The sequence below is a fragment of the Triticum urartu genome, chromosome 3A (assembly GCF_056163025.1).
Source record: "Triticum urartu cultivar PI428250 chromosome 3A, HENAU_Tu73, whole genome shotgun sequence".
NCBI classification, from domain to species: Eukaryota; Viridiplantae; Streptophyta; class Magnoliopsida; order Poales; family Poaceae; genus Triticum; species Triticum urartu.
The window spans coordinates 339,102,471-339,174,559 of NC_141875.1; the positions used below are offsets into that span (position 1 = coordinate 339,102,471).

A 72,089-nucleotide genomic window follows, 5' to 3' on the forward strand; every position below is an offset into this window, starting at 1 on the left:
TTGATGGAGGTAAAACCCTACATCCTGCTTGATTTATTCTTGATAATATGAGTAGTACAAGAGTTGATCTACCACGAGATCGGAGAGGCTAAACCCTAGAAGCTAGCCTATGGTATGATTGTATGTTGTCCTACGGACTAAAACCCTCTAGTTTATATAGACACCGGAAGGGGCTAGGGTTACACACGGTCGGTTACAAAGGAGGAGATATACATATCTGTATTGCCTAGCTTGCCTTCCACGCCAAGTAGAGTCCCATCCGGACACGGGACGAAGTCTTCAATCTCGTATCTTCATAGTCCAACAGTCCGCCCAAAGGATATAGTCCGGCTGTCCGAAGACCCCCTAATCCAGGACTCCCTTAGCACCATTGGTAAGAAGCTTTGGCGTATCTCCACCAAGTGTTCTTCGGCATAAGCGATGAGAACTGGGCTGTTAAGCAGTACCGTCAAATGGGCTTTCTCTGCCAATTCTCCGGGTGCAGCCATTTGCGTGCCAGCAAGGACCAGCTTACCTTTTAGCCTTCCCTCGTGGCGAGAGAGGGGCAAGCCTATAGATCTTCGTTTCATGTATTCGGTGTAAAACTCAAACACCTCCTCCGCGGTATAACCTTGTAGGATGCTTGCCTCTGGATGGTTTTGGTTCCGACAAAAGCGCTTCAGTATTCCCATGAACCGCTCGAAGGGATACATGTTGCGAAGAAACATAGGACCACAATACTTTATCTCGTCGACAAGGTGCACAGTGAGATGGACCATGACATCAAAGAATGACGGTGGGAAAAACATCTCTAGGTTGGACAATATTCTTGCAATATCATCTTGCATATTATCCAACTCTTCAGGATCTACATCTTTCTGCTGTAGTTTGTCGAAGAAATCATAGAGGTGAATGAGTGTGTTTCTTATATCTTTGTCCATCAGATTCCTGATGGCCACCGGGAGGATTAGTGTCAACATTATGTGGCAATCATGTGACTTCATGTGTCCCAACTTCATTTTACCTGAGCTCACATCCACGAGACTTCTGATGTTTGTGCAGTAGGAAGAGGGTGTCTTAACTGACAACAAATAGGTGAAGAACTGTGTTGCTTCTTTTGTATTGAAATTGTAACTCTGGCGAGCTTCGGCAAAATTTTCATCATCTTCTGCTTCACTCTTGCGTTGTGATTGATCAGCAAGCATATCGAGCCGTGAACCGTCACCATCCTTTCTTTTACCTTTAATCTTGAGCAGGGTACCAAGGATGCTTTCACATACGTTCTTCTCTACGTGCATGACATTGATGCAGTGACGCACATGTAGAATCTCCCAATAAGGTAATTTCTAGAACACCGATTTCTTCTTAAACACTTGATCCTTGGGTGTTAGTTTCACCGTCAAAGGGTGGTTCTTGCCAAGCACAACATTAATTTTTTTAGCCATGTTGTGGACCACCTCCCGGTCATAAGGTCTTGGGGCCACACCTGCCTCTGCCGTACCATCAAATTCAGCTTTCATCTTTCGGTATGGGTGATTCATCTGCAAGAACCTACGATGACGCAAATACACTGTTTTGCACGAGTTGGGAAGTCTTCTGCCAGCTGTCCTATCCATTCATGTGACACACCCTACATCTCCCCTTGTTTTCTGCCTCGATGTGTTGCCTAATGCTGGCATATCTTGAATGGTGTGCACCAGCATCGCATGTAGATCGAAAATTTCCTTTCTACAAGCATCATAACATTTTACAGCAGGCACATCTATCCACACTGTCAGCAGTTCTTCTACCAGTAGCTGAAGTAAATGTCGATGTCATTTCCAGGTTGCTTCGGGCCTTGGATAATCATTGACATCATAATGTATTTTTTCTTCATACAAAACCAAGGAGCTAGGTTATATATGCACAGAAGCACCAGCCATGTGCTGTGATTGGTGCTCATATCGCCAAAAGGATTCATCCCGTCAGTACACTCCCCAAGCCTTATACTTCTAGGATCCTTGGAAATTTTTTCAAACTTGTTGTCGATTAATTCCCACTGAGCCCCATCTTTCGGTTGCCTCATAAACCTATCCGCAATTCTCTCATCATGATGCGACCACAACCTCTTTGCCTCTCTAGGGTTTGCAAACAAACGCCTCAACCTTGGAATTAAAGGCAAGTACCAAACAACCTTGAACGGGATTCCTGTCTTGATCTCGTCATCCAATTTGTACTTGTCCTTTGCTCTCCTGCGCTTGTATCGTGGATGCTTGCATGTGGGACATGCACGCGAATCTTTGTACTCACCATGGTACAATATACAATCATTCACACAAGCGTGTATCTTCTGTACTTCAAGTTCCAATGGGCAAACAATTTTCTTTGGTTCATTTGTGCTTCTGGGGAGCACATTATCTTCCGGAAGAATATCTTTGAAAATACCTAAGATCTCTGTGAAGCCCTTGTTTGATAGAACGTTTGCCGCTTTAAATCTGAGAAGTGCCAGGGTGGCACTCAACCTGGAATATTTCTTTTTGCAACATGGATACAATTCTTTCTTGGATTACGCATCAATGGTTGGCAGACCCTTGTACCCAATCATATCCTTTTCTGGGCCCTCGAAATCTGCAATCATAGCAGCAAAATCTGGCATATCAAGACCGTCGTCATCTGCGTGGACGTCTTGGTTTTCTAGTGGGCGTTTCGGCTTTCCGGTGTTCCATTGGTAGCTTGACGCCTCTGCCCCGATGTTAGATTCAACATCCATGTGACACTGATCGGGGTTTGGCATCTCGCTGCCCTGGGTATCTTCATCCATGACCTCCTCTTCACCGTGTCTGGTCCAACGTGTATATCCATCCATGAATCCCCTAGAGACTAAGTGCATCTGGACATCTGCAACTTCATGTGACTCTGTATTGACACAATCAGTGGACACAGGATGTAATCCGCATCACTAATTCTCCTCTTTGTACTTTTATCCAAATTCATGAACTCTGTCATGCCACTGATAAAATCTGCGGTTTTCCGATTCTCCATCCATCGAGATCGTTCAATCTGCAGTAGACGAATGGTAATTAAAAACAAAACAACAACATTAATACACAGATTAACTGCTGCCCAGAGACGTGTGCATAAATCACATGGTTTTATTTTAATAATTACTGAGGGCGCTCCATGTTATTATCCAGGTGTGCAATGACAAAAATTAATGGCCAGTAAATTTACACGCAGAGTACTAGTACAACACTACACTTAGGAATTGAATACCTTAATTATGCCACTCACGAAAAGAATACCTTAATTAATTAGCCGCGCATCAACCTCCACCCAGCAGACAGACAAGCGCGATGCGGTGGCACACCGAGACAGCAGGGTTGATGTGAAAATCTTAGTGCGGCTGCCGTGTGAAGTTCGACCTCCACTATCCCTCCATCGACCGCGATGGATGTGCTTGAATCACGCCACCGCCGACCTTGATGGTTGAGCTCCTCCTATCTCCCGCCACAGACCGAGTATTGACGTCCTATGACGCCGCCACCACCCACCGACCGAGGGTTGACCTCTTCTCCGGAAGCCGCTACCTAGGCCGCCGCCGCCATCTCTATATGCAGAGCGGCTGTTTACACGGTATCTCACCGTAACTCAATTATATGGACAGGGTAGTACATCACATACGGTTATGTAACGGCAACCATGTCTAACCTACGTTGTCTTCTCACATGGTTTAGTGCGGAAATCGTGTGTGACGTTGTAATACCCAACACAAATGACATGTACAAACAGTGTGTCGTATACAACATATATATAGTGCCATTAGTAGTTCCCGACCGTTAGCATATCTCCACAGTTTCCACATTTCCCCCAAATCCCTACATAGCCTCCAAATTCCCTCGCGTGGCAATGGCATTGGGGGAATGCGGACAAGTGGTGCTGATGGTTTCGGTGCGGCTGCTCCTTCTCGTATCGCCGCCGAGCTCTTGCCTAAGGTCATCAGAAGGCAGGTGTACTACGGATCCGAATCGTCCTGTCAGGTTCCAATCTATCACAATCTTTTTTAGCATGTCCAAAGTATAGATCCTTGTTGAATCCGTCCTGAATGACCCCCACCCCCCCAGGAAAGCGATCTGTCGCCGGATCCGGAGCTTGACTCCAGACTCCCACAACACGAGTTCGACTCCGAGTTTTGCGCCACCGAGAAGTACAAAAAGCTCAGTTGTGTGCACGGGCACACTCCCGCTCGACGTGTATGCACGGAGGGATTCGACATTGGCAGGTGGTTTCTCAATTGCCCCTTAGAGGTTAGTGCTAATTAAGTCCATCATTTTACTTTAGTTAATGTCACCGCTCATCCAGAATACTATTTAACATTGGCAGGGATATGAGGCTTGTGCCTTTGTTAACTGGCTGGATGAAGAATGGCATGGCAGGGCTTGGAGTGTTATCACCAAGCTCGTAGAAGATAACGTAAAGCTGAACAAGAAACTGGCTGATCTGGAATGTACAATCAGTACGATGAAGCAAGAAAGAATCAATCACATGCAACAGATGAAAGCAAGAGACAAGAAGGAACTAGCATGTGTAGTTGTGGTTGTCGCATTAGCCATGTTCTATGCGCTGTTTGCAATGATAATTAGGGGTTTTGTTTGACAGTATTGCTAAAGCACATCTAGATGTGCTCTAAGTAATGCACATATAGGTCCTATGCCATTGATGTTACGCGAAGATTCGTGTAGATATTTTTCTTTGTCTTTTTTCTTTTCCTTTCTAGTTTGATTATTACTGGCTTTATCCATAAGAAGGGCTCAATGTATTGCTTGCCAACTGTCCTATTCCGTTCGTACCGGTACCGGTGCATAATCCCAAAACTCCTTCCTTGTTTTTGTCCTGAAGAAGGAAACCAGCCAAATAGCCAATAGGAGTCCCGTGCAACCCCGGGAATTTGGAGCGACTGGGTACAAAGAATTGCGGTTGATTATATCAGCGGTTAGATAATACGTCAACCCCCGCTTCAATCCCCGCTTCAATTGGCAGTTCCTCTTCTCTACATACCCCGCATAAGTGTCCACCATCTTCATCGTCCCCGACAGGCCGCACTACACACTGGCACACACTCTGCAGCCATGTCGAGCGATAGCGAGGACGACAGTTCGGCCAACAGTCTGGCGCCCGATGATAGGTCAACATCATAATCATCTCGCTTGTCTTCCATGAGTCCAGCGTCGAGCCCAAACCTCGATTATATCCGGTTCATGGAAGGGATGCCGCCTCCGGAGTCGTCAGACGACAACAAGATGGACGAGGAGCCGTCGGAGGACAAAGAAGAGGACGACGATGATGATGAGGAGGAATGGATGAACAAGGAGGAGGAGGACGACGACATCAACGGCGATGACGACGGCGGCGGCAATGAAAAGCCAACGGTCAGTGGCAAGAAGCGTCCTTGCCAAGACGATGTCGCGGGGCCATCCAACACGAAGAACAAGAAGAAGAAGGACTAAATTAAGAATATTGTATATATCTCTGTTTATCCTGTCAATCTCATCGTAGATGGTTAGTAATATGTATTCGACAGAGATCTTCTACATTATCGCCAACAGGTTGGTTTGTTGAAGTGTGTGCCCCGACGAGCACAAAATTCACAAAAAAGACCATATGGGCTGTCTATAATGATCGCACACAATTCTGATTACCATCCTGTTTGCCGGGTATCACACACATCTTGTTACGCCGAATCGTTTGTGTTCACCTCACTCATCGCAAACACCTTGATCTGGCTGCCCGTTTCTGTTGTTCTGTCTCATCGCAAATAGTTCATACAGATCAACCGTATGCCCCTCATCGCACACGCAACTATAATCTGAACCGTGTTTGATGTATCATTCATCGCAAACGTTTTGCATCATTTCTGACGGTTTTCATACAGCACCATTTGAGATTATTGCATCACACACAGTTTCTCGAAGGGTCTTTGATCGTAGTGTCGCGTTAGCAGCATCCTGCAGTAGTGTCTGCCCCAAGTCCATCCTGTACTCAGATCTGGAAATTTTCCCGACAAAAGTTGTACAACCCGACACTGAGGTGGTACACCCGCTCCCCCATCCCTTGATACTTCTGTCAGCCCAAAACTGGGACCCCAGGACGCTCTAGGAGCGGTACAACCGCCCCTCCTAGTTTTAGCCTCGGCTGATTGACAATTTTGACGATAACTAATTCATCCGGACTCAGATTTTGACATTCTTTAGCTCGTTTTGAAGCTATTGACATCCCCCATCCCACAAAAATGCTTCCAACATCATTTGAATCCATCAAAGTTTTGGAACTTGGTATCTTTGCCTAGGTCCTTCACCACATCATCCGCTATACCACCACCGACTTCTGCAACTTAACACATTTTGATACCCATAGCATTTGTGGTTGTTTGAGTTGTGATTTGAGTCTCCTAAGGTGTTTCGGCTACTTAGGGACGGGTGCTTCTTCATCAACCACCACCACCACTTCCGCATTGTCAACTTCGAAACCACCACCGCATTCCGCTACCACCATTTCACTTTTGGTTTTGAGAATTTGAGTTGTGGTTCATCGTTTCCTATGGTGTTTCGGCTAACTAGGAACTGTTCGACATCAACATCATTGCCGCTCATTTTTCGACATAGATTCGTCATTGACAACAATCTCTTCACAATTTTGACACGATCGACCGTAAGCAAGGACGGTAACTTCGACGACACCTTTGTGTACTCCTTGCCATTGCATTGTTAACCCCATAGCCACTTTTGTGTACATTTCATATCGAGACTAGCCTTTGAGTATTGCCGGAAACGTTACTTGTGCACATTAGTGGTCATTGCATATATCACATCATATTGGTATACATACCTTGGTATCATCTCTTGTGTCACAAGGTTGTCATTGCATACATAATTGCTATCTTGGTTCGTGAAGTTTTGCATAAGAGGCCAAAGAAAGAGCTCAAAAGAGAAAGAGCCAAACCGACTCTTAAGAAAAAGGAAAAGATAAGCAAAAATCTTTTAAGCAAGAACCTTAGCATCATACTACATGAAGATTGTCATACTCGATCATCTTGGATCATATCACCGGAACACCATACATATAGCATACTTGGGATAGAAGTCGTGGCATTTTGCTTAGTAGGTTGTGCACAAGTCTCGTATCCGCCTATTCTGCAATCATGCTAGCATCTCTCTAGCATTGTGCAACAAGAGCATTTTCATGGATTCCACATTTTAGCTCATTCCTTGGTTGCACGACCCCATCTATGTATCCGTGTCACATATCTTGCTATTGGTTTACTTGTTGCTATCGACGTCCTAGGAATGGGGGTACCCAGACCTGCATGCCTGCGGCCCATGGCGTGGCTCCATCGGCGGCCCAGTATGGCCCAGTTTCAGCAACAACGACCCAAGGTCCTCACGAGGGACCGAGCCTCACGAGGCGGACGACACCAAGACCTCCCTAGGGGGCGGCCTCACTAGTCTGGCTCCCGAGGAGCGGAGATATCAAGGCAAGGTGCACCTCACGAGGTTCATATGACGTGATACATGACAACCAAGGCCAGGCGGGTGCCAGCAGCCGTAGTGTACAAGTTTCCCCTTTGGTGCCAAGGATGCAAGCGCAGGCGCGGAGTCCCGAGGAATCAGGGAAAGGTTTCCATATTGGTGCAACGAGACCAAGACCGCCAGGACGACATGCCGGAGGTCATCGCGGAGCCCATTGCAGCGTCACCACCAGAACCTTTGCAGGCGAAGACTACTTTTGTCAGGATAACTTGTACTAGTTGTATCCCTTTGAATTTGGCCGTTGTGGGATCCCTTCTCGCGTACATTTGGGAATAGGACCAAGGCCACTATAAATAGGACTTAGCCACCACCATAGAGGGGACGGATCATTCAGACCATCCTCACACCTACCAGCTCATCGAGCTCAAGAACAACTGACCTCCTGAGGCTGTTCACCCACTGTACTAGTTCATCCTCAGCCCCTCGAGGCAATCCACCACAAAGCTGGAGTAGGGTATTACACCGCAAGGTGGCCCAAACCAGGATAAACTGTGGTGTCTCTTGTCCCTCGGCTTCATCGATCTAGGCTATGGAATCGTTGGGCCGACAGGTCGGGAAGAGGGAGTTCTTCATACGCACCCAAGTGTTCAAACCTCTAAAGGGTCTGCGGAGCCCGGATCCGACATTTGGCACGCCAGGTAGGGGTGCGTCAAAGCTCCGCCTTTCCGTCTGCCTCGTCTATCTGCCTGCTTCGTCTCTTTGTTCGGCTTCCATGGCAGGTGCCGCTCCTCTGGCTGGATCGACCAACGTGCGCGGAGGTGCCGAGGGCCTCCGAGCCTTCACCCTTGCTTTGCGACGAGTGCGGTGGCCTCCCAAGTTCAGGCCGAACCTGCTGCCCCGATACGACGGTGCAGCGGACCCAGCAGGCTTCCTCCAGGCGTATGAGGAGGCCGTCTGGGCGGAAGGCGGCAACGACAAGGTCATGGTGAACTGGTTCCACATGGCCCTCACTGGCATGCCGCGCGCCTGGATTCTCAGTCTGCCAGAATCTTTTGTGGCTTCCTGGGAGGAGCTGCGCGGCCTCTTCATTGCGCACTTTGCGGCACTTGTGCCCCACCTTCGACTCAAGAGACCATCATGTGAACACCGCGGGCGCAGGCGCGCTCACGATGCTCTGCACCCCCACCATCTGTAACATGGCGGTAACCAAGACTCTCATCGACGGCGGGGCTGGACTCAATGTTCTCTCTGTGGAAGCTTTTGTCTTGCTCGAAGTATCACACGGTCGGCTCTGCCCCAGCAAGCCGTTCTCCGGGGTCGTCGACGGCTCCACCAGCCCCATGGGGCAGATCCACCTCCCTGTCACCTTCGGCACCCATGAAAACTACCGCACCAAGCTCATTGATTTCAACATCGCCTGCATCGGCCTCCCATACAATGCCATCCTCGGGTACCCGGCCTTATCCAAGTTCATGGTGGCAACTCACCCCGCCTACAACCTCATGAAGATTCCAAGAAGTAGAGGCGTCATCACTATGGCCGGGGACACCAAGGAGGCACTAGCGGCTCTCAGGCTCGCCTTCAGGGCCCCGGCTGACTCGCGGCCAGAAGCGGGAGGGGTCCCTGAGGCCCCAGGGGCTACGCTGGCGAAGAAGAAGCAGTTGTTCTCTCAAGACCAGGCCGAGGCGAAGCAGGTGCTGGTCGACCAAGATGGGGCATCAGGAGCCACCTTCACCATAGGTGCCAACCTCGCCCCAGACCAAGAAAAGGCGTTGGTCGATTTCTTGCGTGCGAACAAGGAGGTGTTCGCATGGGAGCCCAAGGACTGGCTAGAGTCCCAAGGGGGGTGATCGAGCATCACCTGAATGTGTGCCCTAATGTACGCCTAGTGAAGCAGAAGGCACAGCGGCAGTTCGTAGAGAAGCAGTCGTTCATCGTCCAAGAAACCCGCAAATTGCAGGAAGCCGGTGTCATCCGCGAGGTGCGGTACCCGGTGTGGCTGGCGAACCCAGTCGTCGTGCCCAAGAAAGGGGGGAAGGAGCGCATGTGCGTCGACTTCACCAACCTCAACAAGGTGTGCCCTCAAGACCCCTTTCCACTACCGCGCATCGACCAGATCGTCGACTCCACTGCTGAGTGCGACCTGCTGTGCTTCTTGGGCACGTTCTCAGGGTACCACCAAATCAAGATGGCGGTACATGATGTCGAGAAGACGGCCTTCCTGACCCCATTCGGGGTGTACTTCTACACCTGCATGCCCTTTGGGCTGCGTAAAGCTGAAGCGACCTTCCAGCGGCTGATGCAAATCGCTCTGGGCCAGCAGCTCAGGAGGAACACTGAGGCCTACGTCGATGACATAGTGGTGAAATCTCGGGAGGCAAGGACCCTCATCTAGGACCTGGAAGAGACGTTCGCCAGCCTACGCAAGGTGGACTTGTGGCTCAACCCAGAGAAATGCATGTGTGGCGTCCCCTCCGGCAAGCTGTTGGGATTTCTGGTGTCACACAGGGGAATTGAGGCAAACCCGGAGAAGGTCGGGGCCATAGAAAGGATGAGTCCACCACAAACCCTTAAGGAAATGCATAAGCTGGCGGGCTATGTGACCGCGCTAGGGCGCTTCATGTCCAAGCTGGGGGAGCACGCCCTCCCATTCATTAAGTTGATGAAGAAGAAGGGGCCGTTCTAGTGGACTCCGGAGGCCGACGCCGCGTTCCAAGATCTCAAGAGATACCTCACCAGCCCGCCGGTGATGGTGCCACCGCGTCCACTTGAGCCCCTTGTGCTTTACCTGGCCGCCATGCCTCACTTAGCCAGTGCGGCGCTAGTGGCCGTCGGGGAGGAGCGCCAGTCCAAGGGCCTACCACACGACTCCGCGTGCTCGGCCAAGGCGACGCAGGCTCAAGGCGGCACTCCTGAGACCACGACCGCGTCAACAGGAGACCAAGCTCCCGAGGTCAACCAGCCTTGGGAGGCGCCTCAACCCCAGGAGATTCGGACTACACCAACAGTCCTGCCCACGTCGAGTACACGGTATACTTTGTCAGCATGGTACTATGGGACGTGCGATCACGCTACCCCATCCCACAGAAGCTCTTCCTCGCGCTTCTTGTTGCCTCGCGCAAGCTACGCCACTACTTCCAAGGCCACCCCATCAAGGTCGTTTCGGCCTACCCACTAGAGAGGGTGCTCCGGAGCCCCAATGCTGCAGGTAGGGTCGCTGAATTGAACATCAAACTGCAGGCATTTCAGCTGGAGTTCAGCACCACTAGGGTCATCAAGGGAGCTGCACTCCCTGACTTTATGGCAGAATGGACTGATGCCCCAGGACCAGAGGCAGGCGAGGACCGTTCGCTCTCACCGGGGAGTGAAGCGCCAGACGGCTGGGTCATGTACTTAGACGACGCCTTCGCATAGCAGGGCCCGGGGGCTGGAGCTGTGCTCGTTTTGCCTACTCAGGGAAAGCTCTACTATGTCGTGCAACTCTGCTTCCAACACGGCGAAAAGGTCTCCAACAACATCATGGAGTACGAAGGCTTGATCGCCGGCCTCAAGGCCGCATCCTCTTTGGGCGTGAAGCGCCTCACCATCAAGGGTGACTCCCAGCTCCTCGTAAACTTCTCCAACAAAGTGTACGAGCCGAAGGATGAACACATGGAGGCATACCTGGCAGAGGTACGCAAAATGGAGAAGCAATTCTTGGGCCTGGATTTGCAGCACGTGCCCCACGGCACGAACAAGGAAGCCAACGACATTGCCAAGAGAGCATCCAAGCGCCAGCCTTAGGAGCCCGGTGTCTTTGAGGAGCGGCTCTTCAAGCCTTCAGCAGCCCCGCCGGTTGCGGAGCCAGCACTGCCTTAGGAGGAGCTCCCGCCAGCACCAACCTCGGGAGCCCCCGCATGCAGCCCGACCTCAGGAGCACGCCTGCTCCTAGCGCTCGAGCCTCAGGAGGGGTGTTGGAACGAAGAATTCAAGGCGTACCTGCTTCAGGGGACCCTGCCGGAGAAGGAAGAAGACGCTGAGCACGTGGCTCGGCAGGCCACAACCTACTGCATTCAGGACGGTCAGCTTTACTAAAAACGACCAAACGATGTTTCCTTGCGATGCATCTCCAGGGAACATGGGTGTGAGCTGTTAGCCGACATACATGGCGGAGACTACGGGCATCACTCTTCATCCTGCACCCTTGTGGGCAAGGTGTTCCGCAGTGGATTCTACTGGCCCACGGTGTTCAGCGACGCGGCCGAGCTGGTGAGATCTTGTGAAGCCTGCCAGTTCCATGCCAAGCAAATACACCAGCCCGCCCAGGGCTTCTAGACCATCCCACTCTCGTGGTCGGTTGCTTTCTGGGGGCTGGACATCTTGGGACCGTTCCCTCGAGCGCCCGGGGGCTACCGCTACCTCTTTGTCACCATCGACAAGGTTACCAAATGGGCGGAGGTGGAAGCAGTCCGCGCCATCCCGGCCGGCTCGGTGGTCAAGTTCATCAAGGGCCTTGTGAGCCGGTACGGAGTCCCTAATTGCATCATCACCAACAACGGCTCACAGTTCACTAGCAATCTCTTTAAAACATATTGTGCTAACCTTGGAATGGAGATATGCTACGCCTCAGTGGCACACCTAAGGAGCAACGGCCAAGCTGAGCGTGCCAACGCGGTGGTCCTAAGAGGCCTCAAGACAAGAACCTTCAAGAAGAATCTCGAGGCCTGCAGTAGGGGCTAGCTCGATGAGCTCCAGTCTATGCTGTGATCCGTCCGCACCACCACGACCAAGCCAACCGGAAAAACTCCATTCTTCCTCGTCTACAGAGTTGAAACAGTTCACCCACATGAGGTCACACATCGCTCCGCGTGGGGCTTGGTGTTTTAATGAGGCACGCCAAGACGCCACGCGGGGGATGGACCTCGTGTTGGGGGAGGAACACCGCCGTCAAGCCTCGCCCCAAGCGGCAAGGTACCACCAGGTGCTGCAGTGGTATCACTGCCGCATCGTCTGCTCCAGGACGCTCGAGGTGGGAGATCTCGTCCTACGGCAGGTGCCCTCCAGGGAAGGGCTGCATATGCTTTCACTCATGTGGGAGGGCCCATTTAGGGTCGCCCGCGTCTCCAGGCCTGGTGTCGCGTGCTTGGAGACGTAGGACGGGATCCCTATCCAAAATGCCTAGAACATCCAGCACCTCCGGAAGTTCTACCCATGAAGCAAGGCCCAGTGCCTGTGAAGGTCTCCGCTCTTGACACTCTCACGTAATAATGAGTGGGCCTGTGCACGCCCCAGAGTCTCCGAAGAGCCGCCCTCGGGCCTCTGGGGCTCCCTCCCACGTCCTAGTGGCAGCACTTAGCTCCATGCTGGTGAGAAGACTAGACTTGGTGCCGGACGCGGCTGTTCATTTGCATGCTTTCTGTAGTTTGTTTGCAATTATTCTTAATGGAATTTGGAGTTCTCGCATTTTGGATTGCCAAGTTGGATTTCCCTCTCGCCGTTTGTATTGACTGTCGGTCTTGGCCCAGGAGGGGCGGCAGTTACCTGCCGCCTTTCCTCGCGCGTCTTGCGCGTGGGGGCTGGGCAGGTATGTGCGCGCGCGTCGGGCCCGCCCCGCGCCACGAACATACTTCGCCACAACCTTGTTCCCCAGGGCCTTGGCTTTTTCTATCCTCACGAGACGCCCTCGAGTAAGCTCGTGACCTACGCGCCCTCTTAAAGTTCATGCCCCCCTAGTACTGCGACGCGGTGCACTAAGCCACGACTAGCCCAGACCTAAGGGATCGTGCAGGGAAGAACAAGACGCCCGACCAAGTTTTTAACAATTCCGCAGCTTCAAGATGTCTCTCGGGGCCAATGGCCCCTAAGCCGCCAGCAAGAGGGCCTCCTCGGATAACGAAGTGTGCGCTATCACGAGGAGGGAAACTACCGCGAGTGTATCAAGCTAAGTTATCCTACCATACCTATTTGGAACATGAATACCACAACATAACATCAGAACAATAAACATAGCATAGTAACATAGATACCATGGTTCATTACACGCCCCAGCAGGGCCCTCTACTTTTTTCGAATGCAGGAGAAAGGGAAAGGTTAAACAAAAGCGGCCCCTGCGACCACAGCGGCTCACGAGGCCTTGCTCTGTGGGCCTCCCGGACTCAGCTCAGCCTGAGCACTCCTCACACTTCACCAAAGCATGGCGGCGAGATGACCCACCACCGCCCTCGAAGCGAGCCCGACGACTGGTCGTAGCCACCGCTTCTGGTGCTCTCGCTAGAGAAGGAGCCGCCTCCGCTGGATGAACCGCGGCCGTCGCCAAGGGTGAGCTCGCCCTCAGCACCATCGCGGTCGTCGTCTAGGCCGAGCTCGTCGTCGCCGCTGCTATCTTCAGGGAAGCACCCTGCGCGGCGACCGTCTTCCCCAAACACCCTCATGAAGAGGGTCGCGACGCCGTCATACTTGAAGTGGAGGGTGCACCTCCCGCTCAGGCCGCGCCCGCGGGCGAACGTCTGCCAGCCGCGGGTCAGGGCCACGCTGCCCGCGGTGGAGACCTCGACTGCAACCCATGAGGCCTTGCTGCAACAGCCATCGGCCTGCAGCCAGAGGCCATCAAGACCCATGGCCGGCAGCTCGCTGGCGAAGGAGCGTGGAAGCTGGAGCCAGGTGCCGGCCGGCTTCTCCGACCACATGACGTACTCAGGGAGCACGTCGGCCGAGTGGAAGCACGACCTGGGAGGTCGAGCAACCATGGCGCGCCTCCCCTCCTTGCAAGGGTAGCCTCGCCCCGGCGGCACCCACCATGAGAAGAAGCACCGCCACGGCCAGGAAAGGCATGCCCCCGCCCTTGAGGAGCCACCGCAGGGGTCACGACATGCTTGCTGGTGGCCTTGCCCTCTCTTGGGAGGTGGCGAGTCAGGTCCCTCCTTGGGGGACTTCCCATTCTCAGCAGCGGAGAACTTCCTCGTCGGTGCCATGGGAGCTGTAGCAAGATGGAGAGGCGAGAAAGAAGAAGACGAAGTGGACTACAAGAAGACAGAGATGAGCGAGGGGGCTCCGCCCCTCCACTCATTTATAGCCAGGAGGAGGCCAACCACCGGCCTCCACGATCGCGTGTAATGATGGTTTTCCTTTGCATGCAGCAGAGTCTCGTCAACTCGAACGGTTGCCAAGGCAGTGTGGGAAGAGGAGGCGCCCATGTCCCATCAACCGCCACGCATCGACCAAGGCCACAGGCGATTGGGGCCTGTGGCGCTCCGCGCTAGCCCGTTGGCTTCGCCTCGAAGACAAGTTCAAGCGCGCCTTGGGCCCGGGGGCTACTGTCGGCGTCTTGGGAATGGGGGTACCCAGACCTGCCTGCCTGCGGCCCACGGTGTGGCTCCATCGGCAGCCCAGTACGGCCCAGTTTTAGCAACAATGACCCAAGACCCTCGCGAGGGGACGAGCCTCGCGAGGCGGACGACACCAAGACCTCCCTGGTGGGCGGCCTCACTAGACTGGCTCCCGAGGAGCGGAGATATCAAGGCAAGGTGCACCTCACGAGGTTCATGTGACGTGAGCCATGACGACCAAGGCCAGGCGGGCGCCAGCAGGTACAGTGTACCAGTTTCCCCTTTGGTGCCAAGGAGGCAAGTGCAGGCGCAGAGTCCCGAGGAATCAGGCAAAGGTTTCCATATTGGTGCAACGAGACCAAGACCGCCAGGACGATACGACGGAGGTCATCGCGGAGCTCACTGCAGCGTCACCAATAGAGCCTTTGCAAGCGAAGACTACTTTTGTCAGGATAACTTGTACTAATTGTCTCCCTTTGAATTTGGCCGTTGTGGGATCCCTTCTCGCCTACATTTGGGAAGAGGAGCAATGCCACTATAAATAGGACATAGCCACCACCAAAGAGGGGACAGATCATTCAGGCCATCCTCACACCCACCAGCTCATTGAGCTCAAGAACACCTCACCCCCGAGGCTGTTCACCCACTGTACTAGTTCATCCTCAGCCCCTTGAGGCAATCCACCACAAAGATGGAGTAGAGTATTACACCGCAAGGAGGCTCGAACTAGTATAAACTGTTGTGTCTCTTGTCCCTCGGGTTCGTCGAGCTAGGTCGTGGAATTTTTGGGCCGGCAGGTTGGGAAAAGGGAGTTCTTCATGCGCACCCTAGTGTTCAAACCTCTCAAGGGTCTGCGGAGCCCGGGTCCGATAGTTGCATTTGTGAATTTGCGAATATTTTGCAACATCATTGAGTCTCACTAACAATTGCATAAATTTTGTGCCACCATCCTAACCGAGCCCCACCATAAGCTTTATTTGTGTAGGTGTGAGAGATTGACAAGATACGTTACCAATTGTGCTATTTCCTTGCTACATTATTGAGTGATCATTGATCCATTCTCAACATTGGTCAAGGTGCATTTGGTATAGTTCTTTTCTTCTTCCACTCACATATTTGCTTGGAATGATGGATAGGCCAACTACTTCAACCAACCCACTCTTCATCGAGCAAGGCGAGGACCCGAACACCTATGTCACCAAGAACCACCTCTTCAGCACACAAAGAGCATTGCATCAAGAACAACAAGCATTGAGCGACCGCATTGACAATCTCGCCACCAACTTGCGACATTCCAAGCGACGTACAAGAGACTACTTCGACAAAAAGCTCGACGAAGAAAAACAAGAGAGCAATGCAAGAATGGACGAGATCCGTGCCTTGTTGGTCAACCGCTCTTCTACCACTTCATCATATTCAAGATGGAGCCGCTCGAGTCAACACTCTGATGACACCATCTCCGACTCAAGTACACCAACATCGAACACTCTTTGACAAGCCGCGTGCTAAGAACGCCAAGAAAACCGCAATCCTCTACATGGAAACGATCCTCGAGAGAAACTCCTAGTGCAAGAACATTGACATCGCAAAAATCAAGCTACCTTTCTGCAAGCACAAGAACGACAACGCCTCCGCCAACAAGAGGAAGAGCGAGCACACCAACACCAAGACGAGCAAGACACCGAAGCTCTCCGTCAACAACAATGACAACGAGAAGCTCAAGCACTTGAGGCGCAATGTGCCCTCCGAGACACAAGTCGTGCCGTTGACACACGTAACTGACATACTCGTGAGCAAGACGAAGCACTTCGCGACGAAGTTCAAGAAAGGAACTATCAAGCACGATTGCACCGACAAGTTCCAAAAGCTAGACAAGAACCTCAAGTTCGCCACGAGGAACAAGACAATGGAAATCCTCCATGCCAAGAGGAAGTGGAGGGAGACAATCCTCCTCGTCATGGATGTCACCACCCTCGACCCCAACATAATGAAGAGCAACGCTACAACAAACTCAACTTCACCATGCCCAAGTTCACCGGAAGCAATGATCCCGAAGTGTACCTTTCATGGGCATTGAAGGTTGACAAGATCTTTCGTTTTCACAACTATGAGGAAGAGAAGAAGATCGCCATGGTATCCCTTGAGTTCCAAGACTATGTCCTCATTTGGTGGGAGCAAGTCATCGAGCGTCGTGAGGCAAGAAGTGAACAACCCATCACAACTTGGGCGCAAATGAAGGATGTCATGAGAGCACGCTTTGTGCAAACCTACTACAAGCACGACCTCTTCAAGAAATTCCAACTCCTCAAGCAAGGAACAAAGAGCGTTGAAGAGTACTACAAGGAAATGGAGATTGCCATGATTCGAGCAAATGTCACGGAAGATGATGAGCAAACTATGGCACGTTTCCAGAATGGACTCAATCATCCTATCAAGAAGATAGCCGACTACCAACCTTACCCCAACCTCATCGAGCTAGTGCATCAAGCTACCAAAGCAGAGCAACAAGTGCAAGATGACTTCAAGTATGCCAAGTTCTCTTCCAAGTCATATGGTTCCTCCTACAATCAAGCTTCACCGACTTAAACACATTCTTCCATGATGAAAGCTTCTCCAAGCAACGGCGACAAGTCAAGTTACAAGAAAAGTTCAACAACCTCAAGTCGTCCTCCTACTACAAGCAACTTCAAGCCAAGAGCTTCATCATCTACAACTCCACTGGATGATACCATCAAGACATGTTCCATCAAATGCTTCACATGCGGCGGCCGAGGCCACAAGTCCTTCGAGTGTACCAACAAGCGCATCATGATCTTCAACGACGATGGTACATATGACTCCATGAGTGAAGGCGAAACAGAAGCCCTTGAGAATGTGGCTATGCACCGGCAAGTGAACAAAGATGAAGATGACAAAGTCTTTTGTGACAAAGATTCGAGCCCCGCTCTAGTTTTCTCCAAGGTCTTGACTCTTCAACATCAACAAGAAGAAGACCAAAAATGCCATATCTTCCACACCAAGGCGGGCATCAATGGAAGATCCATGAAGGTCATCATTGACGGAGGAAGTTGCCATAACTTGGCAAGTGAAGAACTATGCTCCAAGCTCCAATTGGTCAAGATGAAGCACCCTCATCCCTACAAGGTCCAAATGCTCAACAACTCTTCCACAATTCAAGTGGAACACATGGTCCAGGTCTCCTTCAAAATCAGAGCATACGGAGACACTTTGGAGTGTGATGTTGTTCCTATGTCCGTTTTCCACCTCCTACTTGGACGACCATGGCAATTTGACCAAGGCGTCATGAACAACGGGCAAACCAATCACTATAGCTTCAAGATGAAAGGGAAGGAGTACGTGCTACGACCTGTGTCACCAAGCCAAGTGATTGCCGACAAACAAGAAACCACACATCATGGAGAGAATAGTGAGAGAGTGAGCCACCCAAAAGGGAGCGAGAGCCACAAGCCCAAAATGAGTGCCTCCATGATGAGCGACAAGAAAAACTTAATACTATTTGCCACCAAAAGTGAGATGAGAGTGGTGTGTGAGAACCCATCAAGTGTTATGCACTATTTCCTTTGTTGCAAGGATGAAGTGATAAGGACTAACACCACTCATAGTTTACCTTTAGTGTTGTCTTCTCTGTCGGATTCAGGGTTCCGCAGACCCTTGAGAGGTTGAAACACTAGGGTGCGTGCGAAGAACTCTCCCTTCCTAGTCTGCCTGCTCAATGATTCCATGGCCTAGCTCGACAAACTCAAGGGACAAGAGATACATCGGTTTATCCTGGTTCAGGCCACCTTGCGGTGTAATACTCTACTCCAGCTTTGTGGTGGATTGCCTCGAGGGGTTGAGGATGAACTAGTATAGTGGTGGAATAGCCTCAGGAGGTGAGGTGTTCTTGAGCTCCATGAGCTAGTGGGTGAGAGGATGATCTGAATGATCTCCCTTTCTATGGTGGTGGCTAAGTCCTATTTATAGTGGCCTTGGTCCTCTGCCCAAATGTAGGCGGGAAGGGATCCCACAACGGCCAAATTTGAAGGGGGACAACTAGTACAAGCTATCCTGACAAAAGTAGTCTTCGCGTGCAAAAGGCTCTGGTGGTGACGCCGTGGTGGGCTCCTCGATGACCTCCGTCCTGCCGTCCTGGTGGTCTTGGTCTTGTTGCACCGATATGGAAACCTTTGCTTGATTCCTTGGGACTCCGCGCCTGCGCTTGCCTCCTTAGCACCAAAGAGGAAACTGGTACACTACGCCCATTGGCACCCGCCTGGCCTTGGTCATCATGGCTCACGTCATGTGAACCTCACGAGGTGCACCTTGCCTTGATATCTCGGCTCCTTGGGAGCCAGACTGATGAGGCTGCCCCACAGGGAGGTCTTGGTGTCGTCCGCCTCGCGAGGCTTGGCCCTTCGCGAGGGTCTTGGATTGTTGTTGCTGAAGCCGGGCCGTACCAGGCCGTCGATGGAGCCACGTCGTGGGCCGCAGGCAGGCAAGTCTTGGTACCCCCGTTCCGAGGACACCGACATTCTCTATTGCAGGAATTCCCAGATGTATTCCCCGATGAGCTACCTCCGGGTCTTCCTCCTCTGCGAGGCTTCGAACATCGCATCGACCTTATACCCGGAGCACCTCTTCCTAACAAGGCTCCATACCGCGTCAACCCTGAGGAAACCAAGGAGATCCAATGACAAGTTCAACAACTCATTGACAACGGCCATGTACGAGAAAGCTTGAGCCCATGTGTCATACCAGTAATCCTTGTTCCCAAGAAATATGGTACATATCACATGTGTTCTGATTGTCGTCCTATCAATTCTATCACCATCCGCTATAGATATATTATTCCTCGCCTTGATGACATGCTAGACGAACTTAGTGGAGCCACAATTTTCTCTAAAAATTGATATTAAAAGTGGCTACTATCAAATATGCATCCAAGAAGGCGATGAATGGAAAACCTCTTTCAAAACCAAGTCTGGCTTGTATGAATGGTTGGTCATGCCAATGGGTTTATCCGAAGCACCCAGCACCTTTATGCGTGTGATGCATTTTGTTCTTCACCCTCACATTGGCGTATTTTTTGTGGTCTATTTTGACAATATTCTTGTATTTATCAAATCTCTCAAAGATCATGTCACCCATCTTAGAACCGTTTTGCAAACTCTTAGAAAAGAGCGCCTTTATGCTAATATGGAAAAATGCCTTTTTGGTGTTGATAAGCTTGTTTTCTTGGGTTTCGTTGTGTCTTATAAGGGTGTTTGGCGGATTTCGGGTTCCGGCAGACCCTTGAGGTTCGAACACTAGGGTGCGCGTGGAGATTTCGCCTTCTACCTACCTGCACCCCTACGCCTCGCTAAGATCTAAGCTATGGAAAGAACAGCACAAGAGACACAGGGTTTATACTGGTTCAGGCCACCGTTGTGGTGTAATACCCTACTCCAGTGTGTGGTGTGGTGGATTGCCACTTGGGCTGATGATGATGAGCAATACAAGAAGAACAGCCTCGCGAGGGTCTGTTCTTGGCTGGGGGGATGAACTGCTAGGAGGAGTTCAGTCACCCTTCTCTCTCTCTCTCCTCGATTCTCTCTCTGATTTCGATCCGATCTCCCCTCTCCGATCTCCGATCTCCCCTCTCCGATCTCCGATCTCCCCTCTCCGATCTCCGATCTCCCCTCTACCCTGTGGGTGGCTAGTCCTATTTATAGGCAAAGGCCCTGGGCCTCTTCCCGAATATTGAGTGGGAAGGGCGCCAACAATTGGCCATTTTGAAGGGGAACATCTGGTACACTTATCCTGACTAAAGTTGGTCCTCGCCTACCAAAGGCTCTGGTGGTGACGCTGGCTTGGGCTCCACAATGACTTCCTCCCTGCCATTGGACTGGTCTTGGTCTCGTTGCACCGAAAGGGGTGCCTTTGCTTGATGCTCTCGCCTGCGCTTGCTCCCTTTGCACCAAAGAGGAACGAAGGACACTGCGCGGCTGGCGCCGTCCTGGCGCCTTTGGTCGTCATGGCTTGCGTCACAGGAACCTTGTGAGGTACCCTGCCTTGATCTCTCCGCCTCCTCGCGAGCCAGCCTGATGAGGCCGTTCTTGAGGAAGCTCCGTGTCGTCCGCCCCGCGAGGCTTGGCCCCTCGCGAGGGTCTTGGGTCTGTGTTGATGAAGATGGGCTGTGCTGGTCCCCTCCTCGAGCCACGCCGCAGGCCGCAGGCAGGCAAGTCTAGGGACCCCCATTCCCAGAACGCCGACAGTAGCCCCCGGGCCCAAGGCGCACCCGGACTTGGCCGTGCAGGGAGGCGAAAGGGCAAGAGCGAAGCGCCGCGGGCCCTAATAGCCTGCGGCCTTGGGCGCCGCGTGGCGGTTGATTGGAGATGGGCATCTCCACATCCCACGGCGCCTCGGCAACTGCGCGGACTGGACAAGTCCCTGCACGCAAAGCGGGTCATGATTACCTGCGATCGTGGAGGTCGGCGGTCGGCCTTCGCCGGCCATAAGTACGGAATGGCGCGCGCCTTTCCAGTCCTTCCCTTTTTGCTTCTCCTTCTTCCCGGTCCTTGCTCCGTCTTGCTGCGATGGCTCCAATCCGCCGGTTCTCGGCGGCAGAGTAGGGAAAGGCTCCCCGATAGGAACCAGACCCGCTCCTGCCGAAGAAATGGCTCGCCCTCCGCGGCCGGGACGAGGGGGCCCATCAGGTGGTGTCGAGGCCCTGGTCCGAGCGGCCACCGCCGGGGTTCCCGCTTCCCTTGTATGCCCACATCGAGGGCTCTGAAGGCCCTGGTCTGAAGGAGTCGAAGGCGCCAACGGGTCACGAAGGTGTGGGTCGTCCCCCCTGGGGTACACACCGAGGGATCCTCCCGAGAGTTCGTGCTCCATGCTGCCATGCCTCCTCAGTCTTGGATTCGCCTTCCTCCCTTCTTCGCCTCCATCATCCCGCAGGGAGAACTCCTGAAGCTTTGGCTGCAGCACGCCGGCTGCAGCACCCTCGCGACCGAGGCAGAGGTCGCGGTCGTTGCCCCGGGCGAGGTCTTCATTACTCGAGGCTGGAGCGAAATCGCCCGGGTTTGCAGGACAAGAGGCGCCCTCGCGATCCACTTGGAGTACGACGGTGCTTCGGTGATGTTCTTCAAGGTCTTCAATGCTAACGGGCGCCGGCTGGAGTGCTGCCCCGGGAGAGGTGGTCGGGACCCTGCTACGGCGAGGACTGGGCCCACCGACCGCTCCCTTGGCGGCTCCTCAGGCGGCGGAGGCATCGGAGGTTCCAGCGACTCCGGCGAGCTCTTCACGACTCCGGAGACGAGCGATGACAGCTACGAGCCCCCGAGCCGGCGCCGCTCCTGGAGCAGGGCGGGCTCGTCAGGCCGTCGCCGACTCTGATTTGGATGGGGTTGGCGGCGGTGCTTGACGGCCCACTATTGATGAAGGCGTCTTTTATAGGGGCGCGTGTAGTTAGCATCCTTTTAGGATCTGTTCCCTGCGAGGAATCAAAGATGCGTCCCGTGGGGGCTTGTAAGGTGCCTGTGATCCTGTTTTGTTAATATAACCCTTGTCGTAGAATTGTGCGAGTTGCTCATTCCGTCTTAGCTCAGTTCTCCCTTTCGAACCTCATAAGGGCTTGGTGCTCTGCGCCGACAGGTCCCAGTCCCAAGGCGGCTTCAGCCGTCGCTGGTATGCCAGGTCGCAATGCCGTGGTCAAGGCCAGGAGGTGAGCGACCCCGGGTCCGGTAAGAGCCCCTGAGTCGCGATGCTCAGGAGGTCCCCTTTGGCGCTCAAGCAGCCATCGTTCGGTGAGAAAGGAGAGCGGGGTTGCTAACACGGAATTGCATTAGGTGCGGGGATGGTGCCACGGTAGCTGGTGCTTCCGGGTGGTGACTTATCTCGAGAATCAGGGGCCGCTCTCTGGTGTGTCGCCGGGTCCGTGCATCGGCAGGCGTGAGGTTGCTCGGCGAGGTCCTCGCGTGTCCCTCCCCTCTCGCCTTTGCTCCCCTTTCTGCTCTACGTCCTCGGGTCCCGGCCCTCGAGCGAGTCTCAGCCGTCGCTGGTATGCCAGGTCGCAATGCCGTGGACAAGGCCAGAGGGTGAGGGCTGGAGAGCCAGTAGGAGCCCTGAGTCGCGATGCTCAGGCACCCCCCCTTTAACGTGCAAGCGGTTCGCGCGGATGAGAGTGAAGGAGACACCGCAAGGGCCTCGCCTGACGTAGCTCCTTTAGGAGATCCTGTAGACCCATCATAGAAAGAACGAGGGGTTGCCATGACAATTGACAGTCAGCCGTTGGTTGCTTCCGAGGGGCGATGAGGCACTGAAGGCTTGACGAGGTGGCGCCATGCGGGGCTGCCGCGGCTAGAGCTCAACCATTCAGGTTTGTCGGCGTTGCAGGTACGGACCCATGCGCAAGCGTCGTGCCGTTTAGGAGCAGTTCCGTCAGTTGGCGTCAGTTGAGCGGGCAACTAGGTCAAACACATTAGCCGCGAAGGAGTGGATTCATTCAAATAGATGCTGGGAAGGCGGACATCACTGGGTCAGGCCCGAGCGACTTGGGGATGATGCAGCCCGAGGGGCGCCCCCAACAAGGTAAGCTAACAACATAAAATAAAAGGGATACATGCCGCAGGGACGGACCCACGCGGCCTGGGAATAATGCAGCCCTGGGGGGCGCTCCCAGCTGAAATGAAACTTGAAAGATGTCACCTGATGATGTTGAGGATGAAGGAGTGTTGGCGTAGCAGACTCGGTGGGCTGCGGAAGCCGATCCTCACGAGCCCCCAGGCCCAGGGGCCTCGGGAGGCTCCGGAGGCGCTGGTGGCTCCTCGCGGACCATCTCCATCTCCGCCAGGGCTGCGGAACGCCTGGCCTCTTGAGCCTCCATGATGCCCCTCATGAGGCGCTGGTACGTGGCAGCCGCGTTCGGCAAGCCGTAAGGCATGCGAACGTAGCTGTGGGGTGGACCTCCGCAGCGCCCCACTCGCGAGGGCCAGAGGCGCTCTAGAGGGGCGACTCGATTGAGCCCTGGTATGTCGATGCAGACGCGTAGCCCACCATCCTCGCCTAGATGGGGAGCCACAGCTGGTAGGCGGCGGCCGCCTCTCATGACTCTTGACTCCTGTAGCTCCTGAATGGCCTTGCTGATGAACTCCTGAGGGTCTGGCCCTCCTTGCCTTACTCCTTCTTGAGGGAAACGTGCTTCGAAACACGCCTCCATGTGGTGTCCAAGCGCCTCCCTCGTGACCTTAGCCAGGTCGGTGGCCCTCCAGGGGAGAGCCCCCGAGCCCTGCCTGAGGAGGGCCCCGGGCGCACTTTCCTATGCGATGGAAGGAGGTTCCCCCTGGGCAGGCGCTGGCCCTATGGGGCCTGCCTCCTGAGGGGCCGGGCCGGACGATGTCTTCTTCTTCTTGGGGCGGTCTCGGGAAGCCTCCTGCTTCCGCGATCCGGGTCTTCCAGCGATGCGGCCTGAAAGGCTCGTTCCAGGGCACACACCGCGTCCTTCTCTTCACACGGCACCGTGATGACTCCGCCACTTCCTGGCATCTTGAGGACGTTGTAGCCGTGGTGAGTTACGGCCACGAACTTGGCCAGCGCTGGGTACCCAAGGATGGCGTTTTACGGCAGGCGAATGTGAGCGACGTCGAAGTCGATGAGCTCGGTGCGGTAGTTGTCGCGTGCCCCGAAGGTGACAGGGAGGCGGACCTGCCCAATCGGGACCGTGGAGCCGTCGGTGACTCCGGAGAAAGGCTTGGTTGGCTGAAGCTGGTTGTAGGGCACTTGGAGATTGTTGAATGTTTCCACGGATAGGACGTTGAGCCCTGCCCCGCCATCGATGAGGGTCCTGGTGACCACCACGTTGCTGATGATTGGGGAACAAAGCATCGGGAGGACTCCGGCTGTGGCCGTGCACTTGAGCTGATCTGCTGAGCTGAACGTGATGGCGCACGCCGACCACCTGAGAGGGCGCGTGGCTTCGAGCTTGGGGAGGACTGCATTCACTTCACGGGAGAACTGGTTGAAGATGCGTTGAGAGGCTGGGGCTTGAGCCCCGCCCAGGATGCAGGCGATCGCGCGCGGCTCCTGGAAGCCCCAGCCCCCTCGTCCTGATGGCGGTCCTCGTTTCTCCTTGGCTGCGGCGGCAGTGGAGGGAGGCCTGCATTTCCTGGCGGGCGATCCTCGCGAGGCTGATCCCTCCAGTCTCCCTCGCGAGGCGGGTCTTGCCATCGATCCTCGCGAGGTCGATCGCGCCACCCTTGGCGCGGGCAGCGGTCTTCCCAGCGTCCTGCGTTCCTTCCTCCTCCTCGACCGTAGCCCCGGTTACCGTGGTCGGGGCGACGGCCGGTCCTTCTTGCACAGCTCGGAGCTCTTGACATTCGTTGGTGTTGTGGGTGTGGAGGTCGTGGTACACACAGTACCGACTGCCCTTGGAAGATTCAGGCTGATCTCTGCCCCGCTTGGTGTCTGGTTCTGCGGCGAGCACGGCAGCCCCCTTGCGCTTCACATCCTTGGCCTTGGGCTTCTTCTCTTCTGGGTCCGCGGCAGGCAGCTCGAGGAGGGAGAGACACCCTTCTTCAGCCCTGGCGCATTGGGTTGCCAAGTTGAACAACTCCAAGGAAGTGCACAGGTCTTCATGCATCGCCAGCTCATCCTTCATCTTGACGTCGCGCACGCCGTCAGAGAAGGCTGAGATGATGGCCTCCTCGGTCACCTTGGGAATCTTGAGGCGTGCATTGTTGAAGCGCTGGATGTACTTCTGCAGGGTCTCTCCGGGTTGTTGCTTGATGCGGCGCATGTCGCTCACGGCGGGTGGCTGGTCGCGAGTACCTTGGAAGTTGGCGATGAAGCGGGTGAGCATCTCGTCCCATGAGGAGATCGTGCCTGGAGCCAGGTTCAGGAGCCAGGTGCGGGCCCCATCCTTGAGCGCCATGGGAAACCAGTTCGCCATGACCTTCTCGTCTCCGTTGGCAACTTTGATGCCCAGCTCATAGAGCTGGAGGAACTCCGCAGGGTCGGCCGTGCCGTCGTAACGAGGAGGCAGATCTGGCTTGAACTTGCCGGGCCACGCGACGCTGCGTAGCTCGGTGGTGAAGGCACGACAGCCTACTGTGGCCATGGGAGGCCTTGGGTGACGGAGAGCTTGGTCTTGCATGTCTCCAGGCACTGCAGCTGGGAGTAGCGTGGGGTCTTGACGTGCGGGAGCAGGAACATGGTCGCGACGTGCTGGAGCAGGGAGCGCCCGGGCAGCTTCTTGCAGGCGAGGGACTTCTTGGCAGCTCTCCTCTTACCGCGCTGGCACCTGACGGAGCGGGTTCCGCCCAGGGGCCACGCGCCTTGGAGCCATGGCGCCTTCTTGAGGAGGAGGCGGCTAGGGCGCCCCCGGAGCTTCGTCGCCCACGCAGGGCGGGGTGCGGTGCAGCAGAACGGACGGTGCAGGAGAGCCCCCTGCGGCGCGGACGAGCTCGGCGACGCGGTCGAGCCATTCTTCGTAGACGTCGTCGATGAGACGGTACGCAGGAGCTCGTTTGCTGCGATGAGCGCAGCTCGAGCCTCCATGGGTGCGCGGAGCGCGCGGGACGAAGAACCAGCTGGGGTGAACGAGGGAGTAGCGGTGCGGCCGTCTTGCCGCACGGACGGATGCTGAGACGACGCTTGCTGCTCGTCCCCCGCTGGGCCGGTGGCGGCATTGACGTCAGGTGACGGGGAACGGCGAGGACGCCCGCTGACAGGAGCCGTCTGGGCGACGCGGGAAGCGAGAGAGGCCCGGTGCTCGGCGCGGGCCCGACGAGCGTCAGACATGGACGCGATGGTCGAAGGAGAACGGGGTGGTGGAAGACGAATTCCGGCGCACCCCTACCTGGCGCGCCAAATGTCGGATTTCGGGTTCCGGCAGACCCTTGAGGTTCGAACACTAGGGTGCGCGCGGAGATTTCCCCTTCTACCTACCTGCACCCCTCCGCCTCGCTAAGATCTAAGCTATGGAAAGAACAGCACAAGAGACACAGGGTTTATACTGGTTCGGGCCACCGTTGTGGTGTAATACCCTACTCCAGTGTGTGGTGGGGTGGATTGCCTCTTGGGCTGATGATGATGAGCAATACAAGGAAGAACAGCCTCGCGAGGGTCTGTTCTTGGCTGGGGGGATGAACTGCTAGGAGGAGTTCAGTCACCCTTCTCTCTCTCTCTCCTCGATTCTCTCTCTGATTTTGATCCGATCTCCCCTCTCCGATCTCCGATCTCCCCTCTCCGATCTCCGATCTCCCCTCTACCCTGTGGGTGGCTAGTCCTATTTATAGGCAAAGGCCCTGGGCCTCTTCCCAAATATTGAGCGGGAAGGGCGCCAACAATTGGCCATTTTGAAGGGGAACATCTGGTACACTTATCCTGACTAAAGTTGGTCCTCGCCTGCCAAAGGCTCTGGTGGTGACGTTGGCTTGGGCTCCAGAATGACTTCCTCCCTGCCGTTGGACTGGTCTTGGTCTCGTTGCACCGAAATGGGTGCCTTTGCTTGATGCTCTCGCCTGCGCTTGCTCCCTTTGCACCAAAGAGGAAAGGAGGACACTGCGCGGCTGGCGCCCGCCTGACGCCTTTGGTCGTCATGGCTTGCGTCACGGGCACCTTGTGAGGTACCCCGCCTTGATCTCTCCGCCTCCTTGCGAGCCAGCCTGATGAGGCTGTGCCTGAGGAAGCTCCGTGTCGTCCGCCCCGTGAGGCTTGGCCCCTCACGAGGGTCTTGGGTCTGTGTTGATGAAGATGGGCCGTGCTAGGCCCCTCCTCGAGCCACGCCGCAGGCCGTAGGCAGGCAAGTCTGGGGACCCCCGTTCCCAGAACGCCGACAGTGTTCATGTAGAGGAATCTAAGATCGAAGCTATTAAAACTTGGACGCAACCAATAAACTTGCAACAAGTGCGTAGTTCTCTTAGCTTAGCCAGATTTTATCATCGATTTGTTAGGATTTTAGCACCACCGCTTTAGCTTTACATGCCTTGAGTAAGAAAAATGCACCATTTGTTTGGGGAGCATCTCAAGATACCGCATTCAATGAGCTTAAGAATTTGCTTACGCATGCCCCTTTGTGTCAGATTTCGGGCTCCGGCAAAACCCTTGAGGTTCGAACACTGGGGTGCGCACAGAGATCTCTCCCCCTCTCTAGCTCGCACACTCTACTATCTCACGACCTAGCTGGACGGACTCAAAGGAGAGACACAAAATTTATACCGGTTCGGGCCACCATTGTGGTGTAATACCCTACTCCAATGTAGTGTGGTGGATTGCCTCTTGGGCTGAGGATGAACAGTTACAAGGGAAGAACAGCCTCCCAAGGAGAGGTGTTCTTGTGCTTGGTGAACTTGTCTGGTGGCCTTGGTGGAATGGATCTAGTCCAAGATGGGATCCCCTTCTGTGGTGGTGGCTAGTCATATTTATAGGGGCCCTAATCCTCTTCCCAAATATTGAGCGGGAAGGGATCCCACAACGGCCAAATTCGAAGGGAGACAACTAGTACAAGCTATCCTGACAAAAGTAATCTTCGCCTGCCAAAGGCTCTGGTGGTGACACCGTCTTGAGCTCCATGGTGACCTCCGTCCTACCGTCCTGCTGGTCTTGGTCTTGTTGCACCGATATGGAAACCTTTGCCTGATGCCTCAGGACTCCTCGTCTACGCTTGCCCCTTTAGCACCAAAGAGGAAACGAGGACACTGCGCGCTGGCCCGGCGCCCGCCTGGCTCCAGGCGTCACGGCTTGCGTCACAGAAACCTCGCGGGGTACCCCTCGCCTTGATCTCTCCGCCCCTCGTGAGCCAGCCTGGTGAGGCCGCCCCTGAGGAGGTCTTGCGTCGTCCGCATCGTGAGGCTTGGCCCCTCGCGAGGGTCTTGAGTGTTTGTCCGTGAAGATGGGAAGTACAGGCCGCTGGTGGAGCCACGCTGTGGGCCGCAAGCAAGCAAGTCCGGGGACCCCCGTTCCCAGAACGCCGACAGTAGCCCTCGGGCCCAAGGCGCTCTCGGGCTTGGCTTCAAGGCGAAGCCAAAGGGCAAGCACGGAGCGCCGCGGGCCCTATCAGCCTGCGGCCATGGTTGGCGTGTGGCGACCGATTGGATGTGGGCATCTCCGCTTCCCCATGCTGCCTCAGCAACTGCCCGACTTGATGGGTCCTTGCTGCATGCAGGAAAAGATCATTATTACCTTAGATCATGGAGGTCGGTGGTTGGCCTCCCCTTGGCTATAAATGGGAAGTGGGAGGGCGCAGCCCCCATCACCCGTCTCTTTCTCTCTTCTCCCACTTCTTCTCCTTCCTTGCTCTACGGCCGGCAGCGACACCCATGGCGCCTACGAAGAGGCTCTCGGTTGCGGAGAAGGGGAAGGCTCTCCAGGAGGGGCCTGGCTCACCGCCGCCCAAGAGGGGGCGCGGTCGTCCCCGCAAGCATACTGCGACCCCCGCCACGGCCCCTTGCGGCCGCAGCGGCACCTCTTCTCGTGGCAGCAGTCGCGCAGGTCGTGGCAGTCTTGTTGATGAGGTGAGGCTTGCCGTGGTTGTGCGGCCCCCTCGGCCGCGCTTCCATTCGGCAGAGGTGATGCAGAGTTCATCGTATGGTTGGAGAACCCGGCCGACACTTGGCTCTAGCTCCCGCGCTTCTTTGTCGGCGAGCTGCCTGCTACTGGCGCTGGCGGTCTTTGGCTGCAGGCGGACGGATGCTACAACAAAGCTTCCTAGGTCGCGGTCGAGGTCTCCGCCACGGGCAACGCGGTCCTGGCTCGCGGCTGGCAGACGTTCGCTCGCGCGCGCAGACTAGGCAGGTGGTGCGCCCTCCACTTCAAGTACGACGGCGACGCGACCCTCTTCGTGAGGGTATTTGGGGAAGATGGTCGCCGCGTCGGGTGCTGCCCTGAGGACAACAATGGCGACGAGGTGCTCGGCCTTGGTGATGGTCGTGACCAGGAGGAGGGAAGCTTCATCCTCGGCGCTGGCCATGGCTCGTCTAGCTATGGCTGCTCCTCTTCCGACAGCACCTCCAGCATCGGCGGCTACGACCAGCCACCACGCCACCGCGCCCGCTTCGAAGGTTGCAGCGGGTCATCACGTCGCCGCACTCCAGTGAAGCGCGAGGAGGGGTTTGGCTAAACCCAGGAGAGCGCCACGGGCCTGTCCTCGCGACCTGCCGTGGGAGCATGTCCCGCTTTTGTTCCGTTCTTCCTTTCCTTCCTACATTAGAGAGACAAGTATGGGGCCCTGCTAGGGCGTGCGACAATTATGATTTCTAAGTGGTTGTGTTATGTTTATCATTCCTGTGTTGTGTTGCAGCGTCATGTTTTATGTATGCCTGTAGAATGACTTAGCTCGATGCGCCTGAGGTAGGTTCCGCCTCGCGAGACGCGCGTTCCCCAGTGCCTGACGAGGCCTCCTGTGCTCGGGAGGTGCTTGAGAACTGCAAAAATTTGTTAGGGAATGCTTATTCTTCCGGACCCTGGTCGTAGGCACTGCCGGCCGTAACCCAGTGCTTCGCATCGCGGTACCCGGGGGGCACAGATTGGGAGGGAAGCGCTAGCTTGCGAGCTCGAGCGAGGGTGACTTGAGAAATACATGAAAACAAAAAAGCTCATGAGGGCAAGGCGCCTGTCCAGTCCCCTCGCGAGGCACGCGAGGGAGAGGACAGGTCAAAAACGAGGGACCAAGGGCAGAAAAGGAGGCAACAAGGACAATGGAATCAGGCCAGCAAGGAACACCAGAAAGCAAATTCTCACTTAATAGAGGGGGCAACCAACTGAGGAAAGCAAATGAAAAGCCGCGTCCGGCACCTAGTCTAGTCTTCTTGTCTTCTCACCAGCGCGGAGCTAAATGCTGCCACTAGGCGTGGGAGGGAGCCCCCGAGGCCCGAGGGCGGCACTCGTGAGACTCCGGGGCGTGTACAGCCCCACTCATTATTCGTGAGAGTGTCATGAGCGGAGATTCTTCACATGCACTGGGCCTTGCTTCATGGGCACCGGGCCTTGCTTTATGGGTAGAACTTCCAGAGGTGTTGGATGTTCCAGGCGTTCTGGATGGGGATCCCGTCTTGTGTCTCCAGGCCCGCGGCGCCAGGCCTGGAGACGTGGGCGACCTGAAACGGGCCCTCCCACATGGGCGAGAGCTTGTGCGGCCTTCCTTGGAGAGCACCCGCCTCAGGACAAGATCACCCACCTCGAGCGTCCTGGAGCGGATGCTGCCGTAGTGGTACCGCCGTAGCGCCTACTGGTACCTCGCAGCTCGGAGTGAGGCTTCTCGGCGGCGTTCCTCCCCCAGCACGAGATACACCCCCCACATGGCGTCCTGCTGCATTACATCAAATGCCAGGACCCGCGCGGAGTGATGCCTGACCTCATGTGGGAGAACCGCTTCTTCTCCGTAGACGAGGAAGAATAGGGTCTCGCTTGTTGGCCTAGTGGCGGTGGTGCGGATGGACCACATCACAGACTGGAGCTCGTCGTGCCAGTCCCTGCCGCAGGCCTCGAGCTTCTTCTTGAAGGTCCTTGTCTTGAGGCCCCTCAGGACCTCCGCGTTGGCGCGTTCGGCCTGGCCGTTGCTCCTGGGGTGCGCCACGGAGGCATAGCAGATCTGCGTTCCAAGGTTAGCACAATACGTTTTGAACATATTGCTAGTGAAGTGCGAGCCATTGTCGGTGATGATGCGATTAGGGACCCCAAATCAGCTTACGAGGCCCTTGCTGAACTTGACTGCTGACCCGGCTGGGACGGTGCAGACAGCTTCCACTTCCGCCCATTTGGTAAATTTGTCAATGGTGACGTAGAGGTAGCGGTATCCTCCAGGCGCTCGGGGGAATGGGCCGAGGATATCCAGCCCCCAGACTGCGAACGGCCATGAGAGTGGGATAGTCTAGAGGTCCTGAGCGGGCTGGTGGATCTGCTTGGCGTGGAATTGGCAGGCCTCGTAGGACTTCACCAGCTCGGCTGCGTCGTTGAGTGCCGTGGGCTAGTAGAACCCGCTGCGGAAAGCCTTGCCGACCAGGGTGCGCGACGACAAGTGGTGCCCGCAGTCTCCGCCATGTATGTCGACCAACAGCTCATTCCCCTGTTCCCTAGAAATGCATCGTAGAGAAACATCATTTGGCCACTTCCTGTATAGCTCACCGTCCTGAATGCAGTATGCCGTAGCCTGTCGGGCCACACGCTCCGCGTCTTCCTCCTTCTCCGGCAACGTGCCTTGCGTCAGGTATGCCTTGAACTCCTTGATCCAGCACCCCTCCTGAGGCTCAAGCGCTAAGAGGAGGCGCGCTCCTGAGGTTGGGCCGCAGGCGGGGGATCCCGAGGCTGGAGGCTGGGGGAGTTCCTCCTGAGACGGCACCAGCCCCGCAGGCGGAGGTGCTGCTGAAGGCTTGAAGAGCCGCTCCTCGAAGACGTCAGGCTCTTGGGGCTGCCACTTGGATGCTCTTCTGGCGATGTCATCGGCCTCTTTGTTGGTGCCACATGGCACATGATGTAGTTCTAGGCCCAGGAACCGCTTCTCCATTTTGCGCACCTCCATGAGGTATGCCTCCATGTGCTCATCCTTTAGCTCGTACACCTTGTTGGAGAAGTTGACGAGGAGCTACGAGTCACCCTTGACGGTGAGGCGCTTCACCCCTAGGGACACCGCCGCTTTGAGGCCAGCGATGAGACACTGTACTCTGCGATGTTTTTGGAGACCTTCTCGCCCCGCTGGAAGCAGAACTACACTACGTAGTAAAGCTTGTCCTGAGTGGGCGAGATCAGCACGGCTCCGGCCCCCGCGCACTGCCGTGCGAACGCACCATCGAAGTACATGACCCAACCATTTGGTGCTTCACTTCCTGGCGAGAGGGATCGATTCTTGCCTGCTTCGAGCTCCGGGGTGTCGGTCCATTCCGCAACAAAGTCGGCGAGCGTAGACCCCTTGACGACTCTGGTTGTGCTGAACTCCAAGTCGAACGCTTGCAACTCGATGTTCCATTCGGCGACCCTCCACAGCATTGGGGCTTCTGTGAACTCTCTCCAATGGGTAAGCTGAAACGACCTTGATGGGGTGGCCTTGGAAGTAGTGGCGCAGCTGGTGCGAGGCCACCAGGAGCGCGAGCAAGAGCTTCAGAGGCATGGGGTATCACGCCCTCGCATCTCGCAGGACCGTGCTGACGAAGTACACTGGGTGCTCGACAAGGGTGGGGGAGCTGACGGAGTTTTTGGCCCCTAGGAACTGAGGTGTTTCCTGCGGGTTTCCAGCTCCTAGGACTTGATGACCTACAGGGGCAGCCACCGTCTCAGGAGCATCGCCTTGGTGCTGAGCTACCTCATCCAGCTTGGCGACTCCACTTGGCGGGTTCTCGACCTCAGGCCCTTCCCTGAGGGCCACCAGCGCCGCACTGGCGGAGTGGGGTGTGGCACACAGGTAGAGTACCAAGGGCTCGTGAGGATGAGACGCCACCATCACCGGCGGGCTAGTCAAGTATCTCTTGAGGTTTTGAAATGCCAGGTCGGCCTCAGGAGTCCACTCGAATGGACCTTTCTTCTTCATCAGCTTGAAGAACGGCAATGCGCGCTCCCCTAACTTGGAGATGAAGCGCCCCAACGAAGTCACGCAGCCTGCGAGCTTCTGCATCTCCTTGAGGTTTTGTGGTGGGCTCATGCCCTCGATTGCCTTGACCTTCTCCGGGTTGGCCTTGATCCCCCTGTGAGACACGAGGAAGCCCAGCAGCTTGCCTGAAGGGACACCAAACATACACTTCTCTGGGTTGAGCCGCAGGTCCACCTCGCATAGGCTCGCGAAGGTCTCGTCCAAGTCCTGAATCAGAGTTCTTGCCTCCCGAGACTTAACCACAATGTCGTCGACGTAGGCCTCAGCGTTTCTTCCGAGCTACTGCCCCAAGGCGATGTGCATCAGTCACTGGAAGGTCTCCCCTGCGCTGCGTTGTCCGAACGGCATGCAAGTGTAGCAGTACACCCCACATGGGGTCAGGAAAGTTGTTTTCTCCTCATCTTCCACCGCCATCTTGATCTGGTGGTAACCTGAGAACGCATCCAGGAAACATAGCAGATCGCACTCAGCGGTGGAGTTGACAATCTGGTCGATGCGTGGCAACAGGAACGGGTCTTGAGGGCAGGCCTTGTTGAGGTTGGTGAAGTCGACACACATACGCTCCTTCCCTTCTTTCTTCAGCGCGACGACCGGATTCGCCAGCCACTCTGGGTACCGGACTTCATGAATGACACCCGCTGCTTCCAGCTTGCGGGTTTCCTGAACAATGAAGGACTGCTTCTCTGTGGATTGCCGCCTTGACCTCTGCTTCACAGGGCGCACGTTGGGGCATACCTTCAGATGATGCTCGATCACCCTTCTCGGGACCACAGCCAGCTGCTTGGGTTCCCAGGCGAATACTTCCCTGTTTTCCCGCAAGAAGTCCACCAACTCTTTTTCTTGATCTGGGGCGAGGTCGGCGCCTATGGTAAAGGTGGTGCTAGAGGCCCCGTCCTTGTCGACCGGAATCTACTTCATGTTGGCTTGACCTTGAGTGAACAACTGCTTCTTCTTGGTCGGTGCAACCCCCTTGGTTCCGGACAATGCCTTGTCGGCCGGGCAAGCTGCCGCCGTGGCTCTGAAGGCGAGCTTGAGGGCCGCCACGGCTTCCTTGGTGTCTCCGACCATGGTGAGGACATCCTTGCTTCCTGGCATCTTCATGAGGTTGTAGGCAGGATGAGTGCTTGCCATGAATGGGGCCAGCGCCAGGTACCCGAGGATGGCATTGTACGACAAGTCGATGCGGGTGACGTCGAAGTCAATCAGCTCGGTGTGGTAGTTGTCGCGTGTGCCGAAAGTCACGGGGAGACGGATCTGCCCCAGGGGGTCGGAGGAGCCGCCGCCAATCCCGGAAAAAGGCTTGCTAGGGTGGAGCCGCTCAAGTGGTACGTGAAGGAGGCTGAAAGCCTCCACAGAGAGCACGTTGAGACCGGCGCCGCCGTTGATGAGGGTCTTGGTAATGGCTACGCCGTATATGGTGGGCGTGCAAAGCATCGGAAGCATGCCCGAGCCGACAGTGGTGATTGGGTGATCCCCCAAGTTGAAGGTCAGGTCGGCCTTGGGCGCCACCCAACCAGGGGGAGCCCCGTGCCGCATGGAGACGGCGCTGATCTGGCGAAAGAACGGCTTGGCGTGACTATCCGAGGGCGGCGCCTGCGAGCCACCGAGGAGAGCCGCGACGACATGGGGTGCTGGTCCTCCGAAGCGCGCAATGAAGAGGTCACGTAGCTCTTCCCGGGAGGCCACGTGAAAGCACAAGTGCTCCCTGGGTGGTTTTGGTAATTAATGTCAACATATCTCTTGTTGGACTAACACTTTTACCTAGTATGTTTCAGATAAGTTCAACAATGGAGTGGCATGGACTAGAGGATGTGGAACCCCTTCAAGATGCTAAGAACAAAGGATTGGCTCAAGCTTCAAGATCAAGACTACATTTTCTATTTTAGTGATCCAAGATCACATTGAGTCTATAGGAAAAGCCAATACTATCAAGAGGGGATGAGGTGTTGCTTAATGGCTTGCTTGCTCAAAGTGCTTAGTGATATGCTCCAAAACCCTCAACTACCTTCCCACATCCACATATGACCTAAACCAAAAGTCAAACTTGGCCCCACTGATTCTTTCTATCCGGCGCCACCGAGTTTCAAATGTCATAGCCACTGCCACAAACCCTAGCAATTCGGTTTCACCGATAGGGATCTCGGTCTCACCGAGATGGGATTGTAATCTCTCTATTTCCCTTCGTAACGTTTCGGTCTTACCGAGATGAGTGATCGGTCCCACCGAGATTGCAATGTAAACTCTCTGTTTCCCTTTTGTAACATTTCGGTCTCACCGAGATGAGCAAATCGGTCCCACCGAGTTTACCTGACCAACTCTCTGGTTAGCTTATTACCAAACTCGGTCCCACCGAGTTTGTGTAATCGGTCACACGGAGATTACGTTATGCCCTAACCCTAACCATATCTGTCCTACCGAGTTGCATCTCAGTCCCACCGAAAACCCTAACGGTCACTAGGTTTACTAAATCGGTCCGACCGAGTTTTTCCCTTCGGTCTCACCGAGATTGGTAAATTGAGTGTAACGGTTAGATTTTGTGTGGAGGCTATATATACCCCTCCACCCACTCTTCATTCGTGGAGAGAGCCATCAGAACATACCTACACTTCCAATACACATTTTCTGAGAGAGAACCACCTACACTCGTGTTGAGGTCAAGATATTCCATTCCACCCATATGAATCTTGATCTCTAGCCTTCCCAAGTTGCTTTCCACTCAAATCTTCTTTCCACCAAATCCAAATCCTGTGAGAGAGAGTTGAGTGTTGGGGAGACTATCATTTGAAGCACAAGAGCAAGGAGTTCATCATCAACACACCATTTGTTACTTCTTGGAGAGTGGTGTCTCCTAGATTGGGTAGGTGTCACTTGGGAGCCTCCAACAAGATTGTGGAGTTGAACCAAGGAGTTTGTAAGGGCAAGTAGATCGCCTACTTCGTGAAGATCTACCGCTAGTGAGGCAACTCCTTCATGGGCGACGGCCGTGATGGAATAGACAAGGTTGCTTCTTCGTGGACCCTTCGTGGGTGGAGCCCTCCGTGGACTCATGCAACCATTACCCTCCGTGGGTTGAAGTCTCCATCAACGTGGATGTACGATAGCACCACCTATCGGAACCATGACAAAAACCTCCGTGTCTCCAATTGCGTTTGAATACTCCAAACCCTTCTCTTTACATTTTTGCAAGTTGCATGCTTTACTTCCCGCTGCTCATATACTCATTGCATGCTTGCTTGATATGTATTGTGTTTGTAAACTTGTTCTTAAACTCCACTTAAACTTAAGAATATAAAAACTGCAACTTTTCGCAATTAGTGTCTAATCACCCCCCTCTAGACACCTCTTCTCGATCCTTTCAATTGGTATCAGAGCATTGGTCTCCATTGCCTTGGTTTAAATACCATTGGAGGAAGATGGATGTGTCTACTTTGGGGAGTCTTAGACATAGAGTGCCTATTCTTGATGGAGAGTATTTTCATGAGTGGAAAAATGAAATGCTTGAGATTTTCAATGAATATCATTTGAACAAGTACATTACTAACCCTTGTGCACCTCATGTTGATCCTTTGCACCCTACCCTAGATGAAGATATTGACATGATTCGCAATCTTAGAACTGTTAATCTTATCACTAGAGGCTTTCCTATAAACTTGATTGGATGTTTGCCGACTCTTAAGTGTGCCTACACCATATGGAAATTCCCTGAGGAACTCTTTCCTAATTACTCCTCGAAAGATCTAGATGAAATCCTCCATAAGTCTATTGCTTTGATTAAGATGAGTTCCAATGATCCCAAATTTGGTGACTGCTTATTTGAGCTTACTGATCTTACGAGTGCCAAAGGAGATGTTGGAATCATTAGCAATATCATTTCCAGAGCTATTAGAATTCACAAAGATAACTATAGAAATGATCATTTATCTAATGAATTGCCCTCTCTAGGAATTGATCAATCACAAGATGATGTTGAACATGAATACTCAGATGAGGATGATGATGATGATAGTGACTATGATCTCGATGATGCGATGAGACACTTTGGTTGTGGCATAGAAGACTAGGTCATGTTGGTATGCGAAATCTTGATAAGCTTATTAAAGGTGATCGTATCCTTGGAATAAAAGATGTCATATTTGAAAGTGCAACTATCCCTAGGTGGTTTTGGTAATTCATAACAACATATAGCTCATTGAGCTAATACTATTCCAAGATAATTATTTCAGGAAAGCTCAATGATTGGCATGGCATGGATGTGAAAGTGGAACCCACAAATGCTAAGGACAATGGATTGGCTCAAGCTCAAAAGCTCAAGACTCTTCATTTTATATTTTAGTGATCCAAGATCACATTGAGTCCATAGGAAAAGCCAATACTATCAAGGAGGGATGAGGTGTTGCTTAATGAGCCTCTTGCTCCATGTGCTTAATGATATGCTCCAAAACCCTCAACTACTTTCCCATATCCACATATGACCTAAACTCTAAGCCAAACTCGGTCCTACCGATTCTTCCTATCCGGCGCCACCGAGTTTCACTTGTCATTAGCCACTGCCAAACCCTAGCAATTCGGTTCTACCGATAAGGATCTCGGTCTCACCGAGATGGGGTTGCAAACTCTTTGTTTCCCTTTCGTAACTTTTCGGTCCCACCGAAAGAGCGAATCGGTCCCACCGAGATTGCAATGTAAACTCAGTGTTTCCCCTTTGTAAATTTTCGGTCTCACCGAAAGAGCAAATCGGTCCCACCGAGTTTGCCTGACCAACTCTCTGGTTAGCTAATTACCAAATTCGGTCTCACCAAGTTTGTGTAATCGGTCTCACCGAGATTACGTTATGCCCAAACCCTAACCGAATCGGTCCTACCGAGTTGCATGTCAGTCCCACCGAAATTCCTAACGGTCACTAGGTTTACTACTTCGGTCAGACCGAGTTTTCTGATTTGGTCCCACCGAGATTGGTAAATTGTGTGTAACGGTTGGATTTTGTGTGGAGGCTATATATACCCCTCCACCTCCTTCTCATTCGATGAGAGAGCCATCAGAACACACACACCATTCCTACTCATATGTTCTGAGAGAAAACCACCTACTCATGTGTTGAGATCAAGACATTCCATTCCTACCATATGAATCTTGATCTCTAGCCTTCCCAAGTTGCTTTCCACTCAAATCTTCTTTCCACCAAATCCAAATCCTATGAGAAAGAGTTGAGTGTTGGGGAGACTATCATTTGAAGCACAAGAGCAAGGAGTTCATTACCTACACACCATTTGTTACTTCTTGGAGAGTGGTGTCTCCTAGATTGGCTAGGTGTCACTTGGGAGCCTCCGACAAGATTGTGGAGTTGAACCAAGGAGTTTGTAAGGGCAAGGAGATCTCCTACTTCGTGAAGATCTACCGCTAGTGAGGCAAGTCCTTCGTGGGCGATGGCCATGGTGGGATAGACAAGGTTGCTTCTTCGTGGACCCTTTGTGGGTGGTTGCTTCTTCGTGGACCCTTCGTGGGTGGAGCCCTTCGTGGACTCGCGCAACCGTTGCCCTTGGGTGGAGCCCTGTGTGGACTCGCACAACCGTTATCCTTCGTGGGTTGAAGTCTCCATCAACGTGGATGTAGGATAGCACCACCTATCCGAACCACGGGAAAAACATCCGTGTCTCCAATAGCGTTTGAATTCTCCAAACCCTTTCCTTTACATTCCTGCAAGTTGCATGCCTTACTTTCCGCTGCCAATATACTCTTTGCATGCTTGCTTGAATTGTGTGATGATTGCTTGACTTGTCCTAAAATAGCTAAAATCTGCCAAGAACTAAAATTGGGAAAAGGTTAAGGTTTTATTTGGTTAAGTAGTCTAATCACCCCCCCTCTAGACATACTTTCGATCCTACAAGTGGTATCAGAGCCTTGGTCTCCATTTGCTTGATCTCCATAGCTTTTGGTGGTCATAGCCTTGGTTTCACAACCTAGGAGAGTATGGCGTCTAGCGAGGGAAATTATCACCGTAGAGGTCCTTACTTTGATGGTACTAATTTTGCTAGTTGGAAGCATAAAATGAAAATGCATATTCTTGGACATAACCCCGCCGTTTGGGCTATTGTGTGTGTTGGTTTGCAAGGTGACTTCTTTGATGGGAAAGAACCAAACCGTGAAGCTACCGCGGATGAGTTGAAGATGTTGCAATACAATGCTCAAGCTTGTGATATTCTCTTCAACGGATTGTGCCCCGAAGAATTCAACAAAATCAGCCGCCTTGAGAATGCAAAGGAAATTTGGGACACTTTGATTGATATGCACGAAGGTACCGACTCCGTCAAGGAATCCAAGTTGGATGTGCTTCAAAGCCAACTTGACAAGTTCAAGATGAAGGATGGTGAAGGTGTCGCTGAAATGTACTCTAGGCTTGCTCTCATCACAAATGATATTGCCGGCTTAGGAAGTGAAGAGATGACCGATAGATTCATCATCAAGAAGATCCTAAGAGCCTTGGATGGAAAATATGATACCGTGTGCACATTGATCCAAATGATGCCCAATTACAAAGATCTCAAGCCAACGGAGGTGATTGGAAGAATTGTTGCTCATGAGATGTCACTTAAGGATAAATAGGAACTTCACAACAAATCAAGTGGTGCCTATAAAGCCTCATGTGAAGCCCCTACATCATCAAGTGAGAAACAAGACTTCAATGAAGAATTGAGCTTAATGGTGAAGAACTTCAACAAGTTCTACAAGAGTAGAAGCAAAGATAGAAGCACCAAGTCAAGGTCCTACAATGACAAAAGATCTTCTAGTCGAGAGCGAAACTGTTACAACTGTGGAAGACCCAGACACTATTCCAATGAGTGTACGGCTCCCTACAAGAGAAGAGAAGATTCTCCAAAAAGAAGAAGCAAAGGATCACCACCAAGAGAGAGAAGGAGTAGAGATGATCGTTATGAACGAAGATACTCACGGAGAAGCAAGGATTCGGAAAGGAAGGAAAAATCATCAAGGAGCTATACAAGACGAAGACATCAAGCTCATGTTGGTGAATGGGTATCCGGCTCCGACTCCGACAGCCACTCCGAGAGAAGTTATCACTCCGACTCCGAAGATACTCAAGATGAAGGTGTTGCCGGTCTAGCACTTGTGTCAACCAACTCCTACGACATATTTGACTCACCAAATGAAGGAATTGGAAGATGCTTCATGGCCAAAGGTCCTAAGGTAAAACACCCCGAGTATGTTGATTTCAATAGTGATGAAGATGACTTGTTAGGTGATGATTTGCTTGGTGACAACTCTAGTGATGAATACTATGATGAAAGACCAATTAATCATGCTAATCAAGATAAAACAAGTGACAATGATAAGGAGAAGATTGAGGCTCTAACTAAAGAACTAAAAACTCATAAGTTAGCTCATGACACTATCTTCGAAGATCACCGAGAACTTTTAAGAGCTCATGAGAAACTACGCTTTGAAAAGCTCAATCTTGAGCAAGAGCATGAGTTCTTAAAGGCAATCAATGATGATCTCCGAAAGAAAAGTTCTTCTTACATTGCCAAGCGTTTACTCTTATCCACTTACATGCCTCAAGTCAAGTCTAGTAACAAGAAAGATTCTTCCTCTAGTAGTAACAATGAACATGCTAAATCCAATATTGTTGCTTCTAGTAGTTCTCTTGATTCCACTAATGATTCTCTTAGCCAAGTTACACTTGAGCAAGAAAATAGCTTATTGAAGGGAATTATAGAGAAAGGAGTGTACAAGAGCCTTGCCGGGAGTAAGCAATTCGAGGAAATTGTGCGCAAGCAAGGAATGCACCGGAAGAATCAAGGTGTTGGTTTTGAACGAAAGTTCAATGCCAATGGAGTTGAACGGGAAGAAGATCAATACCCCAAGACGAAGTTTGTCCCTCAACAAGAGAAGTATACTTCTTTCAAGGGGACACAAGCTCAAGATGATCTTCCACCACAAGACTACAAGCAAAAAGGCAAGGACAAGCTTCAAGAGGAAATTGATGCATTTGAAGAAGCTCCAAAGACCTTAGTCAAGTGGATTCCCAAGACTACTTCAAGTTCCACTTCATCAAGTACGACTACAACTCCAAGGATTCCCATCAAGATGATGTGGATCCAAAAGAAGAAGAACTAGAGAGTTCTTGAGGGTGACTCCGCCAACATACTTCACTCTTATCATTTTGGCAAGAACAAGTGCAATCAACTTCCACATCTTGCACTAGTTCAAGGAGTCACAAACCCTCTTGTTGGTAAGACAAGGGACAAGGTAACCTAAAAGTTTTCATGGACATCATCTTTTGTGTGCATCACTCTATGTCTATGGATATCCTTGTTTGTTCCTTGTGGGACTAACCCATGTAGGTATTGAAAGTGCAATTCACTCAAATGGATAGCTCCAAGAGATCTACATCAACATTGAGCATCCACATCTTCAATATCTACATGAATTCATCATCGACAAAACCCAAGGTTAGTTCATCCCTCTTAGGGGGGATATCACATCTAGGGGGAGCTTTACTCTAAGACTTGAGCTAAAGCAACTCTAAAGATGTGAACAAAACAATGCTTTATGTAAAAGTGGTAACCCCACTTGAGCTTAAACGATGAGTATGACCTACGATCAAGTGTTCTCACTTGACTCCTAAGTCAATATACTCATATATAGATGACCTAGTCATCGCAAATTGCTTGATAGATGCTAGAATTGGTTGTGCATGCCTTGCCACATATTTCATTTGCCATCTTATTGTGTGAGCATGCTGATTGCATATTTTACTCATTCGAGGACATCCACTTGTTGTTTTGATTGTTTGGCTTTATCCTCTTTTGCCAAGTGGATGGACAAGAATGCCTAAGAACCTCCTCTAGCTATCTATGCTTTTCTCGTCTCAAACTCTATTCATGCTGCATCACAAAATTTGATCAAGTCAGATTCGAACCACTCTGTGTGAGGAGTGCTCGGAGTCCCCGATTCGTCATAGACTTAAACTTCCAAAACCTCTTTATGATTCTCGGTCTGACCGATACTCCACTTTCGGTCCTACCGAGATCATTAAGTTGATCTAGGTTTTCGATCTTGGTGCAACCGATTTGAACCTTTCGGTCACACCGAGTTTCAGTAACTGCACGCAGTTATGAATCTCGGTGCCACCGAGTTGTTCCACTCGGTCACACCGACAGGGTCGGGCTATATATAGTCACGGGCAAAATTTGGAAATTTCTCCGAACCCCTTCGCCCGCGCGATAGCCTGCTCTGCCCTCGAGGTCTCCGGATCGTCCTCTCGCTGCCAGCAGCCTCCTGTCGCTGGTCTCCGCCGCCGTCAACAGGATTTCTGCCCCGCCGTTGCCGCCGTAGCAAGTCCTCGCCAAACTAGGGTATGGACTTGATTTTTGTGCTATTCCTCGATCCGATTCCTAGCACATTGTGATCATACTGTTTCTAGCCACGTTTGATAAACTTCTATCCAGTCAAAACGCTCATAGATTAGGTTTGATTCGAAAATTCTAGGTTTAGGTTTCCGCCGAAACCATCTCGGACCCACCGAGTTGAAAAACTCGGTCCCACCGATTTGGCTTATGCCATTGCACAAGTGAGACTCGGTCTGACCGAGAATTACTTATCGATGTGACCGATTTTGGAACTCTGTGAAACCCTAGCAGTCTCGGTGCCACCGAACTGTGACTCGGTCCTACCGAGTTCACTAGTTTAGGTTCCAAAACTGCTTCGGTATCACCGAGTTTGAAAATCGGTAGATCCGAGATGATTTCAGTTGGAAACTAAAACTAAGTTTTTGGATCATTCTTTTTGCAAAAATCTCTGTATTTTGTGATGCTCATCCACTCTATCTCCTCTATAATCTATTCACAGGGTCAGCAGTCAGTTTGCATCATGTCAGACCAGAGTGACAGCCAAAACTTGTCAGAGTAGCAAGTGCAGTTGAGTGAGGGCACTAGCCCCTCAAGTTCCTCAGATGATGGCAGCAGGAGCACACCCAGCAACCTGCCTAAAGCTGCCACTAGACAAAGGAAGAAGAGAACCTCAGATTCTGAAGATGAGGACTATGTGGCAGAGGAAGAGGCCACTTCCAAGAGAGTTGAGCCAGCTCAAGGCTCAAAGCCAGGCCTGAAAATCAAAAGGCCAGCAGGCAGGCAGCCCATGTCAAAGGCTAGAGCCTCAACTGAGAAGCCCACTTCCCAAGAGCCAGCTGCAGCTGAGGGCAAGAAAAGGAAAGAAAGAGTGAAGAAGACTGTGGCTAGAGTGCTTGGGAAGGCCTCCATCATGGTAGAAGAGGATGAGGAAGAAGAGGCAGCTGCACCAGTGCCCAAGGCAGCCAAACTTATGGGAGATGCCATAAGGTCAGGGGGAGCTACATCCAAGCCCAAGGAAGCACCTAAGGCTGCATCTAAGCCTAAGAGTGCACCAAAGAGAAACACAAGAAGCATACCAGCCACTGAGAAGAACAAGGCCCCAGTGCCTGAGACTGTTGCTGAGGATGAGGAAGAGAATGTCCTTCGGAAGCTCAAGCCCAAGATCCCAGACCACAACAATGCTCATCCTGTGGCTGAGGATATGAAGCTCAGGAGAGACTCAGGGCTCAGGAAATGGAGAGAAGCGGATCCATACGCTTCTAGGAGAAGGACTGCAGTGGACTACAGGTTTCATACCAAGGAGCAGCAGGATTTCTATGAGACTGTGCTGCTAGATAAGAAGCCCATTGTCTATGATATGCGATGGGTTGATTGGACATATATCAAGGAGAATGAGGAGCACTATCCTGGAGTGCAAGACAGCTTCATAGCTTGTGGAGTAGCTGACTTTGTTGGGCAGAAGCTCACAAAGTGGAACAAGGAACTTATCATGCAGTTCTACTCCACAGCTCACTTTTATCCGGATGGCAGGATCACATGGATGTCTGAGGGTACAAGGTACCAATCCACAGTGGCTAAGTGGGCACAGATCATTAATGCCCCAGAAGAGCAAGATGAGGACTTGGATATCTATGCCAAGAAGAAGATGGACCATAACTCCATGTCAAATATGTACAAGGAGATCCCAAATGAAGCACTTGATACCTTTAAGTTTGGCTCAGTACATTACCTTCTGTCAGGGCTCCCGACGATCAATTGGATCCTAAGGCACACCCTTCTGCCCAAGTCTGGAGATCACAAGATGATCAGAGGTCACGCGATCAATTTGCTTCATGTTTTTGACGTGCCTCAAAAGTTCAAGGTGATGAGCCTCATAGTGGAAACGATCAAAAGGACTGCGGCAGATCAGAAGAGGAGCTGTGGATATGCCCCTCAGATTCAGGAGCTCATCAACTCCAAGATGGGCACGGGCGTATATTTGTTGGATAAGGAACACCTGCCCATCCGTCCAGATTTTGAGAACAATGAAGTTGTGATGACAGAGAATGAGCCATCGTCTGCACAAGCATATGCAAAGAAGGAGAAGGCGAGGAAGGAGAAAGCTGCCAAGATGCCTACTCAAGAGGAGGCATCTGAGTACTTTTTGAAGACCAAACAAGAGCAGCTTGGTTACTTGATTGCATCCACGCTGAGAATTGAGCAAAGTCTGGCCAACCTCACTAAGAATCAGCAGAGCCTAGAGAGGATCATGGAACAGAAGTTCTATGACTTGGATGTCAAAGTAACGGAAGTTCAGTCTGCAGTGGAGCAGCTCCAGGAGGACATGAATGAGAGGAGAGGCAGGACCACGACTCATGCTTTTTCTAGAGTGCCACGAGGCCCGAGGTCGTCTGCCGTGCCAGTTGCTGACACCAGAGCCACTACTTCAGCACCAGCTCCAGCGTCTACTTCAGCTCAAACTCCAGCGACTACTTCAACATCTACAGAAGCCTTCGTCCTTGGAGTGATCCGGACTCCACCACCACCTGAAGATCAAGCCTGAACGTCAATCTAGTGCTATGCATTTTCTAGGAACTTTTTGGTAACTTGTTTCCAAAGGGGGAGAAGATGTATAGATCATAGGCTTCGAGAGAGAGTGTTGCTTTTCTCTCTTGCTTTATTTGGTGGTTTTTCGAACCTTTTCTGCTTTTGAGTGCTTGATACTACGTCATTATTTGTGAGACATCGATGATCATGTGTTTGATCATAAGCTACACTTAATGTTTGCTTAATGCTTGCTTAAATATTATCATTCTATCTATCGTTTGTGATCATTCACTATTCTTGGTGATGAGTGCATGTATTTCATTCTTATCATTTTGAGCGCTCCACCAAGATGTATGTGACATGGAAGAGTAACCCATGACTCTAACTCTTTGTGAATTTGCAGTCCAAAGCAAATTTTAAATATGCACAAATTTAGGGGGAGCTCTTACTTATCACATACTTCTCAAAGCGACGATATACTTCATGCTTATTATCATTTGTCGAAGCTTTGATCTATATGTTGTCATCAATTACCAAAAAGGGGGAGATTGAAAGTGCAACTATCCCTAGGTGGTTTTGGTAATTCATAACAACATATAGCTCATTGAGCTAATACTATTCCAAAATAATTATTTCAGGAAAGCTCAATGATTGGCATGGCATGGATGTGAAAGTGGAACCCTCAAAATGCGAAGGACAATGGATTGACTCAAGCTCAAAAGCTCAAGACTCTTCATTTTATATTTTAGTGATCCAAGATCACATTGAGTCCATAGGAAAATCCAATACTATCAAGGAGGGATGAGGTGTTGCTTAATGAGCCTCTTGCTTCATGTGCTTAATGATATGCTCCAAAACCCTCAACTACTTTCCCATATCCACATATGACCTAAACTCTAAGCCAAACTCGGTCCTACCGATTCTTCCTATCTGGCGCCACCGAGTTTCACTTGTCATTAGCCACTACCAAACCCTAGCAATTCGGTTCTACCGATAAGGATCTCGGTCTCACCGAGATGGGGTTGCAAACTCTCTATTTCCCTTTCGTAACTTTTCGGTCCCACCGAAAGAGCGAATCGGTCCCACCGAGATTGCAATGTAAACTCAGTGTTTCCCCTTTGTAACTTTTCGGTCTCACCGAGTTCCACTCAGTCTCACCGAAAGAGCAAATCGGTCCCACCGAGTTTGCCTGACCAACTCTCTGGTTAGCTAATTACCAAATTCGGTCTCACCGAGTTTGTGTAATCGGTCTCACCGAGATTACGTTATGCCCAAACCCTAACCAAATCGGTCCTACCGAGTTGCATGTCAGTCCCACCGAAATTCCTAACGGTCACTAGGTTTACTACTTCGGTCAGACCGAGTTTTCTGATTCGGTCCCACCGAGATTGGTAAATTGTGTGTAACGGTTGGATTTTGTGTGGAGGCTATATATACCCCTCCACCTCCTTCTCATTGGATGAGAGAGCCATCAGAACACACACACCATTCCTACACATATGTTCTGAGACAAAACCACCTACTCATGTGTTGAGATCAAGACATTCCATTCCTACCATATGAATCTTGATCTCTAGCCTTCCCAAGTTGCTTTCCACTCAAATCTTCTTTCCACCAAATCCAAATCCTATGACAAAGAGTTGAGTGTTGGGGAGACTATCATTTGAAGCACAAGAGCAAGGAGTTCATTACCTACACACCATTTGTTACTTCTTGGAGAGTGGTGTCTCCTAGATTGGCTAGGTGTCACTTGGGAGCCTCCGACAAGATTGTGGAGTTGAACCAAGGAGTTTGTAAGGGCAAGGAGATCGCCTACTTCGTGAAGATCTACCGCTAGTGAGGCAAGTCCTTCGTGGGTGATGGCCATGGTGGGATAGACAAGGTTGCTTCTTCGTGGACCCTTTGTGGGTGGTTGCTTCTTCGTGGACCCTTCGTGGGTGGAGCCCTTCGTGGACTCGCGCAACCGTTGCCCTTGGGTGGAGCCCTGTGTGGACTCGCGCAACCGTTACCCTTCGTGGGTTGAAGTCTCCATCAACGTGGATGTAGGATAGCACCACCTATCCGAACCACGGGAAAAACATCCGTGTCTCTAATAGCGTTTGAATTCTCCAAACCCTTTCCTTTACATTCCTGCAAGTTGCATGCCTTACTTTCCGCTGCCAATATACTCTTTGCATGCTTGCTTGAATTGTGTGATGATTGCTTGACTTGTCCTAAAATAGCTAAAATCTGCCAAGAACTAAAATTGGGAAAAGGTTAAGGTTTTATTTGGTTAAGTAGTCTAATCACCCCCCCTCTAGACATACTTTCGATCCTACAATATTTGACAAGGATAGACCTTGTAGTGCTTGTCAAGCAGGGAAACAAGTTGGAGGAAGTCACCACGCGAAGAACATCATGACCACAAGAAGACCACTCGAGCTACTTCACATGGATCTCTTTGGTCCAAATGCCTACAAGAGTCTCGGTGGTAACTCATTTGGTCTAGTCATAGTTGATGATTTTTCAAGATTTACGTGGGTGTTCTTTCTTGATGACAAATCGCAGGTCCAAAAGATCTTCAAAAACTTCGCTAGGAAGGCCCAAAATCAGTTTGACGTGAAGATCAAGAAGGTTCGGAGTGACAACGGAATGGAGTTCAAGAACGCAAATGTGGACACCTTTCTTGATGAAGAAGGGATTTCACACGAGTTCTCGGCTACGTACACACCTCAGCAAAATGGAGTTGTTGAAAGGAATAACCGGACTCTTATCGAGATGGCAAGAACGATGCTTGATGAGTACAAAACGCCAAAGCACTTTTGGGCGGAAGCGGTTGAGACAGCTTGTCATGCAATAAATTGCTTGTATCTTCACAAGCTACTCAGCAAGACGGCATACGAGCTCCTCACCGGTAACAAACCCCAAGTTGGATACTTTTGAGTATTCGGCTCAAAGTGCTACATTCTTGATAAGCATCATCATACTAAATTTGCTCCTAAATCTCATGAAGGTTTCCTACTTGGTTATGGCTCAAACGCTCACACTTACCGTGTCTACAACAATTTCACCCAAAAGGTTGAAGAGACGGTAGATGTGAAGTTTGATGAATCTAACGGCTCGCAAGTAGAGCAATTGCCAATTGATGTAGGAGACAAAGACCCTTCGGAAGCAATTCAAGACTTGTCCATTGGCAAGATTCGTCCAAGGGAAGTGAAGGAGAGTACCTCGTTCGTCCAAGTGGAAGCTTCTACCTCACGACAAGGTGAACCAAGAGTTGATACGGAAGCATCCACAAGTGGGACATGCCAAGATGAAGAAAACGAGGGAGCACACCAAGATGAACATCAACAACCTCCTTCTCCACCACGACAAGAGAACGACAACGTCAACAATGAAGAAGGCCAAGAAGAAGAACAAGATGAAAATGATGTTCCACCCCGACCCAAGCAAAAGCTTTCACGAGTTCGAGCAAGAATTGCTAAGGATCATCCCGTCGAGCAAATCTACAATGATATCCAAACCGGGAGAATCACTCGCTCTAAAACTCGTTTAGCTAACTTTTGTGAACATTACTCATTCATCTCTAGCATTGAACCTATGAAGGTTGAAGAAGCATTGGAGGAGCCGGATTGGATAAACGCTATGCATGAAGAGCTACACGAATTTTAGAGAAATCAAGTGTGGACATTAGTCGAGAAACCCGACAACAACCACAACATCATTGGTACCAAATGGGTGTTTCGCAAGAAGCAAGATGAAGATGGACAAGTGGTTCGCAACAAAGCACGTCTCGTCGCCCAAGGCTACACACAAGTTGAAGGTATGGACTATGGTGAGACATATGCTCCCGTTGCTAGACTTGAGTCCATTCGCATCTTACTTGCTTATGCTAATCACCATAATATCACCTTGTACCAAATGGACATTAAGAGTGCTTTTCTAAATGGCAAAATCGAAGAGGAAGTTTATGTTAAGCAACCTCCCGGCTTCGTCAATCCTAAGAAACCTAATCATGTTTACAAACTTCACAAAGCCCTTTATGGTCTTAAACAAGCTCCTAGAGCATGGTATAAATTCTTGACCAAGTTCCTTATTCAAAAAGGCTTTGAAATTGGTAAAATTGATTCTACTCTTTTTACTAAAAGGGTTAACGGAGAACTATTTGTGTGCCAAATTTACGTTGATGATATCATATTTGGTTCAACTAACGCTCATTTTAGTGATAAGTTTGGAAAGGTAAGGTCGGAGAAGTTTGAGATGTCTATGATGAGTGAACTCAAATTCTTTCTTAGTTTGCATATCAAGCAAACTACGGAAGGTACCTTTGTCTCTCAAATGAAGTACACCAATGACTTATTCAAGAAGTTCAATATGCAAGAATGCAAAGGTATGACTACACCCATGCCTACTAGTGGACATCTTGATTTGACAAAAGATGGTGAACCGGTTGATCAAAAGGTTTATCGCTCTATGATTGGTTCATTGTTATATCTATGTGCTTCTCGTCCCGATACTATGCTAAGTGCGTGCATGTGTGCACAATATCAAGCTGCTCCTAAAGAATGTCATCTTAAGGCTATGAAAAGGATAGTGAGATACCTAATCCATACACCAAATTTTGGCATTTGGTATCCTAAGAGGTCCTCTTTTGATCTTGTTGGCTACTCCGATTCGGACTATGCCGGAGACAAGGTTGATAGAAAGTCCACTTCGGGTACTTGTCAATTCCTTGGGAGATCTCTTGTGTCTTGGTTTTCCAAGAAACAAAACTCGGTATCCTTATCCACCGCCGAAGCAGAATACATTGCCGCTGGTTCATGTTGCGCTCAGTTACTTTGGATGACCCAAACTCTTAAAGATTATGGGATATATGTGAAACATGTTCCATTGCTATGTGACAATTAAAGTTCTATTAAGATTGCTCACAATCCCGTGCAACATTCTCGAACTAAGCATATTGAAGTTCGTCATCATTTCATTCGAGATCATGTTGCAAAATGGGACATTAACATTAAGCATGTTCGCACCGATAAGCAATTGGCGGATATATTCACTAAACCACTTGATGAGAAAGTGTTTTGCAGGTTGAGAGGTGAATTGAACATCATTGATGCTTCAAACTTGGAGTAGGAACTCCATTTGATACATGCGGGGCATGAGCCTATGACTAATCCTCGATATTTCTCTTATGATGCTATTCATATGTCTTGGATATATTTGTACCTTGCATGTTATCTAACCCGTGTAGGTACTTGGTTGAATCTATATATATGAGATTGCAACTCACTCACATCTTGAGCAATTTCTACATCACCAAGTCTCTACACAATGGTGGTTGAAGACAAGGAAGCACGAAACCATTCAAACATATCCTTTGGCAAATTCCATGTTGAGTCTCATGACTGTCATTTTGGATACACAAGTGCTCTTCCTTGCAAAGCTAACCCATGTAGGTAGATGAAATCAAACTCCAAGTGGTGCTCCCAACCCTTGATGAACTACATCAACCTTGAGCAACCCACACAAGTTCAACTACATGAACAAGATCAACACCACCACCCAAGGTATGTTATTCCATCTTAGAGAAGCTTTACTCCAAGTCATGAGTCAAAGCAACTCGACAAGATGTGAATACATCAAAAGGCTTAAACGAAAAATGGTAACCCCATTTTGAGCTTAAATGATGAGTATGATCTATGATCAAGTGCTCTCACTTGACTCCTAAGTCAATATACTCTAACATATGTGACTTTGTCACCGACCATTTCTAGATGAAGTTCTCTAGTGTTTCTCCGTGCTTTTGCATTTGCATATTTGTTTCCCCTTTCAAAAAAAACTTCATAACTTTTAGTTTCTTTTCTTTCCTTTTTGTTCTGCATTTTCTGCATCCAATTCATTGCAAATCTTTCAGTTAATTCCTTGCATATCCTTGTGAGATCTTACTTGTCTAGTGAGCTGAGGTGACAAGTGGTTTCACTCTGATGAACTCGGTCACACCGGTTTGTTCTCTTCGGCCCAACCGAAATCCTTCGGTGCAACCGAAGCACACAACTCGGAGTCACCGATTTCATCACAGGAAAACCAACTTGCCACTTATTCCTGATTTCTGTTTGCTCCAGCTCCACTCAATGATTCTTGTCCTCTGCCAGCATCATATTAGACATGCTGCTTTGCTCTGTGACTCAAGGACCAACCCATTTGTATCACATGTCCAGGAGAGCCCTTCTTGGAAATTGATGTCAAAGGGGGAGAGAGATCACATCAAAGCTTAATCCTTCCTATAGGGGGAGAAAGAGAGGGTACTCAGGGGGAGAGAGTTTCTCAACTAGGAGAAAGTAATATCATAGAAGACCCCAGATGCTTGGTGTTCAAGAGGAGAGATGTCACATGTCTTTAAGAGGGGAAAGACATGTTTGGTTGCTTGCTTTAGCTCAAGCTCTGTTGTTTCTTTTTTGTTGCTCTGATTTTCCGTTCCCTATCTTCTCCCAATATCCCTTGCAGATTCAGGGGGAGCAAGACATCTAAGGGAAGGAAATCTCTGATTTTATTGCATATCTTTACCTTTGGGGGCATGTCTATATCCAATGTGGTACTTAGTACTCACTCTACATGTCATCCCAGTCTTGGTTCTCTTGTGGTTTCTCTTGTTTGCTCTGGTCAGTAGGTGTATCTGTGTTATTTAACCTTGTTTGCGCAGGTTCATCCCATCCTAAGCCAACTCAAGACCACAAGGTAAGTATATGCATCACAGTCATGTGAATGAGAAGTTCTTGCTGATGTACATACTGTTTGCAAGAAGGAGTCATGAGCATGAAGGTACATTTCTCACATTCACATCATTTGCTCTGATGCATATAGCCAAGATACATGTAACACATTGCTTACTTTGTCATGTTTACGCATTCACATGCTCCTATATTCAATATTCACACGATTGCATACATGTAGGGGGAGCCTATCCATGTTGCATGTCTTTCCAAAGCTTTACTTGCTATTCTCTATATCTTTATCTAAAGCTTTGATGTATGTTGTCATCAATTACCAAAAAGGGGGAGATTAAAAGCGTAGGTGCTCCCTGGGTGGTTTTGGTAATTAATGTCAACATATCTCTTGTTGGACTAACACTTTTACCTAGTATGTTTCAGATAAGTTCAACAATGCAGTGGCATGGACTAGAGGATATGGAACCCCTTCAAGATGCTAAGGACAAAGGATTGGCTCAAGCTTCAAGATCAAGAATCTACATTTTCTATTTTAGTGATCCAAGATCACATTGAGTCTATAGGAAAAGCCAATACTATCAAGATGGGATGAGGTGTTGCTTAATGGCTTGCTTGCTCAAAGTGCTTAGTGATATGCTCCAAAACCCTCAACTACCTTCCCACATCCACATATGACCTAAACCAAAATTCAAACTTGGCCCCACCGATTCTTTCTATCCGGCGCCACCGAGTTTCAAATGTCATAGCCACTGCCACAAACCCTAGCAATTCGGTTTCACTGATAGGGATCTCGGTCTCACCGAGATGGGATTGTAATCTCTCTGTTTCCCTTCGTAACGTTTCGGTCTTACCGAGATGAGCGATCGGTCCCACCGAGATTGCAATGTAAACTCTCTGTTTCCCTTTTGTAACATTTCGATCTCACCGAGATGAGCGAATCGGTCCCACCGAGTTTAATTGACCAACTCTCTGGTTAGCTTATTACCAAAATCGGTCCCACCAAGTTTGTGTAATCGGTCACACCGAGATTATGTTATGCCCTAACCCTAACCATATCGGTCCTACCGAGTTGCATCTCAGTCCCACCGAAAACCCTAACGGTCACTAGGTTTACTAAATCGGTTCGACCGAGTTTTTCCCTCAGTCTCACCGAGATTGGTAAATTTAGTGTAACGGTTAGATTTTGTGTGGAGGCTATATATACCCCTCCACCCACTCTTCATTCGTGGAGAGGGCCATCAGAACATACCTACACTTCCAATACACATTTTCTGAGAGAGAACCACCTACACTTGTGTTGAGGTCAAGATATTCCATTCCAACCATATGAATCTTGATCTCTAGCCTTCCCAAGTTGCTTTCCACTCAAATCTTCTTTCCACCAAATCCAAATCCTGTGAGAGAGAGTTGAGTGTTGGGGAGACTATCATTTGAAGCACAAGAGCAAGGAGTTCATCATCAACACACCATTTGTTACTTCTTGGAGAGTGGTGTCTCCTAGATTGGCTAGGTGTCACTTGGGAGCCTCCAACAATATTGTGGAGTTGAACCAAGGAGTTTGTAAGGGCAAGGAGATCGCCTACTTCGTGAAGATCTACCGCTAGTGAGGCAGGTCCTTCGTGGGCGACGGCCGTGATGGAATAGACAAGGTTGCTTCTTCATGGACCCTTCGTGGGTGGAGCCCTCCGTGTACTCGCGCAACTGTTACCCTCCGTGGGTTGAAGTCTCCATCAACGTGGATGTACGATAGCACCACCTATCGGAACCACGACAAAAACCTCCGTGTCTCCAATTGCGTTTGAATACTCCAAACCCTTCTCTTTACATTCTTGCAAGTTGCATGCTTTACTTCCCGCTGCTCATATACTCATTGCATGCTTGCTTGATATGTATTGTGTTTGTTAAACTTGTTCTTAAACTCCACTTAAACTTAAGAATATTAAAAAATGCAACTTTTGTCAATTAGTGTCTAATCACCCCCCCTCTAGACACCTCTTCTCGATCCTTTCACCATGGAAGACTCCGGCATATGGAGGAACCAGGCGCGCGGCAAGAAAGCTGCCGGATCCGCCGCACCATCGTAACGGGGTGGCATCTCCGGCTTGAACTTGAGCGGCCACTGCACCCGCTGCAAGGTGAGGGTGAAGGCCCGGAGCCCGGCGGTGTTGCGGGGGGCGCCCGCCGATCCAGTCGGAGAAGAGGCGGCGTCCATGAGAGTCAGTCAAAGAGGCGAGGCTGTCAGGGGGGGCAAAGCTTCGACTCACCCCCTACCTGGCGTGCCAAATGTTGGATTTCGGGTTCCGACAAAACCCTTGAGGTTCGAACACTGGGGTGTGCACAAAATCTCTCCCCCTCTCTAGCTCGCACACTCTACGATCTCACGGCCTAGCTCGACGGACTCAAAGAACGAGAGACACAAGATTTATACCGGTTCAGGCCACCGTTGTGGTGTAATACCCTACTCCAGTGTGGTGTGGTGGATTGCCTCTTGGGCTGAGGATGAACAGTTACAAGGGAAGAACAGCCTCCCGAGGAGAGGTGTTCTTGTGCTTGGTGAACTTGTCTGGTGGCCTTGGTGGAATGGATCCAGTCCAAGATGGGATCCCCTTCTGTGGTGGTGGCTAGTCCTATTTATAGAGGCCCTGGTCCTCTTCCCAAATATTGAGCAGGAAGGGATCCCACAATGACCAAATTCAAAGGGAGACAACTAGTACAAGCTATCTTGACAAAAGTAGTCTTCGCCTGCCAAAGGCTCTGGTGGTGACGCCGTCTTGGGCTCCACGGTGACCTCCGTCCTGCCGTCCTGTTGGTCTTGGTTCTTCTTGTACCGATATGGAAACCTTTGCCTGATGCCTCGGGACTCCTCCTCTGCGCTTGCCCCTTTAGCACCAAAGAGGAAATGAGGAAAGTGCACGCGCTGGCGCCCGCCCGGCACCCGCCTCGCTCCAGGAGTCATGGCTTGCATCACAGAAACCTCACAAGGTACCCCTCGCCTTGATCACCTTGCCCCTTGTGAGTCAGCCTGGTGAGGCCGCCCCTGAGGAGGTCTTGCGTCGTCCGCCTCACAAGGCTTGGCCCCTCGCGAAGGTCTTGAGTGTTTGTCGGTGAAGATGGGTCGTACAGGCCGCTGGTGGAGCCACGCTGTGGGCCACAGGCAGGCAAGTCTGGGGACCCCCATTCCCAGAACGTCGACAGTTTGCCTGCATTACCCAACTTTGATAAACCATTTGAGATACATTGCGATGCTAGTGGTTCTGGCATAGGAGGTGTGTTGATGCAAGAGAAGTGCCCCATAGCCTACTTTAGTGAAAAACTTTCTGGAGCGCAACTTAACTACCCCATCTATGACAAAGAGTTATATGCTTTAGTGAGAGTCTTGCATGTTTGGGAGCATTATCTCTGCCCTCATGAGTTCATTCTTCACATGGATCATGAAAAACTTAAGTATCTTAAGGGTCAAACTAAGTTGAACAAGTGTCATGCTAAGTGGAGTGAATTCATTGAGTCTTTTCCTTCTGCCATCAAGTATATCAAAGGCAAATAGAATGTTGTGGTAGATGCGCTTTCCCGTAGATGCATGCTTGTGAACCAACTTGAATTGAATGTCATTGGCTTTGAGCACATAAAAGACATATATGTTCATGATCCTACTTTGGCTATCCCTTATACCAAATGTTTGTCGCATGCGTCTTGGGAACGCTATTACATCAAGGATGATTATCTTATGAGAGCTAACAAACTATGTATCCCCGAGTCTTCTCTACGTTTATTACTTTTGCAAGAGGCTCATGGAGGACTTTCGGGCCACTTTGGATGCGACAAGACCTTCACTACGCTCTCCAAGAACTACTTTTGGCCCAAGATGTTCCGCGACGTCCCCCGCTACACCAATCGATGCTCTACATGCCACAAAGCTAAGTCTAAAGCTCAATCCCGTGGTCTCTATATGCCGCTTCCTATTCCATATCACCCATGGGAAGATATTAGTATGGACTTTGTGCTTGGTTTGCCTAGAACTCGAAATGGCAAAGATTCTGTTTTTGTTGTTGTGGACCGTTTCTCTAAGATGGCACATTTTATCCCATGCAACAAGATTGACGATGCTTCACATGTTGCAAATCTCTTTTGTAGGGAAATCTCGTGTCTACATGGAGTGCCAAAGACGATTGTTTCGGACCGCGACGTCAAGTTCCTAAGCTACTTTTGGAAGACGCTATGCGCCAAGCTCGGAATCAAGCTCTTGTTCTCTTCGGCATACCATCCACAAACCGACGGCCAAACAGAGGTCACGAACTGAACGCTATCTATTCTCCTATGCATGTTGGTCAAGATGAACATCAAGGAGAGGGAGGAGTGTCTACCCATCGCCGAGTACGCCTACAACCGCGCAAGACATTTGACTACCGGCAAGTCCCCCTTCGAGGTCGTCTATGGTTTCAATCTATTGTCCCCGTTGGACATTCTACCTCTACCACTACAAGAGCGCATCAACATGGACGCGAGTGCACGAGTGAACTATCGCAAGAAGGTGCATGAAGATACAAGGCACACCACGCCTCGCGACCAAGATCAACACTAACAAGAACCCCATGATATTCAACACCGGAGATCTTGTGTGGCTACAGCTTCGCAAGGACCACTTCCCCAACAAACGCAAGTCCAAGCTTCTACCTCAAGCTGATGGACCCTTCAAGGTGCTAGAATGATACAAGAACAACGCCTACAAGATCGACATCCCACGCGACAAGTACTCCATAAGCGACATATTCAAGGTCAAGGATCGCTCTCCCTACCATGGTGATGAGGTTTTTGATCCAAGGTCAGATCTTTCCCAAGGGGGGAGATGATGCGGAGCATCCTACAGCCATCCCCATGGACCTACCTTCGTCTCCCAAGACACCACATGGACCGATGACACGAGCTCGTGCAACGACTATCAAGAACGAGGTTAAATCTCTCCTTGTTGAACTCCCCTTTCACCCATTTGAGACATGGCTACTACCTCAAACGACGATGCTTTGTGTGCTTAGGTACCAAGGAATCAACCAAGGAGAAGGAATGGTGCAAGATGTGCACCAAGAGCATGGAGAGGGATTTTCCGAGCGCAAAGATAGAGGTACAACCGCCCAACTACCGGTAGACTGGTACAACCGCCCAACTACCGGTCTAGCTTATGTTATCGAGCGGTGCAAGGCCGGTACCACCCGGTTTGTCCCCCTAACAACAGTAAGACCGGTACAACTGGTCCAACCTCCGGTACAACTGCTAATCACGCCTGGGAACACCTCCATGAACCAGTACAAGTGCTCCCAGAGGTACAACCGCCCCCATGACCGGTACTACCGCCCTACCTACACACTACTACAATTCTTTGGCACGACACACGAAGCAATCTGGGAGGTGCTCCTCAAGACTCAAAAGTCGTGACCACAGACATCCAAAGACATCGGCCTTGACTGCAATAATCCGGCTTCCTCGGTAAGTGCCATATGTCCGAACACAACTCAGTACCACAATCAAAAAAGGGTTGTAGTGAGACTTTCGTCTTATAACAGGGCTAGACAAAGAAGGCAGAGTGGATCAGGTGTCTGGCTCCAGTCCCCCAAAACCCAGCTGATCATTTGTTAATGAAGATGCTTGTTCCGGCGCCCTATTAGGCGCTGGAGAAAAAGGCCAATAAAAAGAGCAAGGAGGCCAAAGGGGGCCTCCGCCGAAAGGGTACTTCGGATGCAGTGTCTGGATAGACTGAAACTCACTCCTCCCATGAGGAAGATGAAGATGAAGAGGAGGAGGAGGAAGCAGAGAACAATTCTCCCCTAAAGGGAGAAGGAAGAAAAGGGCGGCCTCTATAGATCCAGAAGCGGAGGCGCCCAAGAGGGGGAAGATATCCCCCCGGATGGCTCAGATTCGGATGCTGACACCATCCCCAAGTGGCGCCCTAGGCCGAAGCCCCTTGCTGCATCGTAAGTATATGAGGGTGCCTTTCATACGCCCAATCTTTATGATTGTGATTTAACGCGTTATATGGTGTAGTCCGGCCCGCGATTTCCCCCAACAATCATTAGAGGGGAATTCTTTGGACCCGAAGATCATGGAGAGTGAGTCTCCCTCGCGAGCCTCCCTGCCTATCACCACGGACGACACTGAAGTGTTGTCCCGAAGGGCCTCTTCGAGCCATGGGGTGGTATGAGAGGCCGCCAAAGAGGCACCGGAGGGTAACACCTTGGCCGTCAAAAATACGGGGGAAGCAATCCCCACGGATATTGACGGCAGGGGCCAGTCCAGCTCCCAGCCGAACACTATTCCGGAAACCCAAGTGGCTCCGGAATCGAATAAGCGACCCCCGCAAGGGAGGGGGAGTGCCAACTTCCGCGGCAACCTCTCCTAATTCTAAGGAGCCGAACACACTGATGGAGGCACTTCAATGTGCTTCCGTCGTGGAGGAGCACCGCACCCTGATGGGTGTGGTGATTGAAAAGGTTCAGTCCGCCAAGAGCGGGCTGAACGAGGCCATCACTAGCCTGCTAACAGGCTTTGAGGTATGCGATGTAATATTCCTGACCGCTTTTCATATGAAAAAGATGCTTGTGTATAGATAGTAGCTCCTGAGACTCTGGTCATTTTTTGAAAAAGGGTGAACAGAGGATCGATAATATTCACAGGAGATAATGTACTTTTATATGTTGAGACACAGGTTTCACTGTTAGCGGCAACCGCCCAGGCCGCCGAGGTATCTGAGCTCAAGCGTAAGCTGGGGCTGGCTGATGAGGATCTCGTCCGTATCAACAAGAAATTTGATGAAGCCCAATGTATGTTTCAGAATATTTCGTTCATGCCTGTATTAATATGTAGATCTTCAGTCAAAGCTCATGCGCTGCTATGTGTATGATTTTAGGCAGTGCTGTTGCGGTCGAGGCCCTTAGGGGTGAGCTTGCCCAGGCCAAGGAGAAGGCGAGGGTGAACAAAGCAGCCACTGTTAAAGCGGTGAGGACCTGAAGTCTGAGCAGGTCGTCCGCTGCCAATACGAGGAGCGGGTGACCGAAGTGGAACAGGCGCTCAAGGACGCCGCCAACAAGTGTGAGTCCCTAGAGGAGAAGAATAAAGCCCAGGAGACCGACCTTGCCAGGGCCCTTAAAGAGGATGAGGAAGCGTGGGCCGAATCTCGAGCGGTGCGTGAAGAGATCAAGCAGGCCAGACAAATAGCGGCTAGTAAGCCTTTTCTTTTACAGAGTAAATTCGGCAATCAGAAGTATGTCTTTCTCACTTGACTGTGGATTGCTCCAGATGCCTTTTTGGATCTTCCAAAGAGTGCCGCTGATGCTGCGCAATTCGTCTGGGCCTAGGAGGGGCACACGACGAAGAAGCTATTATGGTCATAGTTCGCGGCGCAGGAGCGCCCAGCGCTGTTGAATGACCAGATGGCCTAGTGGACGGAGCTGCATAGGATGTCCGGATTGGCCATGAGGAAAGTCATAGTCCAGCTGTGGCCAACCGAACCCGTCCACATGAGCTATTTTGGCCTGGTGTAGTGACTTGTTGATGCGCTGCCCCGTATTGATGCGATCAAGCGGTCGCCGTGTATAGAAGGTGCGCGGCTGGCCTTTGCCCGTGTCAAGATGCACTGGGCAAAAATGAAGGCCACCGTCGTGGCGATTGAGGGTCCTCCCGGAGGCAAGGGCGAGCGCTATTTTGAAGACGTTCTGGAGGGTGACCGCTTGATAGAGGGCCAATGCTCAAAGGACATCATATTCGAGTAAATGTATCTTGGCTGCCCAGACAATGTATTATAAACCAATATTGTGTAATATATTTATGTTGTTTATCTTGAAGTGTTGTTCCTCCCGTGCGGCCTTTTTATCCTTGAGAGTTTGCCAGTCGTCGGCTTCATCCCCCACGTAGATACTACGGGGGTGTTCGGGGGGAGCACATAACCACACTTGACCCAACGTCTTGGTCCATTAAGGAGGTGTTAGTGTGGCGAACCGGGCAATCGGACTATGCGGCTTTATTACTCTCACTTAGCCATAGAAGTTTGACAATGGGACTATGAGATAGCCCCTGGTGCGCGTGCGGCTATCCGAACTTGGATGCCTTAAGCATGTGACTGGAAAGAGCCAGTCCATCATGTAATACGGAAGAAATCACTAGAGATTTAGTAGGTCGCCGAATTGCTGACCAGCTCTCGCCGCATCATGACAGCCTTTCGGCTTTCTCTACTGAGGTGTTTGACCGGATGAACCAGAAACACAATCGTAGCAGTTCTCCCTTTACTACGTTAGCTAAACAAGCGGAATGTAAGGTGGTAATCATAGGAGCCGGGCAACCCAACTATTGACCAAAGACATGATTCGGAGCCGATGCATATAGTGCCATATTCGGGATGCCGAAGCATACTGTAAAAGTGTTCGGACTTATTTTGTTTGAAAAATATACATGGCTGGATAAAGCCCTGGCGATTTGAATCGTGTCGAGGTATATACAACAATCTAACGTAAAGAGGGAATACGAATTAGGAAATAAGCCAATACCAAACAGGGTTGGGCGAAACTGTTTCCATTATAGTCTGATTGGTACGTCAAAACATATTTTTACAGAGGATGCGATAAGCATCTAGGCTATTTTACATGCCGGGCACAAGGGAAAGCAGTATACATGTCCTAAAAAGGGAAAGATGATCTTGACGATCCTTTGGATACTCTGCTGCACGTCTGCGCTGCTTGTCACCTTGGTGTATGATCCTTTTAGAGGATAAACGATTGAGCATAGATAAGGGGCCTGGAAGAAGGGCCCTTGGTATCATGGAAAAGTGATGTGGGTTGTAAAGAACCTAAAAAATAAAAATAAGAAGAAGAAAAGGAAGAATATGAGGGTCTGGATAGCGTCGAACCACATTGTGGGCCACATTTTTAGTAGGCCTCCACCCTAGCCCATGGTATCTTTAGTGCATACTTATGTACGCGCGGTACATATGCCGCTATCAGGTTGGGGTTTTGACGGAGGCTGAATTGCTATTCCAGCTCTGGACGAGCCAGACTTCCATTCTGCAGGGAACATCTTCTGATGGCGGGGAAGGGGCAGTAGTGGCGGAGGAGGAGGTAGTGGATCGTCAGCGTCATCCTCTGAGTCATCACTACAAAAAACCACTTCCGTGATGATACGTGTTTGTCACAGTAGGTCACGTTTTCTGTCATGCATGTACATCCATGCCGATTTTATTACAGAATCAAGATATTCATACATGTGCTATCATAGAAGTGATCCATGACAATACCAAAATTATCATCACAGAAGTGTTCACTTCCATGACGATAAATGGCGAGTCATGGAAGTGCTTTCATCAAGGGTAACCGACACATGGCATCCATCGTAATGGGTAGCCGTTAAGCTATCAGGTTCTGGTTTGGATCTGATAACCTGTTAACAGCCCGTACCAATGGGGATTTTCCACGTGTAAAATTATCAATGGCCAGAGGAACCACGTGTCGGCTCAGCGTTGGGACAGATGTCATCCACTCATTGGACAGGAGGCGCCTATGATACGTCGACACGTGGCATGCCCCAACAGAGGCCCATTCAGGTGAAAAGGGTCAGCTGCTTGACTTGGTCAAAAGGTAGCGGGTCGGCCCACGGAAAGCCTGTTAACGGCTTGTTCGCATATAGCCCATTTACAGCCCGCTAACTCATGGCCCGTTATGGCCTATCCGAATTGGGCCCAGTACCGCATGTGGGCTGTTCAATTTGATTCCAGCCCATTGTAACGTCTGTCGCATGTATGGCCCATGACATCCTTCGGCCCATACGAGGCCCTTTGTAACTCTGGGCCCATTAGAGTGCCCGTGGTGAAACTGGCCCATAATGAACATTGTATCGCTTTATACCCATTAACGGCCCATTATTCCATTGGGCCGTTTCCAGCTTGTGTTAACTTTCGGCCTTCTAAGGGCCCATTTATTCTTGGGCTCATTTCCAGCCTTAGGTTACTTACGGTCCGTTACTGGCCTGTTCCGGTTGTGGGCCAAGTTCAGCCGTGGTTATAGTCAGCTCATTTGTGGCCCATTAACCCATTGGGCTATTTTCATAGTGTCATCAAATACGACCCATTAATGACCTGTGATGCATGTCGATAGAATTAAGCTCGTTATGCATTCCAGCCTATTAACGGCCCGGTATGGTTGGGCCATAAACACATGATTTCCACTCTAGCCCATTTATGGCCCATTTTGCGGACCGTTATTTGTCCATGAATAGTATGACCCATGTTTGGCCAATCGATCATACGGCCCGTAGAAGGCCCATGGATCCTACGGTCTATAGGAGGCCCATGGTCACAATAGCAGGTAGCAGGACCATGGTTACAACGGTCCGTATGTTGCCCATGGTTATTGTGGCCTAGTTATAAAAAATTAGGTTATTGTGGCCACTAGAAAAACATGGAAAAAGAACTACAGTGACTACAAGCAAACAACTAAACAAGACAATAAGGAAATAAATAAAAAAGCAACTAACTCTATGCTATTACAGGTATTACACATATTACATCCACTGGGCATCAAACACCACCAGTGCAAATGTAGGTAACAAAGCAGCATATTACATACACTGGCCGTCTAAATTGGCCACCAGTGCAAATAAACGCGGCAGCAAAACAAGTTCATAACTGAAACAACTTCACAAGAGCCCAAGAAACATTATCTGGGTATCCACCATATTGGCAATAAGCTTAGCAAGCTTATTATCTTTCTCTTGTTTGGCGCTAAAATCCTCTAACGCTTGCTATTGCACCAGAAAGTATGAATCTGAATTCTCTAGGGACTTCCATAGTCCTTCTTCTTCTTGTCGCATCACGGCTGATCGATGTCTTTCAGCTTGTAGTTGAGACTCAAGAAACCAAATTGATTCAGACAGTGAGTTTGAAGAGCTTGTGCCAGCAGTAGTGGCCATGTCTTCAAGATAGTTTTCCTTAGCTGTTTTATCTTCTTTGTTGGATACCAACAAGGATGTCTCACTATCCTGAACCTTATCTGCATTACTTCCTTTACCCTTGCTTAATAAGGTACTCTTCCCCAATATTCTGTCAACATTCTAAAAGAAGAAACAAGCGAACACATAACATGTTTAGCATATAGTATATGAAAATCATTTCAGTAGTAAGGTGGAAAAGATTAAACTACCAAGTCTTCTATTGCCAAGTAGTACATAATAAAAGCATCAAACAAACATATATCTATGTCCTATGGTCACTGCCTTGTCTTGCCAAATCAAAATAGAGACACGGTTCTAATCATATCAGTTCAAGACAAAGCAACATTGAAAGAATACAAGTGTGGGAAACTACACGACACAACATGATTTTAGATGGGTACCACGGGTATACATGTACAACAACACTATTGGCTCCATTGTGATGCTAGTAACGTGGATGATATGAGAAGTCAACTATCTACAGAATTGAAAGTGAAATCAATAGAGCAAATTAGAAGATCAAAACTGTTAAAGAAACATGCTTAAACATACCTGTTGTGCCATTGGAATTTTGATTGGATCCTTCAATTTAAAGATAAGTTTGTATGAGTAAATATAGTTATACAAGAGCAAAGCAGTATGCACCATGGCAACGTAATCTTAAATGAGAACAGTTGTTCTTCAGGTTTAAGCACTTGTTCTACACGAACAAAGTACAGTAAGATGCAGGCATATAGTGCGTAAAAATAAAAAATGAGCTCATACACCTTACCACATTCTTGGTTTGGGACCAATACAGAACAAGGCGTTCCTGGTCATCGTCCCGTAAATGTGTTTCAGGAGAACGTAAAGGAATTTGATGAGTTTCTTTGCCAGTGAAGTACATTCTCTTTAGGTAATTCTGATACTGCCACCAAGCATTCTTGAAGATAGTAGAGGTATTAGCACAGGTTACCTCGTCCTGAGATATTAGCACATGTTAGATTATGTGGTAGGGCCGGTTCTCGTGCATGTACAACCAGGGTGCTATCTCCACCAGGAGGTATCACTATTTTATTTGAAGACCGTGTTTTTACTTTGTTGGCTGCCATCACCTGCTCCAATTCAAATGGATGATAAACAAGAAACATAGTTGAATGCACCGACGTTGTATGAGAGACAGATGCAATAAATAGTGTGGAAAAACAGGGCATGAAATAGTTCACATGTATATTGTTTAACTAAAAAGGATAGCATGACATAGTTTCACATATATGATGTCTATCTAAACTGGATAGCATAGCATGACATAATTCAATGATATGATGACTAACTAAACATGATGTCATGAGATAATTATATGATGTCTTTAGTAAACAGGTTCACATGACATAATTCACATACATGTTATCTAAGTAATCAGGATCACATGATATAATTCACACATGTGATTTATATACTAAGAAGGCATTCACATATATGATGTCTGAGCTAAGAACATGGTGTTGAATATTGTGCATATGATGTCTAAACTATGCAATGCAAGACACCATATGCATGATATGAGCAGTATAACCATGCCAAGTTAGAGCATACACCTCGGTGGGGGAATAGGACTGGTCATCTATCTCTGAATCCATCTCTGAGGAGCTATCGGGACCCAGCAAGAGATCTGCTTCGATAGGTAGCACTGTCTACTCTGAAGACCTTGTTTTCACTCCAAAATTTTCCATCACCCCTCAAATGGCTTATTCACAGGAAGAGTAGTTGAATGTACAAACATTGTCGACAAATGGAAATGTAATGAAGAAAATGATTGGCAAGATATCATTTAAATATATGGTGCTTGGTTAAACGGGATGGCATTGCATATTTCACATATATTATGACTAGCTAAAAGAGATGAGATTGCATATTTCACATATATGATATAGAAACTAAATAGGTGGCTTTACAGAACATGTCTAAACTAAGCAGATGACATATATGATGTCGACAGTAAGCACTGCAAGGAAAAATATGCATGATATGACCAACATCATCATGCCAAGTTAGAGCAAACACCTTAGGGGGTAAATAGGAGTGGCCAGCTCTGTGTGAATCTGCCTCAGAACAGGTATCTTCCTATGGATTACAATCTGGAGGGGGGGAGGGTTTGCCATTGCACTCACCATGGAGCGATGTCTACATGACATTGTATTGTCGCGCAAAACTCTTCTCTTTTTCTTTACATGTTTAGCATGATTGTGTACAATATCTGACATGCATACGGAAAAAATATAGTGAGATTATGTAAGGAGGGCATGCAAAAATCTAGAGTGATGGTAACAACCAGTGGGTAGCTCCAAAAATAATGATAGCTTTAATTTAATAAAAAAACAGATGATAATTGCTTTACTGTTTGTTTCGCACCCAAGATGAACAACATAGGAATATCCTAGGTGAACCAGATAATAGACAGAGATACTATTCATTGCTGCCTCGATATGCCCCATAAGCATTTTAAAACTCAAGTTTGAACATTAATTTGGACCTGACTTGGAGTCTAAGAGGTGAACAGAATGATAAAGTAGCAGGTAATATTAAGAAATGCATAACATAAGCAGAAACAAAAGAGTGCGACCTCTCTTGTGGACCCGTGTACTCCTCAGGTTCATCTACTGAGTCGATGATGGTGATGCAGTTGCGTTGGGTGCCGGCGGCAGGGAAGGAGATTTGAGGCGGCGAAAGATGGCCAGGAGTCGTGATGTCTGGTATGGTGGCTGGTTCTGTCGATGGAGCAGTTCAGGTGAGGTTGACAACGTGCGGCAGGAGCAGGACAAACCACACAAAGTTTTCTTCGACACCTATCTGTAACTGAAGTAATTCTGTAAGGCCTCCTTTGGCTTGTAGGATTCTAAAAACGCAGGGATAGGAAAAACACCAGAATAGGATAGGAATGCATGTGGGAAATGGAGCATTTGTAAACACAGGATTTCTGTCAACTTGGGTGTTTGGTTAACAGGAATTGGAAGAGCAGAGGAATGCAAACAAACATGGCCAAATTAAAGTGAAACCATATGGAAAGTGTGTATAGTTAGAATGTTATTCTACCACTAATGCACTTAGTCTTGTTTTCATGCATAGGATTTTGAAAAGTAGGTCCAGGTGGATGTTTTGCTCCATTCCTTTCAATGAAATGCATGAATAATTGAATAGTAGAGTACCATAGGAAAAAAATTCCTATTGCTATGTTTTTCCTTCATGTTTTCCTTTGAACCAAAATAGCCCTAATAGATCGACATGAATGTAGAGTAATAAGTGATGCAACAAGTGTACAACCTCTTTGGCATAGCCGTGTCGACCTTAGCATCATTGGATTGATCGCTGAAGAAGTTGCCGCAGAGGTGGCTATTGGAGGTGTGGAGGAAGATTTGAGGCATCTATAGACGGCGTCCAGGGTACTGCTCTGTTGTGATGGATGGTTCCATCATTGGAGCAACTCTGGCGAGCCGTAAGACGTCAAGGCTGAAGCAGTACAAGACATACATCATTAGTCTCAAGTGAGATTCTAATAGCATATCGAATAGATGATGTAAAATACATTACCAAAAAGTGATAGATGTAAAATTTACATCACCAACTCCTGACTACAATGGATGAAGTAAAAACTGTTGACTCTGAACTTAACTGTCGAAACTGAAATTTACTTTGGAAGCTGAATGTTACTGTCAAAACTGAACGCACTGGTAGCGGAGAGGCACTTTACATGTAGTTTCGGCCGCTCGAGCACTAGTAGTAGAGAAACAGTGATCTAAATCAGCAGGCGATCTACAGGGAACACAGTAGCAGATAGTAGCTGCAGCATCAGCGCCTGGAGGAACAACACAAACTAGAGCCCGAGCAGCAACTCGTGTAGCTGCAGTAGCCCGTGTACCAGCATCGGCAGCGCGAGCGAGAGCAAGAGCAGAGCAGCAGCACGAGCGAGGGGAAGAGAAGAGCAGCAGCGCGACCGAGCGATAAACGGAGCAACAGTAGCAACACGAGCAAGAGTCGGAGCAGCAGCAGTGCGAGAGAGAGCCGGAGGAGCAGTAGCAGATCTGGTTGGTATGGATGCTGCCACTGAGGGAGCCTCACACTAGGGGAGAGTCGTCGTGGATATGTCATTGGCGCACCGGCTTTGAGGTAGCCACGCCATGGGGGTGCAGGATCGAGCACTGTCGGCGCCGGGAGGTCAAGTTAAGGACAAGATGCGATGTGATGAGTGTACAAACTCTTTGGTGGCGCCGAGTAGGCCTCGACTTTGCCGAAGGAGTCGGTGAGGATGTTGCGGTTCCGGTGGAGCAGGTTAAGGCGGCGGTGTGGGGATGGATCAGCCACGATAGACGAGGCAATCATCAGAGCAACTCCTTGGAGGTGCAAGACGGGGCGGATGAACCGGTGAGACGATGAGATCGATGAAGTATCCTCATCCGGGGAGGTGGACGAGGGACGTCGAGCTATTGCGGTGGATGACATCGTCGGGGAAGAGGCTCTGGTTGGGCAGTGGTGGGGTGGCAGACGGAGGAGGGTGGGGTTTTGCAACTGGAGCAGAGAGGTGATGGGAGGGGAAACCATGACTTAGAGACGCGCTTGTCCAAAATGTAGGGTGATGAGGACATGACTACCTTGGATACGACCAAAAATATTGCATATATGCATATTAGTGAGGTGATTTCCAATCCAACTATGCAATAATTTATTTATGTTATCCAAGACAAAAATACTTCATAGACTTTTCTGCCATGTGTAATTGCAGGTGTATGGGACATTTGTACAATCCACATATGAAGATAAGGGAAAAATAGAAGTTTGTGTGATGTTCAAAAAGTCCTCTCACATCACTTTTAGGCTAAGAGAACATAGAGTCCAAGTCTCTCACGTTCTGGACTTAGATTCGGACTGCACATACATACCTGACTCAAAATGGCAAGAACTCTTTCATACAGACTCCAAATTGGGTGATACTTTTTTTTGTTAGAAAGTAGATTTTGTGCTATTTCCAACCCAATTGGATTCACCTTCAAATTCATCCGGAGCATTGAGTTATTGACGAAACAATCTGATGCTGCAGCAAAATCTGAGTCAAACTACAAGTCCAAAGGTGTTGCGTCACCTCCACTTAGGACGATGAGCCTTGTACGACCTAGGGTTAGTTTTAGGCTGCCTTGGGGCGTCCTCCCACCTCCTTGGCCGTCACCCCTTGCTCCTATATAAGTAGATCCATCTAGTAGATTTTTCCTTGCGATTTGTTTAGTTAAAATTTAGTCATTGCAACTTTCGGATCCCCACATTTATCAATACTTCATCTATATTCGCAATATTCAGATTGCATTAACATATTCTTGCTTGTTATTCGATTGCATGCTGGAATATACCTTCGTGGTCAGGCTGATCGTGCTTCCAGCATCGTCAGTAACCTCAGGAGATTGGCTTAGCGATTACTAAGGCGCAACGTCGTGCACATTTGTAGTCGAATCGTCAAATTCATCTAAACCAAATCGATAGTTATCATCTTATCAAAATATCGGGCCCCTCGCCTCTATCAAGTGGTATCAGTTTTCAGGTTGCTCAGTGAGAATTTCCAGTTTTCCCTAGATTAGATTTATTTATCTTACCTATTATCCATGAAAAAGCCACACACAAAAAGTTAGATCTATTCATCCTTTGTCCAAACTAGTGCGAGCCTTTGCAATTTTCTTTTCATTGTTTGCATTATTGAATTCTCGGTTGCATCATCGTGCGAGTTGGTACTCTTATTATCTAGTTCCTTTAGAGTTTCGAGTTCTGTTCTCATTAGTCACATCGCCACTGCATCATTATCCCTTCCGCTCACCACCGTCCCATCCATCAATTTCCACCACATGCTACCCATCGTTCATTGTCATAATCATAGTTGAGGTCGTTCACATCTTCCCTTGATCCAATCTGCATTTTATCTAGTTTGTTTTGGAAAAAGGGAGAGATAAAAAAAGACAAAGAAAAAAGAGAAAAAAAGAAGAGAAAGAAAAAGAAAAAAAGTGTTAGGAAAAAATAATAAAAACAAAATTCATTTCTATCTAGAGTCAATCTCGTAGCTAAATTCGGATTGGAATCTATTTTGTGCACTATTCATTAAAACAGTCATATCTTTTCCTCATACTAAGTCCGTTTTGGCTCCGTGAGTACTCAAATAAAGCTAGCGACGAGCCGCATCTAAGTAGTTGCAGACGCAAGTTCAATATTTGACACCTCAAAATCAGCTTCTAAATAGGTCTTTTTGCGCTCTGAAGTTCACGAACACAGCTTGTTCCAGTTTTAGAATTTTTTGACTCCTCATATCAACTCGGAGTTGAGTGATTCTTTTTGCGTTGAAAGCTCGAGTCAGTGCCATTCTTGAGAAAAATTATCAGAAAATTGGCACAAACGTTTCCAGGGGAAAGTTGGAGAGGAAGTTGTTGGTATATCCTGCTTGGAAGTTGTTTCACATCATTATCTAGACTGCTATTGTGATCTTCACTTTTATCTTGCTGTCCAGAGCTACTTCATATCCTTTATTGATGCTAGTTGTGCTACGCCATGACCTCATTAGTGTTCTAGGCTCGCGTCTCTAGTCTGGTCTAGCCTAGGACCAACACCGTACCATCGTTGAGCGTTTATTCAACATTGCATCTCTGAATAGATTATTGATAATCTTTTGCTACCATATATTTAAGCCTTCCAAGATCCACATATTTCTACATCGTGTATACATACATTCCCCTGGCAATCCCTTTACTCAATCTTCAGAGTTATTTGACACCGCTGGTTGCCTGTCACCACCTGCTGCTTCGTAAGACCTTGTAAGATATTGATATTTGTTCTACCGTGAGCGCTTTACCACACATCCTAGTAGTTCATAAGACTATTATTCTTGAATTTTGTTTCTTTTTTCTACTAATCATGACAAGTTCTGGAGATAGAAGTTCTTGGACCACATATACATCTTCGCCATCACGAGAGGTGGGACAACACACACAAGCACATGGTCAGGTTATCTCTTTACCGTCATTTGAGGGTAGATTTAATCCTGCTATTTATCTGGCTTGGGAGCTTGAAGTAGAACAAGTTTTTAGTCACCATGATTTTCCAGAACTTGAGAGAGTACGAACTGCCACTGGAGCATTTACTGGTTTTGCTTCTGTTTGGTGGAGTGTGCATTGTAAGAAAAACATTGATAATCAACCCACAACTTGGAAAGATTTGAAAGCTGTAATGAGACAATAATTTTTTCCTCCTTACTATCATCGTGAATTGCTACGCAAATTGGAACAATTAAAACAAGGCAGTAACACTGTTCATGCTTACTACCAAGAGTTCAAATCTTATATGCATAATTGTGACATAGAAGAATCTAAGGATGATACAATGAATAGATTTTTTGGTGGTTTGACCATGATATTCGCGCAAGATTCCAGTATATTCTCGTTGCATTACTGGTATGTACGTTCGTGATTGTACCTTTGAGAGACAAATACAGGAGGATGCATTGGGTGACTACAACAACTACTATTCCAGTTCATGCTCACCACCACCGGTTGGTTCCTCCACCATTGCACCTACTAGAGCAGCCACACCTTAGATTCTGAGCATGACACCATCTCAAGTGTATGCTACATAATCATCGTTCATATCTACATCAGCTACATCTTTGCGACAAGGTAACAGTAAATGTATTGACGATATAATTTCACATGAGAATGATGCATGCCTAGTTAACTTGAATACATCATGTGTTGAGTTACCTATTGAGATGAGCACACCACCTATTTTTGAGAATCGAGTTACTGTCATGAATGCGTCATGTGATCAAACATCTGAAATACCAACAATTTTGAGTGCACCCATTGAATTAACTATTGATACAAAAGAACCAATGTTTAATCATTTTAATATGACCTCTAACCTTGGTGATGATTCTGTGTCACATGACTTATTGCGTGTTTGCTTATTTAAGCATGTTGTAGCATGTCAATTTGATGCACCTAAGGTTTATTCACCAATGTTGGGATGGTTTAATGATGAACATTGTCAATCTTTTGATATGAATAAGAGCTTCACTTATATGTGCAAACTGAGTTGCAATATTTTTATGCCTTCTACTTCTTGTGATAATATTTTGGCTCTATATTTTATGAACTATGAAAGTTACTCATGTATACATGCGTCATATGTGCAAAAACTAAGGGAAGTAAAAATGGATGACATATACATATACAACATGTACACCTTGTCTCTTTTGTTAGCCACATTCCAGATTAAGAAATGCCGAGGACAGCTTTGTTTTCAGGAAGGGGAGGATGATGAGGACATTTCTACCTTGGATACGACCAAAAATATTGCATATATGCATATTCGTGAGGTAATTTCTAATGCTAACTATGCAATAATTTATTTATGTTATCCTGGACAAAAATACTTCATGGACTTCTGTGCCATGTCTAATTGCAGGTGTATGGGACATTTGTACAATCCACATATGAAGATAAGGGAAAAGAGAAGTTTATATGATGTTCAAAAAGTCGTCTCACCTCACTTTTGGGCCAAGAGAAGATAGAGTCCAAGTCTCTCACGTTCTGGACTCAGATTCAAACTACACACACATTCCTAACTCAAAACGGCAAGAACTCTTTCATATGGACTCTGAATTGGGTGATTCTTTTTTGTTGGAAATTAGATTTCATGCTCTTTCCAACCCAATTTGATTCATGTTAAAATTAGGCCAGATCATTGAGTTATTGATGAAACAATCTGACGCTGCAACAGAATCTGAGTAAAACTACAAGTCCAAAGATGTTGCACCACCTCCACTTATGCCCATTAGCCTTGTACGACCTGGGGTTAGTTTTAGGCTGTCTTGTGACGTCCTCCCAACTCCTTGGCCGCCACCCCTTGCTCCTATATAAATAGATCCATCTAGTAGCTTTTTGCTTGGGATTTGTTTAGTTAAAAGTTAGCCATTGCAACTTTGTGTACTTCGTTTGTGTCCAACGACCAGGCCAAGACCGCTTTCGGATCCCCACATTTATCAATACTTCATCTATATTCGCAATATTCAGATTGTATTGCCATATTATTGCTTGTTCTTCGATTGCATGTAGGAATAGACCTTCGTGGTCAGGCTGATCGTGCTTCCAGCATCGTCAGTAAGCTCGAGAGATTGGCTTAGTGATTTC

General features: G+C 49.6%; 1 protein-coding gene and 1 pseudogene across 1 annotated transcript; one reads left to right on the forward strand and one right to left on the reverse strand.

Moving 5' to 3' along the window:
- The first annotated feature begins 16,807 nt into the window (after positions 1-16,807).
- Positions 16,808-18,128, forward strand: LOC147979639 (uncharacterized; annotated as a pseudogene).
- Positions 18,129-31,727: 13,599 nt separating this feature from the next.
- LOC147979640 (uncharacterized) lies at positions 31,728-32,294 on the reverse strand. Its single transcript, XM_087515290.1, has one exon. The coding sequence runs from the start codon at positions 32,292-32,294 to the stop codon at positions 31,728-31,730; it is 567 nt and encodes a 188-aa protein (XP_087371416.1).
- Between the last annotated feature and the right edge of the window lie 39,795 nt (positions 32,295-72,089).

Coding starts and splice junctions, on each gene's coding strand:
- LOC147979640 (XM_087515290.1), bottom strand. CDS start 32,294: ATGGAGGCATACCTCATGGAGGTGCGCAAAATGGAGAAGCGGTTCCTG.